Source organism: Trichosurus vulpecula, chromosome 5, assembly GCF_011100635.1.
Source record: "Trichosurus vulpecula isolate mTriVul1 chromosome 5, mTriVul1.pri, whole genome shotgun sequence".
Classification (NCBI taxonomy): domain Eukaryota; kingdom Metazoa; phylum Chordata; class Mammalia; order Diprotodontia; family Phalangeridae; genus Trichosurus; species Trichosurus vulpecula.
Genome location: NC_050577.1, coordinates 260262257 through 260334345, shown reverse-complemented (window position 1 = coordinate 260334345; position 72089 = coordinate 260262257). Strand labels below are relative to the sequence as shown.

Below are 72089 nucleotides of genomic sequence, written 5' to 3'. Positions count from 1 at the left end.
TCTGAGCACAATGTGAATGCTTGCCCTGTGTGAGTTCTCCATAAAATAGTCTTTTTGGCAAGCAAACATGTTGCATTTGAACAATGTGGCTACCCCATTAGAGTTGCAGTCTCTTAAGCAGAGTTTGAATGCTTGGCAGTTTAGTTCTAGTAAGGATCTCAATGTCTGGTACCTTATCCTGCCAGATGATGTTCAGAATCTTCCTAAGACAATTCAAAAGGAAGCAATTCAATTTCCTGGCATGGCACTGGTACACTGTCCAGGTTTCACAGGCATACACCAATGATGTCTGTAGTTTGGTAGTCAGTCTAATACTCTTCTCTCACACACTTTCCTCCAGAGCCTCCCAAACACTGATCTAGCTCTGACAATGTGTGCATCAACGTAATTATCAATGTGTACGTCCCTGGAAAGTACACTACCAAGATAAGTGAACTTATCCACAGCATTCAAAACTTCTCCATTTGCTGTAACTGATGGTTCCATATATGGGTGGTGTGGTGGTGGTTAATGTAGCACCTGTCTTTCCTTGGTGTTAATTGTCAGGCCAAAATTAACACAAGCAGCAGAGAACTGACCCATACTTTGTTGCATCTCAGCTTGAGAGGCTGCATTGAGTACATAATCATCTAAAAACAGAAAATCATGCACCAACACTCCCTCCACTTTGGTCTTGCATTGTAAACTTTTCAAGTTGAATAATTTACCATCAGTGCAGTAGCTGACCTTGATGCTGTGTTTATCCTCATTGAAAGCATTTGACAACATGGCTGAAAACATCATGCTATAAAACATGGGAGCAAGCACACAGTCTTGTTTCACTCTATTGTGACTGTGAAAGTATGAGAGTATTGTGCACTCTCTAGAACCTGGGCAAGCCTGCCGTCATGAGATTGACGTACAATGCTGATGAACTTCTCAGGGTAACCAAATGTTGGCATAATTTTCCTTGAACCTTCATGACCAGCAGTATCAAAGGCTTTGGTCAGATCTACAAACATATACACATTGCTTATATGTATGTATGTGTGTATGTATATATGTGTGTATGTATATATGTATGTCAGTCATATCCAGACCTTCCATAAATATATACATTAATACATGCACATACATGCATATAAACTCACACATTTCAAGGAGAATACTTTTATAGATATCCATTTGTTTAATCAATGTATATATACATATAATATATAAATGCACATTTATGTAAATATATGGAGAAGTAAACTTAAAAGGAATGATATGCTCTAAAATTCAGAATTCTAATGATATGAACAATGACAAAAACTCATAATCAATTCATTGATTCTTGAATAAGCTACCCTAACAAATGTAAATACTATATTGATAAGTATTGTAAATCCTTTTACTTAGTTTTTCTTTCAACACTTCAGTACCAAAAAAAGTATAAAACATATCCAAACTTCATGTTTCTTTGATGAGCACGTTGAAAACTGTTGTCTACTTAAAATATTCTATCAACACAATGATGTCTAGAGTAATTTATATTAAACAAGCAATTTTGCAAGGGTACCAATTTCTTTTATGGGAAGAAAATTTAAGCCTCAAATTGTTTTGTCTACTATTAAGTGCATTATCATAACTCTTGAATAGAATTGAGTAAGGCTTTCAAATCAAAGAGGGAGTCTTACCAACATGTCATATTAATCAATTGACATACGTTCATGGAACCAAGTTATATGGCTCCAGTGAAAACAAATTAAACAGTAATTTCATCTTGTGGAAACTTTCTCTAATGTTCTCAAAATGTTATTTAGTCTCAATAACTGTAAAATTCTTAATTTATGCTAAGGAAGGATAGAGATTGAAAGCACTGAGCTTCATCTAGAGGTCACATTGAAATAATAGATGAATGTATTCGTCATTAGAAAAATCCACAGTAAGCTTAAGACTATACGTATCAAGAGAATGACTAGGACCCCAAGGGCCAAAGTTTAATAGAGAGACCATTCATAGCAAGAGAAAATGAGGGAAAGAAATGAGAGCAAGTAACTTTAAAGAAGAGAATAGATGGGAGAATATATGTACTATGCAGCAGAAATAATCAGTAATTTAAAAACAAAGTTAAATCCATGGGGAGGGGGAGCCTCGCCAAAGAAATGAAAAGAAAAATAGGAGGATTCAATACTAGTAAAAGATAATTTAGAAGTAACAAAATGCAACATTAAAGGGAAAAATGATTTTTTTTAAATATAAGAATCATTGATCTTAAAGATAATATGAATAGAAAAATAAGGATCATAGGTCTCTCAAGCACATGGCAAATTAAAAAAAACTGAACCCCATAATGCAAAATAAAATACCTAAACAGAAAATAAAGTGCTAATTGAAATAGTTCACAAATCACATACATGAAGGTTGGAAAACTAATGCTTCAACCTTAAAAAATGTAGTTATTAGATTTAATTATTTTAGTGACAAATATCTAATTTTTCCCATCCCTAGGAGAAAAAGCCTTCAAATATAAAGGGAAATAAATTTGAATAACACAAGACTATTCTGAACTCAAGTGAATCTATAGAAAGGGATATAACACGTTCCAAAATGAAAAGATTTTGAGTACAATCCGAAAGTAAATACCTTGAAAACCTAAGCCTAATCATCAATGAAAAAAAAAAAATTAAAGGTGGATTTTCAGTTGGAGACAGTCAAAATATTGCTACCAAAAAATACTCACATCAATAGATTATTTGATTTACAAACACACCCAACAGAAACATGAGGCATTTAAATAAATGAAACTATCAAGTCAAGCATAAATAATAAAATAAGTCACTTCATCTCTAGAGACTATTAAAAAAGAAGAAAAATTCTAGAAAGGGAAAAACAAACTTTCTATGGCTTAAAACAACAAAACAGGGACTATTAGAAGGTTTCTTTTTAAAGTAGATAAAAGGATAAAAATGAAAATAGAACTTAAATAGGAGAAGTGGTAAAGGAATAAGCCTGAAAAGCCATGGGCTACACTTCACAAGATCTCACGTGCAAGTAAATCTGTGCTTTTTTTTTTCTTTGTTTTTTTAAGATTAAACTGCAGAATGAGAGGATGAATAAAATGGGAGGATATGAAGAGTGGAATACATCAGGGAATGCCTGATGTACCCTATTTAAGCCACTGGTAAACAAGGGAAAATAAATCCTGTAGTCTTCAAGGAAGAAGAGGGACTAATGAGTGATCTGGAAAGAGGAGAGCCGAAACAGGGCAAAAGAAAGAAAGAAATCCAGATTCAATGGTGGGAGGACATCTTACTGAAGAATACTCCCATAGTGGGAGTGGGATGGGGGGGGGGCGGGATGGAGTTACATTCTGTAAAGAGAAACAAAGACCTTACATGTATATAATTTTCAGGGATCTGATGCTCAGAGACTCTGACAGAGTGAACCTTTCCCATGAACCATATTCTGCTTCAGGTTAAAGGTAAACAGAGACTCTTGTGGCAGGCAGAAGAAAGGCATGGATCCAGAGTAGAGATTTTATGACAAACGGAAAAAGAAATGATTAGGGGTGGGGAGGGAAAGGTTGGTGAAATGTATCTCATGATCAGAGACATAGGGAAATTTCTAACCCTAGGTATTAATTCTACCATTTCTATCTTCTGCAGCAATTCATACTTCCAAGAATGAAGACATTAGTAAAAACAAGGAAAGGACAAGTTTTACAAGGGAACAGCATAGAAATTGTTTCAAAAACAAATCTCAAAATAGGTACTTTAAGAAGATTTGATTCTATAAGGAACATAGAAACTAAAAAAAGAACAAATAAAGATGAAAATCATGAGTGAAAGAATAAAAGTTCAGAAAAGACTTTTTTTTCCTTTTTGGAAAGATAATTAATAAGGAGAATAAACTAAAGAAACTTTTTATTTTATTTTATATTTTAGTAAAAGGTATAGGTAATTAAAAAAAATCTAATAAAAGAAGTTGAAGTGGAGGAAAGTAAGGGGATTTAAATTAAATATTTGCCTGACAGGGAGAAAATAAAAGAACAACTAGATAATTTGATAAAAAAAATAAAATGAATTAATAAGTAAAATCCTAAAAGTAGAGAGAGGGGTGATAATGGATAGACTGGGTTTAGAAGGGAAAAAGGGAGATAACCCTGTGATTATAGTGCTACCTTAAAGTAGAAGTTTTGCACCATGGAAAGAAGTAGCAGCCACCAAAGATACAGTCAAAAACCAAGAAAAAATGTACCCCAACAAACAGTATAATCTCATAGATGCCGTTGGGGTAGAAGGGAAGACATGGATCTTATATGCCATAGAGACCTTCCAAGCAATCCTGAAGAAAATATCAGTTCTGAGGAGAATCTTTGAAATATAAACACGGGAGTTAAGAGAATCATTAAAAAGTAAATATGAGAGTAAACAAAACATAAGAGTAAACAGAAAAGTAAATTGTAAGAGACTAAACAGGAATAAATTGTTTATGTCCTCTGTAGGGAGATAATATGTGTCCCCTCAGTACCCTATTGTCACTAGGAATCATAGAGGGAATTTTAAAAGAAAGAGAATTTGGACTGGTTTTGTTATAATTTGATGTTCTTAAAAGAAGAATAGAAAGAGAAGAGAAAGGGAATACAGTAGGTTGGGTGGGAAGAGAAGAAAATTGTCTCATTATCAGGATTTCTTAGTAATTGTAACCCAGACTTGTGGAGTCTTTGAGCGTGCTCATTTTGCCTAACATGAACTCCACAGTATCCCCTTCTCACATGGGTAGGGTTGGGTGCAGGTAACCTCCTTGATTGGCCATCTGCATCTTTTAAAATGATGAGACCTGGTTGTTGTTGTTTCATTGGTTCAGCTGAATCCGACTTTTTGTGACCCCATTTGTTTTTTTGTTTTTTTGTTGTTGTTGTTGCAATGAGACTTGGGTGGTTTGCCGTTTCTTTCTCCAGCTTATTTTCCGGATGAGGAAACCGAGACATAGAGGGTAAGGTGACTTGCCCAGGGCCACACAGCTAGTAAGTGTCTGAGGCCAGATTTGAACTCAGAAGATGAATCTTCCTGACTTCAGGCCCAGCACTCTATGCACTATGGCACCACCTATCTGTCCTGAGAACATTTTTCTTGTTCACTTGTTAGCTGTGTCCAACTCTTTGTGACCCAGAGACCATACTTATCCAGGAAACTTTCTTGGCAAAGATAGTGAAGTGGTTTCCCATTTGCTTCTCCAGTGGATCCAGTGGGTCCTTTTATCAGGTAATCTGAGGTTAAATGACTTGCCCAGCATCACACAGCTAGGAAGTATCTGAGACTGGATTTGAACTCAGACCTTCCTGATTCCAGGTCAAGTGCTCTATCTGGTGAGACGCCAGCTGTCTAACAGTTTCCCCTCTTTCCATCATCTTTTTTGCTGCACTCTTTCTGGGGCCATGAAAGAAGAATGTCTTGCCTTCATTGGCTTATCTCTCTTGAGAAATGGGCCTGAAAGTGTTTCTTTTTTTTCTCCTGTTGCATTGTTTGTCCTCCTTTTCAGGTGCTCTTATGGGACTGGGAATTTCTGAGAAGCCAGGGTGCCTGGGACTCGAACCCAAGAAGGGGTTTTGGACATGGAACTGGAACTATACTGTAGAGTATCCAAGCTAGAGTAGGACCCAAATTCCTTTTTTCTTCCCAGGACCTGGGTATTATAGGGCAGGAAGGTGATTATGCTTCCCACATGTTGGGGGAGAGAGTTTGGATATTTGTGATTATACCTTCTAAACTAAATATGCCTTTGTAAAAGTTTCCATGTTACATATGGTGCCTTGCTGGGATAAAATCAGTCCCTTTGCTTTTGTGGGGACCCCCAGAAAGATTCTTTGCCCAGGACTTCTGACTTTTGAGACAACCTAGACTGCAAGATCCTATAGAAACCCTTCTTTAGGCTCTAAATGAACAGTTATGTATTTACTTATTCATTCATTCATTCATTTGTTTGTTTGTTTTCCAGTGGTTGGTTCTTCACAAGTCAGTTCATTTTGTGTAATTTTGCAAACTTTTGTCCTGTTGACTGCTTGGCTGTTTAAGTACTGATTTTCTTTATATAGTATTATTGAATTCTGTAAAAAGATTGGTATGCTGATATGTTCTATATTATTCAATCCTGTATAAGCACTAGCATTAAGTTTGATGTGAGAAATCTGGAATCATTCAACTGCTACTGTTTAGCTTAGAAATGGTCATATTGTTCTTTTTGAATATAAGCGGACCAAGACTATGTGAAATCAAAATATACTACAGTTTCTTAGGATGAGAAATGTGCTCAAAATCTACAAATAGCTCATATTTTGTGCTTCTTCTCCAACTCAACCTAATTTCTTCTTGTCCTGATGGGTGAGTTTACAATTCCATTTGTTTTATCCTACCAAGCAAAGATCCTTGGGCTAAGTTCAGCTACCCTTTGGGACAAATGACCTGAAGGAAATTGCTTAGACTTCTATTAAAATCCTCTAAGCTATAGGTACATTTTTTGCAGACCCCAATTGGATGGCCTTATTCACTGAGGCAAGCACTGGAATTTTCCATCCAGGACAGTTCTCTCATTTGAAAAAGAGGCAATGCCAAGTTGACCCCAGATCCCAAATCTCTGTGGGGAGAATTCCAGGTAGCTTCAAAAGCTCAGTGTGGACCAGGCATCTGCTTGATGTGGAAGCCAATTTTCTTTGTCTTTGCTATTTCTTTTGCTTGTTGGTTGAGAAAGGCCACTATGAGACTAAGCAATAAGACATATTTGATAAATTCGTATAAAGGTTTCCTATTTTGTTGGCTTATTTGGAGAACTTTTTGAACTGCTCCTTGTTCTGTGAATCTGAAAAAACCTTTATATTTGGAGATAATTGATTTTCATCTGTATGTGTGGAGTTGCATATATTTGAGACTGGATTGCATGGCTCTGGGGAAGGAAGAAAAAAGCAATTGCTTATGCCTCCTCAGAAACCATAGAAAACTGTATTGAATTTGGGAAGAGGACTATGGGAAAAAATGTACCCCTGTCTGTTTACCAGAATGGAAAATTTCAAATGGAGAAATGACTAACCTGACCTTGGGGGACCTTTGAGCATGCATATTTTGCCACATGGTCACTCTCCAGTATCTTTTAGATTTTTCTGCTCTCCCTTCTTTGAATGCCATGAACAAAGCCAGTGAGAGGGGAAAGTCTCACCTCCCCCTGGTCACCTCTCTTACTCTCTACCTATGAGAAATAGGCCTAGACTTACTTGTTTCTGTTCTGTGTTGTTCATCTTCAGTTTCAGGTTCCAGAACTGATCCTCAAGGGACCCAGGAGTTTGAGCCATGGTAATATTAGATTAAAGACAGGGTGGTGCTTCTAGCCCTGCCAGTATGGAAACCCTGAGAAGACAGGGTGCCTGGAACTTGAGCCTGAGAGTGATTTTTAGACTCAAAGCTGGGACTGTGGTCTATGGGAACCAATCTAAACTATGAACCTAATCTTTTTCCCTTCCTCACAGGCTGAGTTGGTACAAAGTTGATAGGGGAGAGGATTATGCCTCCTGTTGAGGGGGTGATATTTTTATGTATTTGTGATTCTACCTTATAGAGTAAATATTTGTAAAAGCTCCACAATGTTACTTAATCAGGGAAGAAAAGATAGGGGAAGAGGGCAATAACTGAACTTTATTCCCATCTGAACTGGTTAAAAGAGAAAAAGAATACACAAACACACACACACATACTCACAATACTACAGAAATTCATATCACTCAGTAGGTAAACAGAAATGAATGGGAGAAGAGTAAGGGTGGAATAAGAGGGAGGATAGATTAGGAGTGGCTTACTCCTGAGAAAAATAAACTCTAACTAATGAGAATGGATCTCAGAAAGGGGATTAAAATAAAACAAAGGATAAGAACTTGCTATTGGCCTCTGGATGAAGGAAAGAAAATTGGGGCAGAACAGCAGAACAGTTTTCAACAAACATAAAGCACTCATGCTGAGCACATTCCTCTCTCTCTTCTAATTCTTTATAAAGAGGATGTGGGAAACAATTAGAATTTAAAGTAGAACAGAAGATGATGGAGGAAAACACAATGCTCAATTAACAATAATTACTGTGAATGTCAGTGGGATTTACTCACCCAAAGAAATGAAAGGGAATTGTAGAATGACTTACAAAGCAGAATTCAATAATATGTTTACTGGAAGCACACTTGAAAAAATTACACAGGGTTAAAATAAGGGAATGGAAAAAATATAATAAGCTTCAACAAAGCAAAGAAAAGGGGGTATGCATCATGGTTTAAGATAAAGCAATAGGAAAAATAGATAATTAAAAGAGATGACATACAGGGAAACATTTTGCTGAAAGCCTTCATAAACAATGAATTTGTATCATTATTAAACATATTGTTGTTGTCACTTCATTTTTGAAGAGGACCAGTGACATCATAGGGTGTTGTCTTGACTTGCCAATGAACCTGATTTAAGTGAGGCAGAGCTGGGTAAAGTCCTCAGCTTCGCTGTCTCTTCCAGAGTCATTGATGTCCAATGGCAAGACAAAAGTCAGGATGACTGATGTTGGCTAGGATGCAGTGGATAACCTTGGTATCTTTGATATCTGACCAAACTCTAAGAGATCCACAATGCCTGCTTCAGCTGTCTTCATGGGCCTTGGCAAAAACTGTTCCACTGGGGGAAGTCTTCACATGCTTGGGGTAGACACCCTCCTAACTTACCGACAGATTTGAGACCTGTCAGTTTCTCTCAACTTGGTTTAGCAAATCTGCAGAGATTGGGTTTCCAGGGTATGGTTGCTAAGCCTACTGCAACTTCTTGGATTGACAGGTAAGAATTGAGTGCCAGATAGACACCAAAAGTGGATGATCTGGGCCGTTCATTAGATATATATGCACCAATGATGCCCACTAAATAATTAAATGAAAAGTTAAATGAATCACATGGAGAAATAGGCAAGAAAACTATAATAATGGGGAATCATCAATTTACTCCTTTCATACATGTGTGTATACCCACACATACACATATATAAATGTGTATATACATACATATATACATAGTATATATATATAATATTTTCTACATTTATTCACTAGGTATGTGTATGACATAAAACATGTTCAGTTTTTGTAAAGGTGCCATATACAGTGGAGAATTATGTACTCTGTTCTGTTTCTATTTGCTAATCTCCAGAGGTCCATCATGTCTAAATTTTCTAAAATTCTATTTGGATCCTTAACTTCTTTCTTGTTCATTCATATTGGAAAAGCCAGAAAGCAATTAGGCAGAAACTAGACATAGACCAAACACTATGTGTCTTACACCAAAATAAGCTTCAAATAAGTACATGACAGACATAAAAAGTCACACTAAAAACAAATTACAGGGGCAAAAAAGAAGTCTATAGATGGGGAGGAATTTATGACTAAACATGAGACAGAGGAACACAGGAAGTAAAATGGCCAATCTACATCACATAAAATTAAAATGGTTTTACACAAATAAAACCAAAGAAAAAAATTTGGAAGAAAAGCAGATAAATGAAGGAGAAAATCCAAATTCTTAACAAGTCTCTCTGTTAAAGGGCTTAGCTTTATGTTATATAGGACATAATGCTAAATTTATAAGAATAATATTTTATAATAATTGATTAAAGTGTTGGTCAAAGTATATGAATAGGCACTGTTCAGAAAAAAAAAAAAAACAACAAGCTATCAATAGCCACCTGGGAAAAATGTTCTGAATCACTAATATTAAGATAAATTAAAAATAAAGCTATTGTGAGGTTTCATCTCTTAATCATCAGAATCAAAGTTTGCAATAAAGGAAAATGACGATTGCTGGATGGGCTCTAGGAAAGGTCACATTTAATGCATTGTTGGTAGAATTGTGAACTGGTCCAACCATTCTTGAAAACAATTTGGAACTCTGCCCTCAAAATATAAACTAGGCATACCTTGCACCTTAGATATTCGTTCTATACCAAAAGAGATAAAAGAAAGTGGAAACCAACCCATATGTTGAGAATTATTTATAGCAGCTGTATTTGTGTTGGCAAAGAATTGGAAATAGAAGGCTTCCTATCAGTTGAAAAGTGCTGAATAAGTTATGTTATGCAAATGTTATAGAATAGTATTGTGCTATAAGACATGATGAAGGGGTTGGTTTCAGAGAAACCTGGAAAAATTTGATTGAACAGATGCTGAATGAAGAGAGAAAAATGATAAGAATAAAGTAAAACAATATTGAAAGATTACACAACTCTGATAAATACAATGACCAATCATAATTCCAGAGGCCTCATGATAAAATATGCTTCCCATATCCTGGATGAGTGGCAGTAGACTCAGAATGAATGTTGAGACGCGTTTTCTCCAGATGTCACAATGAAGGAATTTGTTTTGCTTGACTACATGTTTGATTTTTCTTCTTTCTCAATGCAGGAGGGAAAAGAAGTGAGAGGGAGAAAAGGTAAATTTTTATTGAAAAAAAATGTAAAGTATTTTTTCTTAAAATTATTGTGTTAGAGATGATAATGAATTTAAGGCTCAGCAGAGTCATTATAGGCTTAAACTGCATCCCCGGACAATTCCATATTTCTTGACATTATTGTGTTGTTAGTATGTTTAAAATAGAAACTGTTTTCCATATGGTTTTCAAATATTCTGTCATTCTCATTATGTTCAGATATATTTAATATATTTTCAATAGCTAACAAACAATTGGATGTGGAACTGAATCAAGGGCTTTGCAATGATACAGATGGTAAAAATTTTAAGCATTTTTGCATGGCCTTTTCCATAATCATCAAATCAAAAAAGTTGTTTTCTACTCAGCTAGTACTTTTTTAGACTATCCTTTTTGTTCTTCAGCCAATATATTATTTTGTTGTAACACTTTACAGATTTTTTGAACAGATATGTGCTGTGAATATGTTATATTAAGTATATAAACATGTAATCAATCTATATTGGTGGACTCCTTGGTATTTTTATATTTTTGTGATGCATATACATATATATATATATATATATGGTGCAGGAAGCTATTAAAGTGTTTTAGTAGCAAATCATATGCCACTGTGAAACTTTTAAACATATAATTAGGAACTTATCTCACCTTCATGCTTTTCAGTTTTGAAAAGAAGGGAGTTTAAATCATAGTCCTTAATGTAAGTCCTTCATTATTGGCTATATTATCTGCAAGCATTTCTTCAACTTCTTGAGATGATAAAGATAATCAGAAAGTTTTCATATATTGCTTCTTCAGGGTTTCTATGTTTCTCCTCTCATAGCTTTATTTCTCATGTCCCTAGTAATGTTTTTGACTGATGTCACCAAATGAGAATCCAATATATCAGAGGCCATCTAGTCCAAACACACTGTTTTGCAGTTAAGTAAACTGAAGTCTAGGAAGCTGAAGTTAGTAGCCAAAGTTCACAACGGCAGTAAGCACATTGTTTTTATATTTGTTTGGTTTATACCATTTTGAGTATATCGTCCTCAACTTTTAACTTTTGTTTTCAATAACCAATTAAGAAAATTTAGAATTTCTGGTATACTTTTGCTTTCTTAATTCTATGTCAATGTTTCTTATTTGCACTTTTATTGAGGTTTTAAAAGCCATAGGTATGGAGAGGTGTCCATTGGGAAGGATACACACACACACACACACACACAGAGAGAGAGAGAGAGAGAGAGAGAGAGAGAGAGAGAGAGAGAGAGAGAGTTTGTATTGCTAAGATCCTGCTTTTGTCTAAGTAGAGTAAGTTGCTTAAAGCAAAGGAAACTGTTGTCTATTTTAGTTCTAATGTTGTCCATATGTTCCTGACTCATTTACACTTGTAAATAGCTTGGCAAAAGACTATAATCAGATTAGCAAATTAAGCTTCTAACTTTGTAATTATTTTCCACAAGCACAGATGTTAGTAAAAATCTGTTAACGCAATGCACCTTTTCCTACTTTAATTTTAAGTACTAAATTTTCACATATAGCTACCTCAAGACTCACCTTTTCTAAAATAATTCCCTTGATAAATATCTATGGATCCCTGCAGGTGAAGAGAAGAAGCAAATAAGGGATAGCCTGAAACCCATGGCTGGAAGAAAGAGATGAGTGGAGTCCCTGATGGCATTGGGTACTTTGAGAGCTGGAATTGAAGTAGGGAAGGTTACTGAAAGCCAGGAGCTGGGGGTTACAGCCTCAGAGGAGCGTTGAGCTAGGCCTACTATTGTAGGTGGAGTTGTTAAGGAATATAGGTGAGAAGTAGTGATAAGAGCTGAAACTAAATAGAAGCTTTTTGAGTGGGAAGGTGGGAGACATATGTAAGAATTGCTATGGGATTAGAATTAAGAAGACCTGACAATTTAGGGACAAGAGGGGGAGGAAAGAATTAAGGAATAATAGGCATGAAGACCTAGAATTGAAGGGACACTAACATTTCAGAGGGAATGTTGCTATGAGATCTATCCAAAAGGAATCAGCAAAATATTCAAAACCCTTTCAGGACACAGTTATAACTAGTTGTGCAAGAGTCAGTGTGGGGTAGTGGATAGACAGAGATATCAAACTCATGGGAAGCAGGGAGAAACTCCTATCAAGGAAACAGATCAAAATGTAATAAATAAAAATGTAAAACAACATAGATAATGTTAATTTGTGTTTTTTTAAGTCAATATGTGACCAAGGATGTTTCTGTTTGACACTACTGTAAAATCACGAGTTTTGGCTCAATGGCCTTGGAGGTCCCTTTTATCTCTAAATCTACGGTCCGGTGATTTTGCAGTTTCTCCATGGTTTCCCAGGTTTTTGGTTTCCCAGGTTTTGCTTTAATTTCTCTTTTTGGGTCAGTCTGTTTGTCCTTGTCACATTGACAAGGACAAGAAGAGGAAGTCAAATCACTTCTTTTCTAGCTAAGATCAAATGGCAGATATGAGCCTGACTGCCCATATATGCTCATCAGACACCACTCTTTTAGAGATAAAGTTGCCAGCTTGATTCTACTTAATTACGAGTTAATTATTTTTCCACATGCTTTCCTGTGGCACCTCTTTACCTTAGAGTATCACCAAAACTTGTCCTTTCCAAAGGGAAAGAAAAATACTTAGGAGGCATGATAAGTGTTATATGACACAGAATAATGTGTTGTCAGAAAGATGTAAGTTAAAATCCTGCCTCAGGAAGTTCCATAGGTCTATAACCCGGAGCAATTCATTTAACCTTTCTTCTCTCAGTTTCTTCATCTGTAATGTAAAAGTTTTCTAAATAAATGGAATTGTAAACTTTGAGAAAGCAATAGGATTATATGATAGGCTTCCAAATTTGTTTGTCATAGAAATGCAGGGTTCGAGTATGTTTTAGTGATAGGTTCTCAAAAATTGGATAAAAAATTAATTAATTAATTAATTGGATTTTATACATAATTTATATTGATAATGGTAAAGAAAGTAAAATTATTTTTTTCCATGTTTAAGATATCTGTCTCATAATATTAAAGAGTAGAAGAGTTCATTTTATAGTTGGACCCTTGTGAATTTATAAAAGATTCTGATATTAGGTACAGGATTTTGCTAAGGATAGAAATAGCAAGTGGTATATAAACTGAAATCCTCTGAAGTTTCAAGATTGAAGAACCAAATTTACTAAATCGTATAGTCAGAATTATTTAGGAAAACCTAGATTTGGAACCAGAGAAGCAGAACCTGCTTTAGAGCTGTCCTGCGAATTAAGCCTATTGTCTTAGGAAAGATATCTAGGGACCAGATAACTACATGAGACATTATAACCATTGTATTGCTTTGGTCTTTTGTTTCAAGCTGTTTAAGTTTTCTTGGTTATCTTGGTGACATGTAGATCTCCCTTCTCAAATCAAGTCTATTTTGAGCCCTTTAAGTAGTTCAATCTATAATGTGACCTGATTTGTTATAATTATGATTATAAAAAAAAAAGTGCATTGTTTGAACCTAGCCCTGTGTGGCTGGGAAACTGGACCATTTCTCCAAGGGTCCAAAGATTGATACGAGTAGTTTTCTCACAATCATCAATCCTTCAGGTCATTTTTTCTTTCTTTTTTTTCCTTAGGTTTTAAAATACTTTATCAATTATCCATGGTGTTGAATCATTAAGTGCAATAATAATGTCTCTCTAGGGGAGAATGAGAAAATCCAGCCACCCACGCCAGTCAGTACCACATCCTTCTTATTACTCTCATAGCTGCCAAACTTGTGGGTATGGACTCCTGGGTGCTCTGAAGAAAGTCTCACCCCTTGAGTGGATGCCAGAACCCTCCGAAGACCTCAAGGTTCATCTAGTAGAGACCCAGAAGCAGCCGAGAGCCAGATGAGACAGCTGTCCCAAGATTCAGGATGAGGACTGTGTACACTGTCCTAGGGTTTTCTTCCTCTTCTCTTTTGTTATGTGCCCAATTCCCTGATTCAAACATGTGTTGGCATTTTTTTTCCCTCTACATTCTTGCCACTCCTCGCTTTTCTGCAAATAATGGCTAAACAAGACCTATTACACTATCCCTCCTGGGATAAAAATGCTCATCCTGGCCCAAGTGGCTTCTCATTACCTCTTGTGTTATGCCTGCTAATCCTTTATTGGCCAGAAGGGTAGGGGGTCTTTCAGACCTGTTCCTGTTGGCCAAAAGGAGGAAATGTCAAGATACTGAGAGATACCCTGTTTTCCAGAGCTAAAGCACAGCAAGCAACCTGTGCCCTGATTTTGGAATAGCAGCAATCCTTTGGGCTTACCCTCTCAATGATCTCACCCTCTTCCAAAACCACATAATTATTGTATTGTTTTCACCATTGCCAGGTGTTCTTTGAGCTCAGACAAACACCCAACAAACTCAGACAAGTTCTGGTCATGAAGCCCTACTATGACTCAACCTTGTCCCATTGTGGCTGTTACGCCTAATGATGAGGGCTACAGCTCTCTGTGCAACCGTTGGTATAAGTATTGATATCTCTCCACAATACCTCGGTCCCCTTCTTAGGGGTGGGACCCTGGCACATGTGGACATGCTTGCAAGCCATTTTTCTCACTTTGAAATTAAGCTTCTGCTTGATTCCTGCTTGATTCCTGACTCTCCTGTCTCTAGCCTGTTCTGCTTGGCTCTGGCCCCAAATACTTTAGAGGCCAGTTTGGTCTGGTTGACATCTTAAATCACTTCCTGAATAATAGCTATTATTATTATAGAGACTATATCTAAACTCATTAATCTGACTTCTCTGCATTTTTCTTTTCCCATTTGGTATTGTCCAACACCATTATATTATGTAGGCTATGAAAATTTATGCAGAACCTATGCAGAAATTTTGAGCATATTTTGTAGATCTGATTATGGAGAAAGATAAATATTTCCAAAGCTTGTATTTCTTATGAGAAACTAAATCTTACTATTGTTTTCCTCTTCCTAGGGCCTTTTAGACTAGCAAATTAGAGAAGAAAATTTAAGAGTTTAATTGACAAGACAATGAAAAAAATCATGGCCAATTTTTTGGACCATGTATATTTCATTATAGTTTAGATTCATCTACATAGCAAAATTCACACCGCTTGTCCTCCAGGGCCATATACTTATTCAAAGAAAAAATGACATTAACTTGAAATATTTCTGTTATCTAGGCAAACATAAAAGGGGAACATAATACCATGCATTCACAATGATTAAGTAATACTTCTGTGATATCATTTATTTACATTTCTTTGGGGAGTCCTTAAAGTTGATACTTTATCATAAAACCAAGCAATGTATGCACACAACAAACTTTATGCTGGTGTCCTACCCATACATCCTGACAACAATGCTGCTGTTGTTTATGACACATTACAGTTACCTAACAGCTTTTTAAACTGGAAATGGATTTGAATGACAATGGAATGGGGTGAGAGTCAGAGAACTGCTGCTGAAAAGGGTGTAAAATGGAAGTTAAACTTATAGTATCACAATATCAATAGCTTCCTAATTCCAATTTCTTGCACCGTACCTACAAAATGAAATCTTCGTAACATTGAGCCGGATATACAAAGGCCCCAGGGAGAACTAGAGGTCAGTAAAAGATTGTCAACAGTTCTTTACTCAAGAATAAATTGAAGTTGTAATGATTGAAAAGAAGTTTTTTTATAATTCTCTCTAGATGATTACTTTGTAGCATCTCCAAGGAATGGTACTGCTATAATATGGAGCCATTAGAATTCATTTATTACTCACTTCCAGGCTTTCCTTCTTTTTTTCTAGCAAAAGCACAGTGCTCAGTAATAGCATCAAGGACCAATCCTATATTCAAGGATTCAAATCAATAAGTATTTATTTAGCTACTTTTATGTGCCACGCATTATTCGAAGTACTGGAGAAATAAAGACAGACATTTAAAAAATCTGTGCCTTCAAAGAGTTTGCATTCTATTGGGAGCTAGTGGTGTGGAGAGGACAATAATATATAGTTATAGAGGAAAACACAAAATATACAAAATAATTTTAGTGGAGAGGGCATAGGTCTGATATGAAGAGAATTTTCTTTAGCAATAGGCGTAGGTTTTTCAGAAGGAAAAAGTGGTGAACAGTGAGATAGAGGCACTGAAGGGTTGGGACTAATATAGCTGGGAATGAGGGAATAGAGGGTGGTGGTCAGAGGTGGGAACTTTGATTGAGGTATCCTATAAGTCAGAATCATGGTAAAACTAAGTGGAATCATAGAAGAGGGGAAAGTCATGCCCCTCAACTCCACAAAAGTACTATTTATTTGATTATTCATTTCTACAAAATAAAGAAGTAGAAGGAGAGAAGAGTGTCTCAGCTTATGCTGGGTCAGAGCAGACATCCAGTCCCTAGTCATGGTAGAAGGCCTGTAAGGAGTCCATGGAGTCATGGGGCAAGGCTAGGTATACAGGGCTGAGGCATATTTGAGGTTCTCACCCCCAACCAGACCAGTTCAGTTGTACAGAATGGCTCACTCCAATATTCAGTTGATTATCTACCCAAAGATGAGAGTATGGCTTATTATTGATCTATCTTTGTTATGAGCATGAACCATGGAAATATCATTTCCAGAAATGCTCATGAAACATGTTTTATTTGAGCCTTGAAGTATTTCAATGCAGGCAAGACCATTCCAGATTTCTACACAGCATAATGAAAAGCAAAGTCCAGTAGAAGAGCAGTTCAGTTTGACAGAAGCATCACTGACATGCAAGGGCCAAGAAAGGCAGAACAAATTTATGTTGTGTAAGGGGGACCTTGAAATCAGAGCTAAAATATTTGGTCGGTGGGAAATGGAAAGACCTTAATGAAAAGTTGTTACTTCTGTGTGATGTTAAAAGGCTCAATAGTGGGGCAGCTAGGTGGCATAGTGAGTAGAGTGCTGACCCTGGAGTCAGGGGGACCTGAGTTCAAATCCAGCCTCAGACACATGACGCACTTATTAGCTGTGTGGCCTTGGGCAAGTCACTTAACCCCAATTGCCCTGCCTTCCCCCTTCCAAAAAAAAGGCTCAATAGTGTTACGGATAAAAACGTGGTGATAGTAACTGACTACATGACTTTGGTGCTATTTGCAAATCTTGTCCCTTTGCCTCATAAGTGTGTCATGGCTTTTTTGTCGATGGTTGATTGATTTCAAATGAGCTTTCTTCCTGTGTGAATTGTCATGAAATCACTACAAAGTTGAGATTTGGTGTCTCCAGTTTGCACATAAGTTATGATCACGCTACTGATCCTGAAGTTGCTTAATCATATTTAATCATATTCAAGGCTCGACCATACAAAAGGCAATTAGCTACTTGGTAAACTTTGAACAGCTTGATTTTTTTTATATTTTTTAAGGTTGGAGAAAGATGGGAAAAATAAAGTATTGACAAGGTAGTCAATAATTCTTACTTGCCATCCCAAGAAATTTAGTCCAGTGGTCTGGCATCATTGGAATTTACCTAATAGAACTTTGTTGGATGAAAACCTTCTTAATAATTTCATAAACCTAGATGCAGTGTTCAAGAAAATTCTAATAGAAACCATTGGATCAGAGTCAATACCGCCACTGAAGGAAAAATCAAATATAAGAATATCATATACTGACAGTTATTCAGGGGCTACTTCTTTGAAACATTGATCTTTTTGACTGCTAAAAATCAGGAGAAATATTTGAGGTCTAAATATATCTAAAACACTATTTACTGATTATCAAGAAGGATATAAAAACTCTGGAGAAAGTTCAAAATAAAATGACCAAAATAATAAAGAAATGGTGGGACTTCTCACATAAGAAAATATACCTAAGTTTGAATGTTTGTGTGAGTGGGTAATTACATCTTCATACTTCCTCCCCAGAACTGGTTGACAAATTTTGGTCAAAATACAATTTTTTAAATGACTTTCTACCCTTTCCAAATCTTTTCCATGAATAAAGTTGGAATAAATAAAGTGACTTTATTCCTAAAAAGTATGGTTGGAAAATTGGAATATTAATTAACTGAAGTTCACCTGTTGTGGTTTCATGGTGGGTTGTGGTGGCACTGTTTTAAAGAATTCAGTCAGACCAGCTTTAATCCAAATACAGATATTTATTGAGGATTGATGCCACTCAGAAGTGGGCTAGGTTCCAAGAGGAACCAGAAACTTAGTAAGATGATACAGATAAATTTATAGTTTAATGATGCTGATTACACAACAGAAATTATGAATATTAAAAAGGCAGGAGGAATTTGTTAGGAGATTAGGTAATGAAGAGGGGTCCCTTCTGTGGTTCAGTGGTCAAACATCCTGGTTGTGCTGCCCTCTGATTGGCTAGCTATTGCTATCCTGTCTGGTAAAGATGGATAGTTAGGTATTGTGGTCCTGTCTTGGGCTAAATAGATGATGTGGTTGTGGTTGAGTACAAGAACACACCTGTTCAAATATGTGAATTAGATCTGGAGGCTAGCTAGGGACAGTGCTTGTATTGAGTCTGGGAACCTGTGTTGTGGTTAAAGACAGATCATGTGGTTAAATAAAGACATGCCTGCTGTTCACTGGAGCCCATAAGGAAGCTAGAATATTGTGGCTGGGGGCAGCTTTATTAGGATTCTATCATACCCTGCATTTCTTTCTCCTTTTCCCTTTTCTCTCTCTCTTGAGGGAATATTTGAGACACAAAAAATGTATATATGTATGTATGTATATACATATATGCATACATGTGTGTGTGTATATTGTGTGTGTGATATATGTGTGTATGTATGATACTCTCAAGGAAAGTTATCTTACCAAAAAGGATCAAAGAATCAATAATTGTTTAATTCAAATTCTTAAAGTTGCCTCAGGCCTTTAGAGGTTAAATGCCTTGTCTAAAATCATATATTTACCATGCAGCAGAGATAGAATTTGGACACATGTCTTCCTCACTACAAAGCTGCCTCTGTCATATCATTCCCCTATTCAATAAACTCCAATCAAATATCCTCTGTTTAGCTTTTAAAGCCCTTTAAAATGTCATTCCCTTCCTACAATTCCAGTCTTCTTATAGCTTACCCCTCTCCACATATTCTATGAGCCAGTGACACTGGCCTCATTGTTTCTCACACACTCCAACTCCACCTTGAGTATCCTACATGCACGGAATTCTCTTTCTGCTCATCTTTGACTCCTGGACTTACTTCAAGACTCAGCTAAAATCCTTGTTTCTCTGCTCACTTCAGCAGCACATATACTAAAAAATTGGAACAATACAGAGAAGATTAGCATGACTCCTGTGCAAAGATGACCTGCAAATTCGTGAAGTGTTCCATATTTTTTGTGAAACTTGTTTACACTTCAATTTTATATAGTATTTAAAAAAACAAACTTGAATTCCAGTCTGTGTCATATATTATAAAACAATACATTTCTCTTTTGAGTACCATTACAGTTGTACAAAGGTTTTCACTGGTTCTATTTTTCTACTGTTACTGAAAAGCATGTAACATCGACTTTATCCTACATATAGTTGGCATTTCAAATAAATGGATTGTATAGAAAAAAAATCCCTCTTTCTGCAAGAAGTCTTTCTTTATACCCCATAATACACTTTTCTGAGTTTCTTAAGTGTGTCCTCTATCTCCACCATTAGATTGTGTGCTGTTATAAGTTAGGGATTATTTCTACCTTTCTTTTGGTCACCAGTGCTTAGCACAATGCCTGGCACATAGTAAGCATTTAATAACTAATTCTTGGCATGACTCTTTATTGCGCTTTGTTGCCTTCCTATTAAAACATATAATTAAATTTCCTCTGTTCAATATAATTTGAAATAAAGTAGTTCTACTTTGGAGTCTAAGTTTTCTTTAGGTAAAGAAATTTTTTGAAATCTGTCTAATCTTGCTCTTTATTTAAACCCTGGCTATAAAATTCAATAGGCGTGGAGAATTCAGGTGTATGTAGGAGATTATGAAACAGTAACTAAAATCCTAAGATCTATTCTGCTGATTAGCAAGGATGGAATTGGGTAAGATACTCCAACATAAGTGCCTCTATGGACAGTTTTCTGTATAGATACTGAGAACGCTGGATTCTATTGTATAATTGTAGCTGTCAGTCTTATCTTATTCCAACTAGCTGCCAGTTGAAGGAGTATGACAGAATCAAAGAGCTATTAGGAATCTTCACAGGCTGTCAGGTTCTAAATACTGTTGACAAGACCACTTTTAAACTATCCCAGTCAATTGAGACCCTTTCCTGATTATGAATCTACTGAAGAAGCAATTTCTAGAACTTCATTCTGTTATTTTAAAATCCCCACTCCTCCAGAATAAGAATTTTACATAAGACATAAAGCTGTATCCACAAGCTTATACACCAGGAGCCCTAATCTGATGAATCAATAACAGAGAAGGATAATCTCTAATCCTTCAAAGTGCTCACTCAGCACACCCTCCTCCAACAAACACAATGCTCTATCATGGCTGTACAATGAAACCCAAAGGCTTGTGGCTTGGGATCCACTCAACTGTTTCCCGGCCACTGCTGCTTGTGGTTCACTCTCTGCCAGCAAATTCTTCCTGTCTTTCCACTCCCTTGATCCACTATTACATGGCAATAAACAAAGGAGCTCACTACTGCTAGCCCTTTCCTGCTGCTACCTTTGACATATAGGAAAGGTAGAGAAACCCAAGCTTGCTTTACCAGGGATCAGAACTCACTATAGAGTAGTGGCACTGAGCCAGAGGACTAAGGAATGAAGGAGACTTGGGCAGTGTACAGCGTTTCATCAATCCAAAAGGAAAATGGAAGAATATCCAGTGAGGCCAGGTTCAGGGTCCCGTTCTTCTGCAGACAGGACCATAGAAGTTACTTAGGGCATGTAGTGAGGCAAGCAAAAAGTGAATTACTTAGCAAAGGAGGAGGCTGAGATAGCTTCAAGGTCCAGTATTCAGGGAATCCAACATCACAGGGGAAGGAGTCAAAGAGTGAGTAATAGGGGAATATGAGCAGAAAAAAAAAATATTTAAATTACACAAGATCTCAGGAAGAAGAAAATTTAGTTTAAAATCTTGAGCAAAGTTAAAAAAATCAAGATGGAAGATATTAATAACAAGGAAAGTTGGCCTTCAATAAATTCAAATTATTGTAAATCTTTATGAATAAATATTGAAAGATAAAGGAAAATAAATCTGTATCTGATGAGGCAGAAGACACTGTGATTTTGCAGCAAAGCATAAAACCACATAAGAATGTTTCCAGGTGGTTCAGAAGAGAAAAAAGCATCATAATAATAAAATTTATGATCTGTACAGCAGAAATAATTTGGAGATAGAAAAAATGAATCCATAGTGATAAGTCTCTATAAAGATACAAAAGAGAGAAAAAACTAATTGAAAATATAGGTATATAAAAGAAAAAGAAATCTGAAAGAAGAACATTAAAAGAAAGCATGAGCTGTATACAAGAAAATACATTGATCTTAAAAATAGGAAACACAAGACAAATTAAAACAAATAAAACAACAACAACAAACAACAATAACCACAATATTAGTTTACCAAAAGAACATGACAGGTGAAAAAAAACCTAAAGTCTGTAATTAAGGAATAACACAAGAAAATTTTCCAGTAATTCCTAGCACAAAAAACAAAGTAATAATTGAAAGAATCCACAGATTATTGCTGGGGGCAAGGGGGGAAATGATAATAGTAGCAAAAGCAGCAAGAAAAACCCAAAATTCTACTCTGCAAACTCTAAGACACACAGTCTTCAAATTCAAATACGAATGACAAACAGCAAATCCTACAAGATAAAAGTGGAAAGACATTCAGAGATAAAGGAAAGAAAATTCTAGTAACAGAAGATTATTCTTCACCCACTAAAAACCACAGAGAGGAATAGAATAGTGCATTCTAGAGCAAAGAGCCCAGGGTGAAACCCAAAATAACCCTACTTGAAAACATGAGCCTAATCGTTAATGAGAAGGATGGACATTCAATAAAAGAGGAATATTTTAAGCATCAAGAAAAAAGTTACACGCAAGCAAATTTTGAAACTCACATACACACACATGCAATCTAACTTTTAATAAATTTAATTCTTAATAAACAATATAAGCAAAGGGACAGACTGAATAAGAAAATAGAGCCCCACAAAGGGACAAGAAATATAGGCTTATAATTACTGGGAATAATGAGTTTTGTGTTTTGTTTTTTGTTTTGCTTTGTTTTGATTTCACAAAGTGGAAGACTTGATCATGTTTGCAGGGAGCGGAGAAGCAGCCTGTAGACAAGAAGAGATCGAAGATTACTAAAAGAGTGGGGATGAGCAATTTTCTTATAGGATAATAGGCTTCTTTATATTATTAAAATATATTTCATATCTATTATTTCAGTTTTATTGTATTATTAATTACAAGAAATGTTTTACATTTACTAAATTGATATTTAATAAACTGTGGTTGGAGCTAATTCAGTAATTAAAATAATGTAATTTTAGTAAATAAACAATGAAATGTTACAATAAACCATAGAACTTAGAATGATTAGGAAAAAAAAAATGGTAAAAAGAGTTAAGTAGCAACCTGAGTGGTAAGTGTCCCCGAAAGGTGACACATGAGGTTAGTCAATTCTTAAAAGTCTACTAGAGGTAGGATCTTAAATATGAGCCTTTGGACTTTCTTTCTCACTTTGCCATAGATATTTTAAAATAGAATTACAAACATAAGAAATGCCATAATACTTCCGATGATTAAACAGATTATATTCCTACTTCACTGTTTTATTTGATAGACTTAATTTTACCTAATATAAATGCTATTTCATTGTGTATTATAATTTTAATTAGAGGAGGCAGAGCGAAGATGGCAGCTGGAAAGCAGGAACTAGCATGAGCTCCCCGTCAAGTTCCTCCAAAAACCTATAAAAAATGGCTCTGAACCAATTCTAGAATGGCAGAACCCACAAAATAGCAGAGGGAAGCAGGGTTCCAGCCCAGGACAGCCTGGATGGTTGTTGGGTGAGGTCTTTTGCACACACAGCTGGGAGTGGAGGGGAGCGGAGCAGAGCCCAGCATAGGCCGCGCGGACCAACCAGACCTGGAGCCAGGCGGAGCAGGCCCTAGCGCCCTGAATCAGTGAGCTGAAGCAGTTACCAGACTTCTCAACCCACAAACACCAAAGACAACAGAAAAGAACTGCAGAACCCACAAAATAGCGGAGGGAAGCAGGGCTCTAGCCCAGGACAGCCTGGATGGTCTCTGGGTAAGGTCTATCCCACACGGAGCTGGGAGCGGAGAAGAACCCAGTGTGGGCGTCGCGGACCAACCACACCAGGAGCTGGGCAGAGCGTGCCCTAGTGCCCTGAATCAGTGAGCTGCAGCAGTTACCAGACTTCTCAACCCACAAAAACCGAAGACAACAGAGAAGGTTAGTGGGGAAAGCTGCTGGGGACAGAGTGAAAGAAGGAGTTTGCAGTTTGGCCACTGCCCCAGAGGCAGCGGAGGTGGGGCAGCTACAGAACTGCAGCTGCAGTTGCTTCTGGCCCCAAGCCCACCTGGTGGGAGGAATTAAGTGACAGATCAGAGCAGGAGTGCAGAGCCTGCTGAAGATCTGAGTCCAGTCCGGGTTGAGGGTTCTTGGGGAAGGAGGAGTGCTGGTGTTGCAGCACATCCCCTCAAGATTGGAACATAGTACTCTTTACTCTACAGGCAGTCATACCCCACTGAAAATCCCAAAGGTCAAGTAAGTTGGCTGGGAACATGGCCAGGCAGTGAAAATGCACCCAGATTCAGTCTCTGACTTTGGAATCTTTCTTTGATGACAAAGAAGACCAAAACATACAGCCAGAAGAAGTCAACAAAGTCAAAGAGCCTACAACAAAAGCCTCCAAGAAAAACATGAACTTGTCTCAGGCCGTGGAAGAGCTCAAAAAGGATTTGGAAAAGCAAGTTAGAGAAGTAGAGGAAAAATTGAGAAGAGAAATGAGAAGGATGCGAGAAAACCATGAAAAACAATGGAAAAACCACTGACCTGGAAAATAGAACCAGGAGAGATAATTTAACAATTATTGGACTACCTGAAAGCCATGATCAAAAAAAGAGTCTAGATATCATCTTTAAAGAAATTATCAAGGAGAACTGCCCTAATATTCTAGAGCCACAGGGCAAAATAGAAATTGAAAGAATCCACCAATCGCCTCCTCCAATAGATCCCCAAAGGAAATCTCCTAGGAATATTGTCGCCAAATTCCAGAGCTCCCAGATCAAGGAGAAAATACTACAAGCAGCCAGGAAGAAACAATTTGAATATTGTGGAAACCCAATCAGAATAATCCAAGATCTGGCAGCTTCTATATTAAGAGATCGAAGGGCTTGGAATATGATATTCTGGAGGTCAATGGAGCTAGGATTAAAACCTAGAATCACCTACCCAGCAAAACTGAGTATCATGCTCCAAGGCAAAATATGGATTTTCAATAAAATAGAGGACTTTCAAGCTTTCTCAGTGAAAAGACCAGAGCTGAATAGAAAATTTGACTTTCAAACACAAGAATCAAGAGAAGCATGAAAACGTAATCAAGAAAAAGAAATCGCAAGGGACTTACTAAAGTTGAACTGTTTTGTTTACATTCCTACCTGGAAAGATGATGTGTATTATGATTCATGAGACCTCAGTATTAGGGTAGCTGAAAGGAATATGCACATATGTACACATATGTGTCTGTGTGTGTGTGTGTATATATATATATATATGTGTGTGTGTGTGTGTGTGTGTATACACACATATATATATATATATATATATATATATATATATATATATATATATATATATACACATAGAGAGAGAGACAGAGAGAGAGAGTGGGCACAGGGTGAGTTGAAGATGAAGGAATGATATCTAAAAGAAACAAAATCAAATTAAGGGATGAGTGAAGAATATATTGAGAGAGGGAGAAAGGGAGAGATAGAATGGGGTAAATTATCTTGCATAAAAGTGCCAAGGAAAAGCAGTTCTGTAGGAAGAGAAGAGAAGGCAGGTGAGAAGAATGAGTGAATCTTGCTCTCATCAGATTGGACCTGAGGAGGGAATACCATACACACTCAATTGGGTATCTTACCCTACAGGAAAGAAGGAGGAAGAAGATAAAAAGGGGGATGATAGAAGGGAGGGCAGATGGGGGAGGAGGTAATCAAAAACAAACACTTTCGAACAGGGACAGGTTCAAGGGAGAAAATTCAATAAAGGGTGATAGGTTAGGAAGGAGCAAAATATAGTTAGTCTTTCACAACATGAGTATTGTGGAAAGGTTATACCTAATGATATGCATGTGGCCTATGTTGAATTGCTTGACTTCTTAGGGAGGGTGGGTGGGAAGGGAAGAGGGGAAAGAATTTGGAACTCAAAGTTTTAAAAACATGCTCAAAAACAACAACAACAAAAAAGTTATTGCATGCAACTAGAAAATAAGATACACAGGCAATGGGGCATAGAAATTTATCTTGCCCTACAAGAAAGGAAGGGAAAACGGGATGGGAGGGGAGTGAGGTGACAGAAGGGAGGGCTGACTGGGGAACAGGGCAACCAGAATATATGCCATCTTGGAGTGGGGGTGAGGGTAGAAATGGGGAGAAAATTTGTAATTCAAACTCTTGTGAAAATCAATGCTGAAAACTAAATATATTAAATAAATTAAATAAAAAAATAATTTTAATTACATCTTTAATCACTAGCATATTTATTTGCTACAGACAAAATTTTATACTCTTTTCTTAAGTGAGCACATGTTTAATACGTATTGTGATATTTTTGAACTGGATGCTCACACAGGGGTCTCCTGACTTTAGGAGTCATCCCAGAGAATTAACTTAAAATAAGAATATTATGAGAATACCGAAAAGGATTGGGAAGTTTCAAAGTTAATTCACATTAAGATCAGGGCCAGGCAAAGAGTTCATTGGGGGGGGTTATTTTTTTCTTTATTGCTCTGGTGGTGGCATTTTTAATATTATTGTTGGCATTGTTATTATCATTATTGTTATTTTGCTTGGTTTTGCTTACTTTGTTTTGCGAATTATTTATTTTAGTGTTGTGTTGTTCAGTTTTGTCTGAATTTGTGACCCCTTTTGGCTTTTTTCTTCACAAAGATACTAGAGAGGTTTGACATTTTCCTTTGCCAGTTCATTTTACAGATGCAGAAAGCAGGGTAAACAGTGTTAAGTGACTTTCCCAGGGTCACACAGCTAGTATCTGAGGCCAGATTTGAAATAGGGAATAGGAGTCTTACAGACTCCAGGCCCAGTGCTCTATCCACTATACCATCTGGCTATGCTCTTGGTCAGTTTGTTCTTGCAAAAATATAGGGACACTGAGATTAGGATATAGGACATGAAATGCCCTCTCTTTCTAAGTAGCAGTAGTTGGTGAAGATCTGAAATTGAATGAAAAATAAGGAAGTTTGATATCAAGGAGATTGAATGTGGATTTTAGGGCAGAAAAAAAAAAAAAAACCTTGCCTGTTAGAAAAGTCATAGATAGGTCCCTTCCAGCAAAAAGAAATATTATATGTGAGTAAAGGAAGTGCTCTTTTTTGTTTGTTTCCTTAGAATTGTACAGAAAAATAATACCAAAGAGACTAAGTATATTCTTATGCAAGAATATCGTAAGACCAATCTGGCAACCCTCAAAGGACCAAAAAGACATATTCCTCTGGGGAATTACCATCGGAAGCATGGATCACACTTCTGACTGACTTACTAAAGACTTGTCAGGTTTCTGACTTTTACAGAAAAAATATGTTGATGTAAAGTCCCTTGATATTCTGCTCTTCTGGATGAATTTTGTTATGATTTTTCTAACCATTTAATGTAATTTTTGCTATGGCATTAATATGTAAATTAATTTAGGTGAAATTGTCATCTTCTTTATATTGGCTTGGCCTACCCATGAACAATTTATATTTTTCTAATTGTCTAGATCTGACCTTATTTGTGAGAAAAGTGTCTTGCAATTGTATTCATACAGTTCCTAGGTTTGCCTTGGCAGGTAGACTCCCAAATATTTTGTACTGTTTAAAATTATTTTAAAAGAAATTTGTCTTTCTGTCTCTTATGGCCAGACTTTGTTGGTAATTTATAGAAATGTTAATGATTTATATGGGTTTATTTTCTATCCCGCAATTATGCTGAAGTTGTTAATTATTTCAAATAGTTTTTTTTTTCAGTTAATTCTCTAGGATTCTTTAAGTATACCATCATATCTTCTGAAAAGAGTAAAAGTTTCATTTCCTCATTGCCCATTCTATTTTTTTCAATTTTCTTCTCTTAGTGCTATAGCTAACATTTCAAGGAAAATATTGAATAATATTGGTGATAGTGGGCATCATGGCTTCACCCTTGTTCTTATTCAGAAGGTTTTAGTTTATCTCCATTACAGAAAATGCTTGCTGATGGTTTTAGATACCACTTATCATTTGAAGGAAAATTCCATTTATTCCTAGGCTCTCTATGTTTTCTATGTTGTATTTTGTCAAGGGCTTTTACTATCAATTGAGATAATCTTATGATCTCTATTGGTTTTGTTATTGATATGGTCAGTTATGCTGATAGTTTTCCTAATATTAAATGAACTCTGCATAACTCCTATAAATTTTACCTGGTAATGGTATATGATAATACTGATATATTGCTGTAATCTCCTTGTTAGTATTTTATTTATGTATGTTTTGCATCAATATTCATTATGGAAACTGGTCTATAATTTTCTTTTCCATGTTTTGGCTTTTCCTAGTTTAGGCATCAAGAAATTTAGTATTAGTCCTTCACATCTTTTTTTCCAAATAGTTTATATAATATTTGGAATTAATTATTCTTTATATGTTGGATAAAATTTTCTTGTAAATCTGTCAGACTCTGTCGATTCTTTTCTTAAGGAGTACTATGATGGCTTGTTCAATTTCTTTTTCTAGGATATGGTTATATAAGCACACTATTTCTTCTTCACTTATTGTGGGCAATTTATTTTTTTTTTTTGTAGAAATGCTTCCATTTTACTTAGACTGTCAGATTTATTGGCATACAATTAGACAAAATAGCTTGTAATTATTGTTTTAATTTGCTCTTTTTTGGTGGTGAACTTATCCTTTCATTTTTGATACTGGTAATTTGATTTATGTCTTTCTTTTTTAAAAAATCAGAGTACCAATGATTTTTTTATTATATTTTTTCATAAAACCAACTCCTAGATATTTTTTTTATTTTTTTTAATTTTTAATTTTTGTTGTTGTTGTTGTTTTTAATGGCATCGCCAATGGCTACAATCACAGAGCTCTTCTGCTCACTTGATCTTCGGGGTTAGGTTTGCCCCAAGAATAAATGATTTGATATGATCTATCCTTTACAATACTCACACAGAAGCAAATGAACTATGAACACACTGATTTCGGGAGGGTGGGTCAACATTCTCAACTCACATAATGATCAAAATAATATGGGAGTTTTTTCTTCTTTTCTTTTTTTGCCTTTAAATCAAAAATATTCATTTTGCAGGGGTCTCTAGAAGGGCCCTAATCCTGGGCAATCTCAAATCATGTCAACACCAAACACTGGTATCCCACCACTGTAGTCATTTCAGTCCTTTGATTGTCACTATTACGCTATATAGATAATGAGTTCGTGCAAGCAGGGGATACACACACATGATAGACAGCAGCTTTGGTGGTACTGGTTGGGTTGGTGCTTCTTCACTGGACTTAGTGATGGCTTCATGGATGGAGGTAGCCACATAATCCAGATTCTTTGTGGTCAGGCCACACATGTTGATTCGGCCACTTGGCAGTAGGTAGATGCGCCTTTCATTGATCAGATATTCCACTTGCTTAGTAGTTAACCCTGTAAAACTGAACATTCCAATCTGGTCAGTGATGTGATTCCAGGTTCCTGGGGTGCCAAGGGCTTCAAGGCGTGAGCTGAGTTCGGCTCTCATTAACAGAATCCGGTCAGCCATTGTTTTAACATTTTCTTTCCACATAGTAAAGAGCTCAGGGCTGGAAAGGGTAGTGGCCACTATCCGAGCTCCCTGAGCAGGAGGGTTGGACCACAAGACAAGTACAATCTTCTCCATCTGGGAAAGGACACGCAGGACATTATCACTATCTTTCCCAACCATGGTCAGGTTCCCCACCTACTCATTGTAGAGCCCGAAGTTCTTGGAGAAGGATTGAGCACAGAAAAGCTCAAAGCCCTCATTCACAAAATAGCGGACAGCCCAGGCATCCTTGTCTAAGTCTCCAGATGCAAAACCTTGATAGGCTGAGTCGAAGGAAGGGAACAGAAGTCAGCGCTTCATGATAGCAGCAATCTTCTCCCATTGCTCTGGAGTTGGATCAGTGCCAGTGGGGTTATATGCACAGGCATGAAGGACAATGATAGAGAACTCTGGAGCATTCTCCATATCTTGCAGCAGGCCCTGAAGGTCAAGCCCTCTCTTAGCTACATCCCAATAATGATATATTCGGATGTCCATAAAGCCAGCAACAGTAAACACACCATTATGATTTTCCCAGGTTGGAGAAGACACATAGACAGGAGTGGCTGCATTGTTTCTTCCATTGTACCCCTTGAGTAAGAACTCAGCCCCAACTTGAAGGGCGCCTGTTACCCCCAAAGCCTGCACACTTCTTATCCGCTTCTCCTTGATGGCTAGGCTGTCATCCCCAAGAGCAATTCGAGAAGCATTGCTTCAGAATTCTGGCAATCCCAAGATAGGCAAGTACTCATGTTTTAGAGCATCATCTCTAGCGATCTGATGTTCCACCTTTCTCACTACTGGCAAAACCCAGGGCTGGGAATCATCTGTGCGATATGCGCCCACTCCTAGGTTGACCTTGCGGGGGTCTGCGTCATCCCGGAAGTCTGCAGTGAGCTTGAAGACTAAGACCGGCTGTGCCTGGATCACATCTGCGAAGATGGACGAAGGCATGGCGAGGCCAAGGGTGGCAGCAAGGGCGTGGACTCCTCCAGGTCCAGCTCCTGCTCTGAAGGTATCGATCCTGAAGTCCTTGACCTAGATTTTTTTTAATTCAATGGTTTTCTTAACTTTCAATTTTATTAATTTCTCCTTTGATTTTCAGGATTTTTAAGTTGATGTCTAATTTGTTCTTTTTCTAGGTTGTTGTTGTTGTTTTTATTTGCATGCCCAATTTATTGATCTGTTCTTTCTCTAGTTTGTTGATGTAAGCATTTAGAGATATAAATTCCATCCTCCCCCTGCCACCCCCCGCAGTACTGCTTTGGCCCTATCCCATAAATTTTGGAATGTCGTATCATTGTTGTCATCCTCTTTAATGAAATTATTGATTATTTTTATGATTTATTCTTTGATATATTCACTTTTTAGGAATATTTGTTTACCAATCAATTTTTAATCTATCTTTACGTGTGCCCTTATTAAATATAATTTTATGGTATTATTATATAAAATAATGCATTTACTGTTTCTGCCCTTCTGCATTTGAGACTTTTTCCCCCAATACATGGACAGTTTCTGTATAGTTGCCATGTACCACTAAACTATGTATATTTCTTTTTATCCTCATTCAGTTTTCTCCTATCTAATGATTTACCATGTCTAACAGGTCTATCATATGTATCTTTCCTAAAATTTTATTCATTTCCATGATTTCTTTCTTGGTTATTTTGTGGTTAGATTTATCTGGCTCTAGCAGGGGAAAGTTGAGGTCCACCAATAGAATAGTTTTACTGCCTATTTCCTTCTGTACCTCATTTAACTTCTTTAAAAATGCAGATTCTATATCATTTAGTGCATATAAATTTAGTATTGATATTACTTCATCTTTTACAGTACCTTTTAGCAAGATATAGTTTCCTACCAAATCTTCTTTTAATTAGAGCTATTTTTGCTTTTGCTTTGTCTGAGATCATGACTGTTCCCCCTGGTTTTCTTTTAATTTTTATTCATTTATTATTTTTTTTAGTTTCAGCTGATACATAATATATCCTGCTCTAGACTTTTATCTTCACTCTTTGTGTGACTCTTTGCTTCAAATGTATTTCTTTTAAACAAAGTATTGTAGGATTATGATTTTTTTTAAGAGTTAAGAATATTTATATTTTCTAATTTTTACACTTTTTATTAACACACTTACAAAAAATAACATCCAAACACTGGAAAAATTAAATAACTTTGGAAGCAGAGCTCAAAGCTTTCTGCTTACATTTAAGTGACAGTTCAGAGCTGTTGGCACAAAAAAAAATCCACATTCGTAAAACCCTACTATATATCAAACATAAGTTAAGTAAATCATAGGCACTAGTTTATCAAATCCACATTTCTTCCATAAATCTAACCACAGAGAGTCCTTAGATTTCCCCAAACAGAAAAATTGGCAGTGCACAAAGGCTTCCTATTTTAAAAAAAAATCAATTTTTCTTTTCAGGAAACCAGAAGCCAAATGTCTGTGGTAGTAGAACAGCAGGTTAAAAAGGTTGCTTTACCAAACCCAAGTTCAGAATACCTATTTAGTAAGTGATGAAGTAGTTGAATTTTAAATATATATATATATATATATATATATATATATATATATATATATATATATATATATATATTTCAGATGCAGCCATTTAAAAACAAAGTTAAATAACCTGAATATTCCTTTTGAAACTCATTTTCAAACTGAAAGATTTTTTTTTCACAATAGATCAATTAAAATTCCTATTAGACTGCAGCATATTTTTTGCAATGTTGCGTTGCACTGAAAACAGGCCTGTTTTTATGGCAATAGCTAGTTCTTTCACTTATATGCTTTATTTAAGTGACATCACCCATGTAGATGTTATGCTACAGCTGGCCTATGTTAACAAGATGCTCAGAGGGAAAGTCATTTGGTAGTAGTACAAGGTTGTTGAGCTACAGAAAAAGTCTTGCTGCCATTTGTCCTTGAGTATTCAATACTGAAATATATCTTGTGGCTATGTTGTAGGAAAAGGTAGTCACAAGCCACCTCACTATTAGAAGCAATTAGTGGGTTTCACGGCAGGACAAACCGCATGAAACCAGTCTGCAAGGGTATAAGTAGGATTCTGATTTTTAACTCATCTTGCCATCCATTTCCATTTTATGGGTTAGTTTATATCTTTCACATTCACCATAATGATTACTAACTTTGTATTTTCCTCTATCCTAGTTTCTCCTGGTTTATACTTTTCTTTCTCTCCCCTTTCACCCTGTTCCTCCTCACTAGTGTTCACTGCCTCCTTCAATTTGTCTTTGCTTCTCTCAGCAACCCCCTTTTCTTGTCACCCTCCCCATCTGTTACTCTATATGGTAATACAGATTTCTATACCCAATTAAGTATGTATGTCATTCCATCTTTGAGTCAAAGAGAGTTAGGTTCTAGCAATACTCATCCCTCCATTGTAATAAGTGTTTTGCACCTCTTCATGTGAGATAATCTACCCCATTATACCTCTCTCCTTCCTCTTCTCTCAGTGCCACTCTCTTTCTCACCTCTTATTTGTTTAAAAACCTATTATCCCACCAAAGTTAATTTATACCTACACCCATTGTCTATGTATGCAACTTCTAACTGTCCTAATAGTGATACAGTTCTTCAGAGTTACAAATGTCATCTTCCTGTGTAGGGATATAAACAGTTTAACCTTATTTAATAACTTATGTTTTGTTTTTCCTGTTTACCTTTTTATGCTTCTCTTGTAACTGAAAGTTGAATTTTCTGTTTAGCTCTGGTCTTTTTGCCAGGAATGTTTGAAGTCCCCCATTTCATTGAATGTCCATTTACCCCCCAAAGGATTATGTTTACTTTTGCTGTGTATGTGATTCTTGGTTGTAATCCAAGGTCTTTTGTCTTTGATATTCTGGAAGACTATCATGTTCCAAGCCCTTTGACCCTTTAATGGAGAGGCTGCCAGATCCTGTGTAATCCTGACTGTGGCTCCGTGATATTTCAATTATTTCTTTCAGGCTGCTTACAGTATTTTCTCCTTGACCTGAGATTTCTGGAGTTTGACTGTAATGTTCCTGGTAGTTTTCATTTTGGGATCTCTTTCAGGAGGTGATTGGTGCATTCTTTTAATTTCTGGGACCTCCATGCCCTGTATGGAAACTGCTACCCTGAATCACCAGACCTGCATGGCCTGACCACTCACCTGTTGCCGCAGGGGCTGGAGTATTCACAGCTGACCCACTTTGCCTGCTGCTCTAGGTTGGACTTTGGTTGCTCACTTATGCTGGAGCTAGAAGCCACCCACTGGCTTTGCTGGACACCACCTGCACTGTGTTTTTGTGTGAGTGAGACTGACTTTTCTGCGTTCCTTCTAAGTTGTCTAGGTAGGTATGGAAAATTCTTTAACCATGTCCTTTTTTGGAATCTGCCACTCTAGAAGTTGTTTTGAGAGAATATTTAAAGTTTTTTGGAGGGGAATTTGGAGAGCTCATGCAAGTTACTACCTTTTCTTTGCTATTTTGGCTCTGCCTCCTCTCTTTTTCAATTTTTCAATTTTTTTAAATTTATTTTTAGTTTTGAACATTCCACAAGATTTTGAGTTACAAATTTTCTCCCCATCTCTGCCCTCCCACCCACCCCAAGATGCCATGTATTCTGATTGCCCCTTTCCCCAGCCTGCCCTCCCTTCTATCACGCCAATCCCCTTTCCCCTTACTTTCTTGTAGGGCAAGGTAGATTTCTATACCCCATTGCCTGTATATCTTATTTCCCAGTTGCATGTAAATTTTTTTAATATTTGGTTTTAGAAGTTTGAGTTCCAAATTCTCTCTCTTCTTCCCTCCCCACCTTCCCTCCTCCCCCATCTGCCCTCCCTTCTATTATCCCCTTCCTTTCTTATCCCCTTTCCCTCTACTTTTCTGTAGGGTAAGATATCCAATTGAGTGATTATATTATTCCCTCCTTAAGTCAAATCCGATGAGAGCAAGATTCACTCATTCTCTTTCACCTATCCCCTCTTCCCTTCCATTACAGCAGCTTTTCTTGCCACTTTTACATGAGATAATTTAGACCCTTCAATCTCTCCCTTTATGCTTCTCCCAATATATTCCTCTCTCACCCTTTAACTTTATTTTATTTTTTTTAGTTATCATCCCTTCATATTCAACTCACCCTGTCTATCTATGTGTGTATATATTCCCTTCAACTATGGTAATACTGAGAAAGATCTCATGATTTACAAAGATCATCTTTCCATGTAGGAGTGTGCGATTTGTGGGTGGGTTTTGCTGTAAACTGGTGCTAGGTCCTTGGATCTTCTTGTGCAGCTCACTGTCAGTAGCATGGAAGGTGGGGGAGAAACACCTAGTGAATTTGGGGTTGGTGAGGTTCAGTTCATAATTCTTGTTTTGTTTTTATTTTGACCTTTTGTGGATTCTGGGTGTCAGCTAAAGTTGCTTTATCTTTGGCATATGCATTCAGTTTTGAAGGGGTTTGAGATGTCATGGGGTTAAGAGAAAATATCTATTATCTGTTTTGTTCATGTCATCCAAATACAAACATGCACTTTTGATACATGATGAATGACAGCGCATTTTCATCTGTTAATGAAACTATTATGTGAGACATAGGATGGGTGCACATTTAGGAAGAAGGATTGTAGCAGGGAAGCCCCATAGCAGCGTAGACAAAAGCATCTTCTCATATATGGGCCACAGAAATAAGTCAAAACGTTAATATTGCATTCATTCATGCATACACCTAATAAAATCTATTGCAAATAGACACCATGGACAAAAGAGTTCCTCCTTTTTCTTTGTTATTTCTTTTGATATTCCAGATCTTATTTTCCTCTAACATAATTTTGTTATTATTTTATCGAGTTCTGTATAGTATTCATTAGATAGTTTGATTACCATCAAAATTAGAACTTTGTTTTCATTATATAAACATTTCCTAATCTTGAGCACTGAGTATCTCTTGTTTCTTATTTTATTTTATTTCATTTTTTATTTTTAAAAGCATGATTTATAATTGTATCTGTAAAGGTATTGAATGTGATTTTTTTCATGTAAATCCCTGAGAAAATAATGATAGTATTTCTATAGCCAGGCACTATGCTAAGCACTTTACACTTATCTCAATTTAATCCTCACAACAACCCTGGGAGTTAGGCATTATTATTATCCCCATTTTACAGCTGATAAAACTGAGGCAAACAGGGGTTAACTAACTTGGCCAGGTGTGGGCAGATTTGAACTCAAGTTCTACTTGACTCTAAGCCTTGTGATCAATAAAATGCTAAGTATCCTCTGTAGTCCATTAAAATGTAATAGAAAGTTCTTTTAATTTCACCATCATTTTGCCCCAGTTTTCCTGGACAAAGTCTTTTGACTTCAATACCCTTAGGAGGTATGACACTAAGCCATTATCAGTTATCAGTACCTCATTTAGAGATTTGATTATCAGATTGATTTCTATTCTAATAGCTGGCTGAACAACAATGGAAAAGAACCTAGGTATATTTTGATAATTGGGATAGAACAAAGGCAAATAAAAGAATGAGAGGTCGAGCAGAATCAGCTCCAAAAAAATTGTGATAGATGTTTATCTTGAGCTCCCTCAAACCTTAGAAGGCCCTAGCCTGCCCTACTTTTTGGGGGGCAGGGAGTGATCCCCTTCACACATTCTATAAATACTCTATGCATGTACATTCATGATCTTCACCACTTACTTGAATTTTCAAATTCTTATCAAAGTCCTTTTATATTTCATTCACAGTAAGTTTTACATAGGTGATAACTTTTACTATGAACACACGTAAAGGCTAACTGCATTTTAGCAGAAATCAGAATCTTTAATTAAAAAATGTTTGGTTCCCAATGCATTAAATATTGAGTTGGGAAAGAGCATAGGTTATCACTATCTTCCCAGTAATTCCACATTCAGAACATATAGTCGTTTGCGTATTCTTCCTAGGAATAGACCTGTTCCTCAAATATCTGTTTCCTGAGATGTCAGTGTGTAAGATTCTGGGAAAAGAGGGAAGCATATGAACCTTGGTTGCTAAAAGAAGGGATATCATGGAAAGTCGATTAAAAACTGAATGGAGGGGAGAAAGGGACAGTAACAAAGACAAGCTTCACTGACCATACAATCTCACCCAGAGCTAACCATGGAGCAATGAAAACAATGAGCAGTGATCTAATATGTAGGGAAATGTTTTATATTACCTCCACAAAATACTTATTTGGGAGTTTTAATTAAAAAAGGAACATTTAGGGGACATAAATTCCAATTGTTGCAGAATTCACTTTTCTTACTGTTAATTCAGTTTCCTCTGCAAAGTCCTAGTCTCCATTTTAGTGTGTTTGCTAAAGATTTTTATTCCCCCAGAGATGGCCAGTACTTTAAAAACTCAACAAATCAACAGTACAGTCAGCTTATACATTTGACTTTAATTGAAATCTAATTACAACTTTAGTGCAACATAAAAATATTTTTTAAAGTTGCAGTATATTCTAATTTAAAAAAAAAAAGGTAGAGTGCTTTGAAATGTTTATTTTTTCCCGTCTTATCTCAACCTAAGGGGAACAGTCATTGGGTAAGCAGCAGTTGTTTTTTGGTTTTTGTTTGTTTTTCTTAATCATAAAAATGAACCAGTCTTTCTAAATAGAAATCATCAAGTAATCAGAAGTCTTTAACAGATCAAGCTAGATATGCATAGATAAACAATTATTTATGATTTATTTTTAAATACATTTTAGGTACTTCAACAATTTTTTTGAAGGTGGGGCTCGGCTGAGTGAATAATACAATTTAATTTCAACAAAATATATTTACTATGGAGATAATAAGGTCCATTTGTCAGAAAAGGAAAATTAGAAATTAATGGATATTGTCTTGTTCTAACATTGAAGTTATATTTGATTCTCCTTGTATCCAACTATCAGAAACATACACAAATTATGTAAGCATAGTTCTCTCTCAATTGTATCCTACTGAATATCTCATTTTGTGAGGATTAGATATCTATTTTAGGGAGTATACCTCCCTTTAGGGAGTATCACCTGCATGAATACTTATTTGGGAGTTTTAATTAAAAGAGGATCATTTAGAGGACATCAATTTCAAGTCTTGAGGAGGTAACAGAGAAATCAAGTAAATAATTTAAGTGAAGAAATGAAAGACAAAGAATTTTAAGTGGTTACTATGTGGCAAGTACCGTGTTAAGTACTAGTGATAGAAATACAAACAAGCAAGATGGTACTTGCCCTCAAGGAATTTACAATTAAATAAGGCAAGACAACAAATAGTGGAGATCGGTGGCCTGGGAGGAATGTTTTAGAAAGATATGTCAGAATGAATGGACATTGGTGTAATAGGAATATTGATTAAATTATCCTTACCAGGAATGGCAGGGTTGTTTGATTACTATTCTCAGAGAGAGAATTAGGAGAAGTGATAGCGGGAAAAGGAAGACAGTATTGCTTGGAGATGGCCTAGAAGTAGTGTAGTAGGCATAAATCCAAATAATATGACATGAAATACTCATGAATTGGAACCCATATCTGCAGACGGGGAACTTCATTTCCTGATGGAGGCATATGCTAGAGAGTATATAAAATAGCATGGAGAATTTTGAGGATTAAGAGTCTTCTTTCCATCCTAGTTTTCTGGGATGGTTGGATGTGGTTATGAGTTATTTCCATTCAGAACCTCTCTAAGAGACACCAATGGTTTCAGACATTCACCTTATGTTTTGGTTTTCTCCAGAACACTTCCATTATGATTCTGTCTCAGTTCATGCATTGGGGTTTAAACCAGAACCAGACTGGCCTAGAAATACGCGGATATGGTCTTGCCTCTTACAATATGTTGTTATTGTTGTTGAGTCGTTTCAGTCATGTCCAACTCTTGGTGACCTCATTTCGGGTCTTCTTGGCAGACCTAATGGAGTGGTTCGCCGGTTCCTTTTCCAGTTCATTTTTACAGATGAGAAGTTGAGGCAAACAGTGCTAAGTGATTTGGCCAGAGTCACACAGCTAGGAAGTATCTGAGACCTGATTTGAACTTATGAAGAGGAATCTTCCTGATACCAGGCTTGGCATCTACCCACTATGCCACTTAGAGGCCCCACTTCTTTTTTTTTCTTTGAATTAAATTTTTAATTTAAATTTAAATTTATTTATTTAACATATTTAGTTTTCAGCATTGATTTTCACAATAGTTTGAATTACAAATTTTCTCCCCATTTCTACCCGACCCCCCACTCCAAGATGGCATATATTCTGGTTGCCCTGTTCCCCAGTCAGTCCTCCCCTCTATCACCCCCCTCCCCTCTCATCCCCTTTTCCCTTCATTTCTTGTAGGGCAAGATAAATTTCTACGCCCCAATGCCTGTATATCTTATTTTCTAGTTGCGTGCAAAAACTTTTTTTTTTTCCCCCCACTCCAAGATGGCATATATTCTGGTTGCCCTGTTCCCAGTCAGCCCTCCCCTCTATCACCCCCCTCCCCTCTCATCCCCTTTTCCCTTCCTTTCTTGTAGGGCAAGATAAATTTCTACGCCCCATTGCCTGTGTATCTTATTTTTTAGTTGCATACAAAAACTTTTTTTGTTTTTGAACATCTGATTTTAAAACTTTGAGTTTCAAATTCTCTTCCCTCTTCCCTTCCCACCCACCCTCCCTAAGAAGCGGAGCAATTCAATCTAGGCCACACATGTATTATTAGGTATAACCCTTCTACAATACTCATGGTGTGAAAGGTTAACTACATTTTGCTCCTTCCCAACCCATCCTGCTTTATTGAATTTTCTCCCTTGACCCTGTCCCCTTTCCATAGTGTTTGTTTTGATTACCTCCACCCCCATCTGCCCTCCCCTCCAACATCCCCCCGCCTTTTATTTTTTTTTTATCTTCCTCCCTCTTCTTTCCTGTGGGGTAAGATACCCAACTGAGTACATATGGTATTCCCCCTCAGGCCAAATCTGAGGAGAGCAAGGTTCACTCATTCCCCCCTCACCTGCCCTCTCCCCTCCTCCCACAGAACTGCTTCCTCTTGCCACCTTTATGCGAGATAATCCGCCCCATTCTATCTCTCCCTATCTCCCTCTCTTAGTATGTTGCTCTCTCATCCCTTAGTTTGATTTTATTTCTTTTAGATATCTTCCCTTCATCTTCAACTCACCCTGTGTCTGCTCTCTTTCTTATATATATATATATATATATATATATATATATATATATATATATATATATATATATATATATATATATATATGTATATATATACACATATATACACATATACACATATATACATAATACACATTCACTTATATTTATATACATAAACATATATATATGCATATTCCCTTCAGCTACACTAATACTGAGGTCTCATGAATCATACATGTCATCTTTCCATGTAGGAATGTAAACAAAACAGTTCACCTTTAGTAAGTCCCTTGCAATTTCTGTTTCTTGATTACCTTTTCAGCTTCTTTTGATTCTTGTGTTTGAAAGTCAAATTTTCTATTCAGTTCTGGTCTTTTCACTGAGACAGCTTGACAGTCCTCTATTTTATTGAAAATCCATATTTTGCCTTGGAGCATGATACTCAGTTTTGCTGGGTAGGTGACTCTAGGTTTTAATCCTAGCTCCATTGACCTCCGGAATATCATATTCCAAGCCCTTCGATCTCTTAATATAGAAGCTGCCAGATCTTGGGTTATTCTGATTGGGTTTCCACAATACTCAAATTGTTTCTTTCTGGCTGCTTGCAGTATTTTCTCCTTGATCTGGGAGCTCTGGAATTTGGCAACAATATTCCTAGGAGATTTCTTGTTGGGATCTATTTGAGGAGGTGATCGATGGATTCTTTCAATTTCTATTTTGCCCTGTTGCTCTAGAATGTCAGGGCAGTTCTCCTTGATAATTTCTTGAAAGATGATATCTAGGCTCTTTTTTTGATCATGGCTTTCAGGTAGTCCAATAATTTTTAAATTATCTCTCCTGGATCTATTTTCCAGGTCAGTGGTTTTTCCAATGAGATATTTCACATTGTCTTCCATTTTTTAATTCCTTTGGTTCTGTTTTATAGTATCCTGATTTCTCATGAAGTCACTAGCTTCCACTTGCTCCAATCTAATTTTTAAAGTAGTATTTTCTTCAGTGGTCTTTTGGACCTCCTTTTTCATTTGGCTAATTCTGCCTTTCAGGGCATTCTTCTCCTCATTGGCTTTTTGGAGCTCTTTTGCCATTTGAGTTAGTCTGTTTTTTGAGGTGTGGTTTTCTTCAGTGTACTTTTCAGTATTTTTTTGGGTCTCCTTTAGCAAGTCTTTGACTTGTTTTTCATCGTTTTCTCGCATCCTTCTCATTTTTCTTCACAATTTTTCCTCTACTTCTCTAACTTGCTTTTCCAAATCCTTTTTGAGCTCTTCCATGGCCTGGGACCAGTTCCTGTTTTTCTTGGAGGCTTTTGTTGTAGGCTCTATGACTTTGTTGTCTTCTTTAGGCTGTATGTTTTGGTCTTCTTTGTCGCCAAAGAAAGAATCCAAAGTCTGAGATTGAATCTGGGTGTGCTTTTGCTGCCTGGCCATATTCCCAGCCAACTAACTTGACCCTTGAGTTTTTCAGTGGGGTATGACTGCTTGTAGACTAACGAGTTCTATGTTCCACGTTTGGGGGGGAGGTGCCAGCTCTGTTACACCAGCACTACTCCTTCCCCAAGAACCCCCAGCCCAGACTGGGCTTAGATCTTCAGCAGGCTGTGCACTCCTGCTCTGATCCGCCACTTAATTCCTCCCACCAGGTGGGCCTGGGGCCAGAAGCAGCAGCAACTGTAGCTGCCCCACCTCCGCTGCCCCCAGGGCTGGAAGCTGAACCGCGAACTCCTTCCACTCCCATAGCTTTTCCCACTAACCTTCTCTGCAGTCTTTGGTGTTTGTGGGTTGAGGAGTCTGGTAACTGCCGCAGATCACTGATTCAGGGCGCTAGGGCCCCCTCCGCCCTGCTCCTGTTCTCTTTGGTCTACGCCGCTCAGGCTGGGCTCTGCTCCACTCCGTTCCCAGCTCCCAGCTCCCAGCACCGTGTGGGATAGACCTCACCCAGAGACCATCCAGGCTGTCCTGGGCTGGAGCCCTGCTTCCCTCTGCTGTTTTGTGGGTTCTGCCATTCTAAAATTGGTTCAGAGATATTTTGATAGGTTTTTGGAGGGACTCTGCAGGGAGCTCAATCTGGTCCCTGCTTTCCAGCTGCCTTCTTGGCTCCGCCCCCAAATCCCAACCAGAGGCCCTACTTCTTACTCTTTAGATTACTGTCTGTCTGTCTGTCTGTCTGTTGATCTATTACTGTTTGGAACTTTATTGCACTTCAGCTAGTTTCTCTAGAATGGGGCCAGAAAACTATGGCCCCCAATGAAGCAAACCAACTAGCCATCTGTTTTTGTTTTGTTTTGTTTTGCAAGTGAGCTAATAGTTTTCACATTTCTTAAAAAAAATGTTATTGTATGTTTTAAAAATAGGGAAATCATTCAGAGCTTATAGCTGGTACAAAAGCAGTCAGCTGGATTTGACATGTGTGTCATAGTTTGCCAACCCCTACTTTAGGCTCCCAGAAGGAAATATAGAAATTAATTTTGGACGTGGGCAATGGTGATCATCAGTTGAATCTGGTTGATCAGACTACAGTCTTCTCAAGATACAAGGGGCATGGGCAGCTAGGTGGCACTGTTAATAGGGCACTAAGCCAGAAGTCAGGATGACCTGAGTTCAAATATGACCTCCGACACTTGCTAGCTGTAAGACCCTGTCAAGTCACTAAACATAATTGACTAAAACAAACAAACAGGAGACATTACAGCCACTTGCCAGTTTTCCTGGACACCTTTGTGTCAGCTAAAATCAAAAGTTCTGACCAGTTTTCTATAGCTTGTTAAGGGATTAAGTACTACACTCATCCCAAAGGAGCAGAAAAAGTTTTTTATTTGGTTTCAGAGGACTTCTGTTCAAATCCTACCTTTGTATTTACAATTCTGTGGGACTTCAAGAAAGTTGCTCTGATACTTTAGGCCTTAGATTTTTAAGATAAAAAATGAGGATGATTGAATTAAATTATTCATAAGTCATTAGGAAAGCAATGTCATATAGCTAAAAGTTGCCTGCCTTTGGAGTTAGGAATTGACTTCAAATCCCAGTTTGGTTACTATTTTGTGCCAGCTTAAGAAATTCATTTCACCTGTCATAGCTTCAGTTCTCAAATAGAATAAGAAAGTTTGACTTTTAAGTTGGGGTGTGATGGTAAATTTCTGACGACTAGCTCTTATATTTGGAAAAATATGTACTTAGGACACCCATTTAAGTTTAATCTACATTATTATCATTTCCAACATCGCTTAATCAAATATAGACAATGAAGAAAATAATAAATCAAGCTCTGATTTTAGCATTTGCCAGTTTCCAAGGTGCAAAGGCTCACACTGAAAATTTAACAGTTGATTCTTATAAGCTGATTGGAACTGGCTCAACACACCCTTGCTTCTAAAGTTTCTTCTAACAATAAATCTTTGATCTCATGAATGATGTGATTTATCCAAAGAAGTAAATGCAGTATTACATTTCATCAAGAAAGACATAACATCCAGGAATAGATAGGTGATTGCTTCATTGAACTCTGCCCTATGGACACACTGGAGAGCTCCCAAAGGAAAGCAATTTGGAGGGTCTTTAGCTCATGGCATATGAAGGAACTAGTGATATTGAAGTCTTGCTGGAGGGATGGGCATGATAGCTGTCATCAAGTATTTGAAGAGATATCATGTGAAGGAGAAATTAGGTCTGACATGATTGGTAATAGAAAGCAGAAGTAACAGCAATAGGAGGAAGTGGAAAAAAGGCAAATTTAGGTGTTATCTAAGGAAGGAGGCAGAGGAAATAAGTATTTATCAAATGATTGCTTTGTGGAAGATGCTGTGTTAATCACTTTACAACTATCTTATTATCTCAAATTATTTTACTTGATCCTTGCAACAACCCTGGGAAGTAAACAATATTATTATTCTCTTCTTATAGTCAAAGAAACTTTGGGAGGAAAAAGTTAAGTGGCTTGCCCAGGATTACACACCTAGTAAGTGTATGAGGTTGGTTTTAAACTGAGATCTTCCTGATTCCAGGCTTAGTGCTCTATGCTCTGTGCTGTTTGGCTGCCAAGCTGTAAGAAACAATTCCCTAAGAATCGTTAGAACCTCAAAGTGGGAAAGATGGCCTCAAGGAGGGGGGGTCTTCCTCATTTAATGTATTTTAGCAAAAGTTGTATGATTATGGTATTTATTCTGGAGGAGAGTCTGTACAGATAATGGGTTAGACTAGAGGGCTATTGACATCCAGCCAATTTCTGAAACTCTGTGTTTCTTAGTCTCTAAAAATACTCACAAGTGGAGTTACTCTTGCAGATGTGATACCGAGCCTTGGGGTATCTTGCCCCCAGCAGAAAAACCTTAGATTGATGCCTTGTTAGTTTATTATAAGAATCAGTGGGAATGCAGTTGAGCTTCTAGATTTTGTTTGTTTGCATGATACATAAGGGGGTCACTGTCTGGTCTGAGGAGAGTCATGATGTCTGAGATGATATCTGTCCTGCATATATTAGTTTTTGTTTGTATTTTACTTCATCAATTCTTACCATGTTGATTAACATTTTATGTGATGCATTTTATAAATCGTCAAATGCACAGTCAGGCAGTAATATAAAGAAGGAAAGGTGTTTTGCAAGTTTGTGAGAATTGTAGTCGAGTTAATTGAACAAATGAACCAACTGAAAAATCCTAGGCTATGGAGGTAAATGATATATCCTATAAATGGTAGAGCTAAAGGGAAAGAGGCAAGCAGCTCTCTGAGAGTCAGAGGGAGCCTCAGACTACCCTAGATGCTTTCTAGGGACAAACTGATGCACATAGCAGATTGGATGAAGGTTTAACTGGCAACACTTCATCCATCCTACTACTGAACTGGGTCAGACACCTCACACTGTATTCCCTGAGTGCTACAGAGATAAGAAAATACAAGATAATTAAGAACGAATCATTAGGATATCGGGGAAAGCTTCCCATAGGAAGTGACTTATAAAATAAGTCTTAAAGCAAGTTAATTAATATAAAAAAGCAAAGGTGAGGAGAAAGGACAATCCAGGAATAGGGAATAGACTATGCAAAGCACATGTTTGGGGAACAGCACATGGTTAATTTGGCTGGAATGTAAGGCACATGAAAAGAAATAATTTATATAAGCCTAAAAGATAGTTTAGATACATATTGTACATGATTTTAAATACCAAATAGAGGCATTTACATTTTGTTCAAGGGGCAAGATTGAGACACTGAAGATTCTTGAGCAGGGGAGTGATATGGTCAAACCTGTGCTTTAGGAATATTATTTTGGCACTTGTGTTGATGACAGATTACAAATGGATGAGTGTAGAAGAAAGAAGCTATTGCAACATTAAAACCAGAGGAAATGAGGTTCTGAACTAAAACAATGAATTGTAGTAGAAGAGGTGAGTGGAGAAGAGGATGTGTGAGATTTTTGGATGACCAACATCCCATATAGTTAAGCACTTATTATTGTTGTTTATTTATTTATTTATCTGTCTATCTATTTATTTATTTGTTGTAGCCTATACTTTTATTTACCTCTCAGGGAGAATATGTGAGATATCCTTCATAGAGTGAGTTGGAGTCAGATCAAAATAGCTCATAAGAACCTATTGTTAAATTTTTTTAAAACAGTTCTTTTTTATTTTACCAGAACACAATACAAAATAGAGAAAAGAAATAAAAACATATCATAAACTTAAATATTGAAACTTAAATATAAGGTAAGAAAGAAAAAAAAAGTATGCCATGGGCATAGGAGAACATAGGAGAGGATTCAAAATATGTAACAATAAATTTTCATTTCAACAAAGTCTGTGGGGTAAATAATACACCTTGTGTTGAGAATCGACCATCTTTTCTTTGCTTTCTTGTGTTTTCTTTTGGTCTCTGCTGTGCACTTTTTAACTTCGTTCTTTTTTTTTCCTCCCCCTCCCCCCAGAAGACTACAATATAATTTAGATATTTCTTGATACATATATATATATATATACATATACAGATATATATATATAGATATGCTTATACATATATGCATGTGTATATAAACATATACTTTCCCAAACATAATCTACTCCTGATCTTTGTTTTTTATGTTTGTACATATCTTTTGTTTCCTATCCTTCCTGCCTCCTCTACTTTACTTCTACCTGCTACATCACCTCCCTATTACTTGCCTAACCCCATCCTCTACCAACCACCCTGCCCTCCTATTACTTGCCTTCCCCCCCTAAGCATTCCACCCCTATCCCCCCATTCCCATTAATCTAAACTCCCTTTACCTATTCCCTCATTCTCTCCTCTAAAAATCCCTCCCTTGTCCTCTTCCCCCTCACTATACCCCTACCATTTTATTTCTTCTAAATTTAGAAGACTTTTATACTCATGTATATATATATATATATATATATATATATATATATATATATATATATATTCTACTCTTCCCTCTTAAACCCATTCCTGATGAAAGCAGGTTACCAGAACTACCAACTCTCATGCCCATATAACTCCTCTGTATCCTTTCTTCTTCTTGCCCCTCTTTTGTACAGCATAGTTACTGTTTTAGTTGTTTCTAAATACTTTTCAAACTCACATAAGAGTCAGGTTTATACCCCTCTTTCTTATGAGCTCAACAATTATTAATAAGAATGTTAGACATACATTTTACATTTTATGTTATATAAAAGGTAAGCAATTTGTTCTTATGAATCCCTTATAGTCAGTCTTTGTACCTTATATTTCTCTTGGTTCTTGTATGTCGAATCTTCTATTAAGTTGAGGACTTTTTTTTAACAAAGTCTTGAAAGTCTGAGGGTTTGGCAAATGTCCATTTTTTCTACATTCAAGATAATACTGAAATTTGAAAGGTATATCTTTGGCCAGAGCCCCAGGTCTTTTGCTCTTCAATATATTGTGTTCCAAGACTTGCAGTCCTTTCATGTCTCTGCTGCTAGGTCTTGTGTAATTCTAATTGTGGCACCATCATATTTAAATTGTTTTAATCTTGATGGTTTTAATATTTTATCCTTGAGCTGTGGGTTCTGGAATTTGACTATAATATTCCTATGAGTTTTTCTCATAGGATCTCTTTTAGGTGTTGTGTGATGATTTTTTCTATTTCTACTTCCCTGCCTTGTTCTAATGCTTCAGGGCAATTTTCTTTAATTATTTCTTGTATTATTGTATCAAGATTCTTTTTTTGATCATGACTTTCAGTTACTCCAATTATTTTTATATTTTCTCTTCTTGACCTATTCTCCAAATCTGTTGTTTTTCTCATAAGATGTTTCACTTTGTCTTCTATTTTTTTCATTATTCATATTTTGTTTAACTATTTCTTGATCTCTTATAATTTCACTGGCTTCACTTTGCCCAATTCTAATTTTCAATGTGTCATTTTCCTCCTTGACATTCTGCATCTCCTTTTCTAATTGGTTGATTTTTCTTTCATAACCTTCTTGTTTTTCTGCGATTATTTTTTATTAATTTATTTAGTTTTTTAGTTTTTCCTCCATCTCTCATTTGATTTTTAAAGTCTTTTTAAAGATGTTCTATAAATTATTTTGGGGCAAGTGACCCTTTAAAATTACTCTTTGCGGATTTCTTTACTTCGGTATCCTACTCTGAAGAAGAACCCCGATCATCTCTATTCCCCTAACAGGTTTCTATGGTTGAATTCTTTCTCCTTTGCCTGTGTGTTTTTTTTTTTTTGTAGTAATAACTTGATTTTTGTGTTCACCTCTAGCCCTGGAACATGGGAAGTAGTGCCTCTTGCCCCAGATCTTTAGTTCCCTCCTCTAGCTTGGAATCAAAGCCAAAACTCCAACGTTCTGTAAGTGCCCACAGCCAGAGGTATTCTACCCCACTGCTTCTGCACTCCCCGGGCATGTCCTGATTCCTTCACGCCCCCACCACTCCTCCCAACACAGCTGAGTCTGGCGTTCCTCTTCGGCAGAGGTTCCCGCAGTCTTCCTGGGCTCAAACGCACAACTTCTCTCACTATCCTGTGGTAAAAATTCCAGTGACTGGGGCCAAGGCAGCCTCTCTGACCAACTAACCCCAGGGCTTGCTGCTACTTGTTTAAATGACTTCCCAGCTTGTTGTTAAAAGGGAACCTAGCCTGGAGGTGTTTACTCGTCGTGAGGACCAAACCTAGTCCTGGGGTTTTTCTACAGATCTTCTCAAACTCTCTAAGGAAAACCTGGGTTGTGCCCCTATTTTTCTTTGTCTCCACCCACACTTTGTTTGCCCTAAGGTGCTATTTTAACTCTTTTGTGGAAAAAAATCTTGAGAGCTTGGAATTTTCTGATCTACTCTGCCATCTCCCCAGAATCCTCTCCTATTGTTAAATTTTTTAATGTGAATGTTTACTCCCAGGAAAGTGGAAAACTCTACAAATCAAGATGACTTTTATGAATTGTCTAGATACAAAGAAATGATTAAGAAAAATAGTAATAATGCATTTTACACTTAAAGACATCATGTTTGCACTTTTTTTCTCCCTGCAAAGCTGATTGTTAAATATTTACCAATATACTCATGCTTATTCTTCTAATTTAACATAAATTGAAAATGTACATATGGATATGTTTCAGTTCTACAATTCATTGGTCATTGAAGCAATAACTTTGATTTGGAATATGAAGAGTTAAATTATTTTCCCGGAGAAGAAAAACTCTTTGATTCTCAATATCAATCTCCTTTTCTTTAACTGTTGCAGACAGTGACAAGTGAAAAGGGATTTCATGGCCATAGCAATCATTTTGCATTTTTGGATGTTTCATGGATTTCTATGGCCAATTTGTCACTGACATGTTGGTGATGAGCCTCAAACCCATCCTTGCTACTGAACTGTGTGACTTTGGTGAAGCCACTTAACCTTCAGGGCCTCAGTTTCCTTATCTTAAAAAAACAGGTTGGACAAGGTATATTTCCAAATATTATGATCCAGTGATACTTTTCAGAATGATATAATGCTGTCAAAGTTTGTGTTTCAAAAATGTAGGATCACCTCGAAGTCTGATGAAATATACAAATAATATTTTATAAAGAATTATGATCAACAGTGATTTATGGACATCTACTGTGTACTGGAAATATTCTATGCAGTGGTGATACAAAAGGATAGACTCTGTAGCTGAGGGTTTTACAATATTGGGTTGAGAGACAGGCATATAAATAAAAATGCAAGATAGTGAATACATTCTTAAGGTAAAATGAGCACTATAATGTTATGGGAACTCAGGTGAGATTTCTGAATTTTTCTTGGGAGATATAGAATTGGAATAGATTGGCAAGGGTAGAGCTTAAAGGAAGGATAGGATTAAAAAAAAATAGAAAGGAGGGAAGGGGCATCAAGTATATTAATTAACTACCTTTCTGACCTTGGCAAAGTACTTGACATCCCTGGGTCTCCAGGCCTTCTACCCTCCCTCCCTCTCTCCCTTTAAGCCTTTCTTCCTTCCTTCCTTCCTCCCTCTCTCCCTCCCTCCCTTCCTTCCTTCTTTCCTTCTTTCCTTCCTTCCTTCCTTCCTTCCTTCCTTCCTTCCTTCCTTCCTTCCTTCCTTCCTTCCTTCTTTCTCTCCTTCCTTCTCTCCTTCCTTCCTATTCCTCTGGTTACAGAAGGAATTCTAACCATTAGAAAAGACCAGGTAGCTGATAAGGGATAGATGGGCAAAGAATTTTATTGATTTATCTAGAAAGTTTGTTTATGCACATTATTTATGTGATTATCTATCTAAAAATGTAGGTAGACAACCATACAATCCATAATGCCTGGCTATTCAGTGCTGAATATGTGTTCTTTATAATCACTGTCCAGAGACTGAAAGTATCTTTCACATTCCAGATTTCACTAAATGAAATTGTGTGTTTGCATATGTTTGCTTATTTAACATTTGTCCTTTATTTTAGGCTTAGTTCAAATTAGAATAAATGATGACATGTAAATCTAATGGAATAGTAAAGGGACATTAACATGAACAAGGTGTTATTTTTTTTTTAAGTTTGGATCAAAGCCAGGCTCAGATTTTTTTTTAATGCAGTTTGCTTGACCTTGGCTTTTTTTTTTTTCTTCCTCAAGCATGAGAGAGCCTATTCTTTGCATGGCATTCTAATGCCAGCTCACAGAGCAAATAGGGCATTGTAAAACTTTAACAAACCATTAGGAAGATAATTAGCAGCTTGTTAAAACACAGTGCAATAAAGATCCAATTTGGTATACAGTTTTTGCTCTATAAAATGGTACTTAAACCACCTTAAATGCCCTTATTCATATGCTAAGATATTTAGTACTATGCTAATAAATTCAGCAACTGGAATTAATAGATATTCCTAGGTTTACAAAGAAATTATCAACTCAGAGAAATGTTTCACAGACATTTCTTGGAATATAAAAGGGCTATAAAATCATCAATAAAATTCTATTTTTTTCCTGGTTTAGTTTGGTTCTTTTTATTAGAAACCCTGAGAAATAAACTATTTTCATTTCTTCAAAAATGATTCATTGATTTTCATAACTCTAAATTATACTATATGTATATATAATACACATAATTTTAGAGCTATGAAACATATACATGAATTGATGTGCACATACATTATTTTTTTGCTTGTTTGTTCAGATTTATGATTTAATCCTTAGTATAAGAAGCCACTTAAGAGGAAACACTCTCCCAATTCTGATTTATAACTGTTTTGCAATTTAGAAAGTTACCTGAAGCATTAAGAGGTTAAATAACATGTGCAGGGTAATATAACCAATAAGTCACTGTGGTAAGACATGAAATGAGGTCTTCTCTGAGACCTACCCTCTATGTAAGACACAACATTGTCACTTGTCTAAGTTATTGAACCAAGAAGTATTCAGTGTAAATTTTGCTTAAGTCAGTTGAAGATCTGACAATCAGTTCAGTGACCTTAAATTGAAAACGGCTAAAAAAATGTAGTATAGGACTTTAGGTTATTAGCAATTTGACAAATCTAATGTTGATGAGATCATAGATTAAGAGTTGGGATGAAATTAGAATTCATTGTGTCTAATTTCTTTTGTAATCGATGAGGAAACTGAGACCTGAAGGGATTAGGTGTCTTGACCAAAATTGAACAGATAATTAAGTCTCACAGACAGGATTTAAATCTTCTAAAACAGCATTCTTTCCAATAACAACTGGTATTTAAGTTTTGTTTTTTTTGTTTTACCACACAGTATGAAATAACATCCTTTGTCACACATATACTTCACACTCATTATACTCCGGTGGAATGGCTCCCTATTTCCTCCGGGATAAATATAACATGCCTTGTTTGCCATTAAAAGTCCTTCACAAACTGGACTCTTCTTTATCCCTCTTTTCTTATGAGGTGATCTTATTAGCTGACATTGGAGTAGGTGCGTAGTAGTGGACTCCCTGAGTCAAAGGGTGTGACTGACTGACATCTATATACAATAGTATATACTGTTGTCATAGCTATGTTAAAGATAATAGAAGGGAAAATAATGGAATTATCTAGAAATATTTCCAATGACAGAAATCAAATATTACTATGGCAGAAATATTTTGAGAAGATTATTGAATCCACATGAAAAGGCAATGGAAAATGGAATTACTATATCATCGGTATGTCCAGTAGAATATTTGAGTAATTCATTACCTAATTAAAGTCACTGAAAAAGAAATGTATGGAATATAATCTAGAAAACAAAGATATAAATATTATTGGCACCATTAATCAAAAATTGAAAGAGATACCCAAAAGGTCAAACTGAAATAAAGACAATATACAGCAAACCTCTCCCCCACCCTCCCAAAGCAAAACAAAACAAAAACCCTCAACATTAACCAAAAATTATACCATAGAAGTATGAAAAACAAAGACATGGGAGTAGAAAACACTCAAAGAAATCATACGAAGAAAAACCAACTTGTATCAGATATAAAACCTCTTACTTGAATGTGGTCAGAATAAAGATCAGCTATATCAAAGAAGATGGATGAAATTCTAGCTCTTTTGTAAAACTAGGAAACTGTGTGTCCATAGGTGATCCGTAATTGGCTATTACAATTCACATCATATGTGAGTTAGTAGTGTAGCAAGAAGTAATTTTAAACATCATTATTTATGTCCTAGGTAGAGTGATTTTCCCTTTTCCTATGTGTTACTGGATCATTTCCTTATTCATTCTAATACAATATATGTATAGATATTTATACATTGGTTAAAATTATGACATTTCCCATTATGAATCAGTTAGATCTGAGCTCCCATTTAAGTTTAATAAATATAAAATATTTAATAAGCTATAGAAACATCTTCCCATAATCATTTGTTCATCAAAATGTCCATATATATTTATTAATACCCTTTGCTGAAAGTCATCAAGATTACTTGGCATACTGATAATTTACATTATGAAAAATAATAATACAAAGACAATATTATTCATAATGTATCAGATATGAGACTGTCTACAGGAAAACTCATCTTTAACCATCACAAAACTGCTGAATTCTAGAACCAGTCTTACTATTCATAAGGATACCAATTAAATTCTCTTCTCAAGAATTCTGTTCATGTTTCTTTGCAAGATATGGATTAAACTCAGTTGTCTCATGAAATGATTTCTCCTAGTTCTTTTTTTTCCTCTAGCCTACCTTGAACTATCACAGTTAAGAGTCTCCCTAGAATTATAGTTATACTGTTAGTCCCATCAGAAACTCTTCAAGGAAGATAGTAAAAATACCATTTCAGGATTTCATTTTTTTTTAGAAAAGGATACATTAACTTCATCTAGTTTCTATAGAAGAGTTTATTGAAAATGACATTTTAGTAGCAAAAAACTTTACTAACCCCTATCTAAGATGTAGTCCTGATCCCATCTTTCTTTTAAGTACTTTTTATTTATCTCTTTTACTTATATTTCCCAAAGTAACATTTCCCAACTCCCTCTCTGTCATCCTTTACAACAAAATTAAAGGGAAGGGAGGATTCATCAAATTAACAATTCATCAGGCCAAAAACAAAACCATCACCTTAAATTATCTGTTGTGCTCCATACCCATAATTTGTAAGACTATATAAAAGAAGACACCTTCCAACAAGTGAGGGAAGCTTCCTTCTCATATTTTTTCTTTGGGCACAAGCTTAAACTTTGTAATTTTACAACATTCAGTTTTAGTCATTTTGGTTTTGCTGTGCATTCTATTTGTGTTACTAATTCTATTGAGTATACTGCTTTCCTAGTTCTGGTTACTTTCTTTAAATCAGGTCAGACAAGTCTTTCCAAACTGCTCTCTATGTGACAACAACATCTAGCATGTGTAGAATTTCTAGAATCTACAAATTTAAAGGTTTAGAAAGCCCTTTAAATATTTTATCCCATTTTATGCTCACAACCTTGTAGGGTGGATTGAATTATTATCATCACCATTTTACAGATGAGGAAAATAATGCACTAAGAAGTTGTGACTTCTCCAGAATCACACAGCTAGTAATTAATCATTAATTATGCATATTAATATAATGCATTAAATATGCATATTAATATATATTAATCAAACAATTAGATCTGAGCTTCCATTTCAGTTTAATAAACATAAAATATTTAATAAACTATAGAAACATCTTCCCATGATCATTTGTTCATGAAAATGTCCATATATACTTACTAATACCCTTTGCTTAAAGTCATCAAGCAGGATTTGAACACAAATCTCAATTCCAAATTAGGCCCTCCATCACTTAGCCACCTAATTACTTTCACCATTTCTTATAGCAGTCATATTTTATTATTCTTTAGTACAACTTGTTTAGTCATTCCCAAGTAAATGGACATCTATCTTGTTTTAATTTATTTGCTTCTACACATAGAACTACTACGAATTTTTCTGCCAAATGGGACTTTTCTTTTTATCATTGACCTCCTTTGGGTACCTGGTATCTAGTAATACCTAGGTACCTATGTACCTAATAAAACATGTCTGTCCCAAAGGGTATGGGCATTTTAGCCACTTCACATAATCCCATTTTTTATTTCCAAGAATGAATGGAACAATTCGCAAATTATTCACTGGTAAAGCATGACCCCCATCTTTTCATATATACGCCATCATTTATTATCCACATTTTTGTCATATTTTTCCAATTTGCTGGATGTCAAGTGGAATCAATTATTTATTTTCATTTTTCCTATTGGCAATTCATAGAATCTTTTTATATGTATATAAGTTGCAATTCTTCTTTTGCAAACAATTTGCTCACATTACTGGGGAGTGGAATTGGTCTCTAGTGTTTCTGTTAGTTATTTATATAACTCAAATAGCAAACCCTTATCAGAAATATTTGATGCAAAGCTTATTTTTTTCCAGTTGAAGACATTCCTTCTTATATTATTTGCATTACTTTTTTCTACAAAAGCTATTTAATTACATGTATCACGTACTGTCCCCTTAAAATCTGTTGTTGGTTTAAGTCTGCTTTGCTCGAAGTTTTTAAGAGAAAGTTTTGTTTTGTTTTGTTTTGTTTTGTTTCCCTAAGAAACATTGGCTAAAGGTTGAGTCTGGCTTAGAATTCTGAGGCAATTGTCACTGTTGATTGTTTTTGAAAATTGTTCTTGTTTGTCCTTTCTTTCAAAGAGGACCAATGACTTCAAGGAGAAGTCTAGTAGTAAGATAAAAGTCAGGACAACTGGCAATGACCCAGGGATCCAGTGGATGATCATGGTATCTTTCATGTCTGACCAAGTTCTAAACACTGTGATGTGCCTGCTTCGGCCTCCTTCATGACTGTTAGAACAAGTTGTTCTCATCTACCCATTCTGCCAGGGGAAGTGTTCACATGGCTGGCATAGATATCTTCCTCAGTCATTGACCTGTTTGAGGCTTGTTGGTTACCCTCAGCTTGGTTTAACCTACTTGCCAAGAAGGTTTTGTAGGGTGTAGCCACTGTGCATGCTAGAGCTTCTTAGAGCCATAGGTGAGAGTTGGATAAAAGGTAGACACCAAAGGTAGATGAGCAGCCCTGAAAAAGGTTCAGCAAGCCCTCTATCCAGAGGTGCTAGTCCTTCCTAAACACCCCATATAACAAGCTGTTGTATACTAAAGAGATATGTGCACCAGAAATTTTGTATGGCTATGAGATAATTATAATTGATTTGATTATAGATATGAACCCAATAAGATGGGGAGGAGAGAGAGACAGAGAGAGAGAGAGAGAGAGAGAGAGAGAGAGAGAGAGAAGTGAAAGTACAGATTTCAGCGGCATATCATCTAAGTTTGAAGATGGAAATGATAAAGATTTCAGTTGATTTTGTTGAGTACTTCCAATTAAACAGATGGATTGGGAGCAGAGAAACAAATTACTCAGGAGATCAACACCTTTGGCTGAGACATCCTGCCCAGTTTGTATTAGGCAAGCAGACAACGGATCAACTCAACTTACCAATGGAAACAGATATTAAACACAGAAGATACATTCATCAAGGAATACACTTATAGACAGTTCCTGAGATAGAAAAAGAACACCAAAGTTACAGTTCCAAAGTTATGAGTTAACCCAAGCACACAGGCTTTCCCCACTCATGTGACTCCTTTGCAGGTTTTTATAATTAACTGTATACTTGCTCTTCCTCACAGATACTGAGTGGGTTAAAACAAAAATGTCACTTGGATCATGTGTCAGTTGTGATTTTGTATAATGAGTTTACATTAATATATGGGTACTCATGATATTATTATATTATTTTTACTTGTTGCTAAGAAAATGCTAAAATCTAAAGTGTCATAATCGTGTGTGTTGAGTTTGTGTAAATAGTAACACAGAGGTGGAGATTTAGAGCCAGGTTAATGAGTAAGGGGAGTGTACTTCCTTTCAACAAGGTTACCCCTAGGATTCTGAAACAATTTGAGTGTAACCAAATGAATTTGGAGAAGAAAATTTCTCCCTTTGCTCTTCTTCCAATCAGCAATGTCACTCAAACTGCTGAAACAATGGAGTATAAGAGATCCATCTAGGAGCAGAGACACGCATTAAGGACAGAAACAGAGCTGAAAAAAATAATCACCAAGAGAGGAGTCACCTGTACTGAGTGTGACTCTTCATGGTGGTACAGAGCATCAAACATGGATTCATGAAAAGGAGTTTGTTATCTCAGCTGAGAAGGAAAAAAGAATATGTGGGATTAGGATAAGGTACATATCATCACTGTTGTTCTATCCCCTACTGGAATTATACCAAGGAAGATTTAATGAGCTTAAAGAAAAATATTTATATACTAATACTTTTATTCAATTATATAAAGTAGCTATTCTATCTGTTGCTCCAATTGTTCTGAGGTCCTTAAATGTAAAAGAATAAGAGCAGGATCCTGACTTACTTCAAGACCATTTCTATCTGTAAGCCATTGGAAAAGATGTGTTAATGAATGAACAACAAGAACAACAACAGACATTTATGATATAACTTCAAGTTTGCCAATATACTTTATATCTTATTTCATTGAGCTTCTCACCAACACTAAGAGGTATATGAATATTATTAAGGCCCATTTCAAAGACTGTAAAATTGAAACCTTGGTACATTAAGCATGAGATTTGAGTCATATTGACTGCAATCATACTTCAGACATTAAACAGCTTGAAGTAAGCTATCGATTTAGTCCCAGTACCTCAGTTTGTCATTCTTTACATGAGTTTGATAACACCTTCTTAATACAGTTTTTCTACCTTTGCTGAAAAGTTCAGCTAACTATGACTCAAAATCAGAACAGTGGCACAAAGAAAACATGCATATTTATAATATTGTTTCCAATGGGGGCTGTTTTTAAGGGAATGGCGGTTAAATGAATTTTAATAGTTATAGGAGCACTCATTTGTGGAATAGATAAAGAACTAGAAAAGCTGACTTTAAGATTGATTGTTAAGATAGTCATTTCATACCCTGAACTAATCTATATAATATATAAATTATGGAAATATATAATATAATTAATATGATGTGATATGTGATGTGATGTGATGTGATGTGATGTGATGTGATGTGATGGGACTGACATGACATGATATAACATACCATAACATAATGTAACGTAACAACATAACATAACATAACATAACATAGCATAATGACATTAATATAATATGATATATGATGTGATGTGATATGATATGATATGATGTGATATGATATAATATAATATATATAAATATCTATGTAATTATTCTAACTTTGGGCATATTAAAAATGAAAGGGATAGAAAACTTCTTGTTAAGATCTGGTCATAATTTGAGATTAGAACAAAGAAAGTTTTTCCATTCGTCTTATGTATCCCATCACTCAAAAACTGGAGACAATATACATTTAGGACAAGTAATGCGACGGGATAATATCATATCTGCACAAAGGGACATTCAGTAATTTAGGAAGGTATCATCTTCTAATATCCATAGCACACAGGCTTTGAAAACAAAGCTGCATGATATGACAGTGAATTCGTGTGAGTTTGAGATCGATGTTAAAATGATAAAAGAGTTGAATATACTGCTGGTGCAAGTGACTGAGAAATGAATTTAACATCATGCTGTGCAGTTCCCAAAGCAGTTAGTGCCTGAAAGTGAATCATCAATGAACTCATTGTTGGATTTCCTTAATAATAATAATAGGATCGCCCATAATCAATGTTTCTTTCTTACAAAGCACAGGGGAAATGAAGAATCCATTAGAAGCTTCTGGGATTTGTGATGCTACATGTTGGCCAAATTCAACAAGCTACTTTTATCATTCTCTCTCTCTCTCTCTCTCTCTCTCTCTCTCTCTCTCACACACACACACACACACACACACACACACACACACACACACACTGCTTACAATGGAAAACACATTCTTTTGGTTGGCAACAATAATGAACCTACCGTTACTAGAGTTACCATAGGATGATAATTAACAACCAGTTAGACAAAGATAAAGCACAAATATCCAGGATAGGCCAGGAGTCAGCAAGAGAGTAATAAAAACAAACCAAGACTAGCCTTTTCCCAAGAATCATTATGATATTGAACTACTTATGAATACGTGTCATATGTGAGTGTCTGAGAAGTCTTTGCTGTCTCATCTCCTTGAATTTAGGTTGAATAGTTCATTGCCCTATCCTCTAAAGGGAAGGGCAGAGTGCGTGGATAAACAGTGAGTACCAAGGCTCATTGGATCTCCCAAGATGATGAGATTTCATAATGATGAGGTTCTAGTAGGTTAAGTACTTTAGGACCTTTGTGAATAATGGGAACCACCGGAGGGAGATTAATATTTTAGTTAATTATGAGAGATTATAATCCTTTATGCATTTTCTTCATTGTTTGTGGGATCCTATGAGAGTGCTTTGGATTTTCTGCATTTTATATGTGCTGGAATAAAGGTTGTCCTCCAAGTAATGAATGAATAGGTTTCTTCTTAAGTTATGGGAATATTCAAGGAGGGTTAGCACCTCTGGTGAGAGGGCTTGTCCAGCCCTTTTCTGGGCTGCTCCTCCACCTTTGGTGTTAACCTTTCACACAACTTGGCTCCAAGAGATTGTAAAATGTGCAGTGGACACATTTAGGTAAAACCATTGAGGGAAACCAACGAGCCTTAAACCTGTCAGGGGAGGATGTCTACTCCAAGCATGTGAAGACTTCCAGTGGTAGAATGGGTAGATGATAACAATTTGTTCCAATGGCCACAAAGGCAGCTGAAGCAGGCACTGTAGAGTATTTACAGTTTTGTCAGACATCAAAGCTGCCATGGTTATCCACTGCATCCTGAGCCATGGTCAGTTGTCCTGACTTTTCTCTTGCCATTGGACTACAATGAATCTGGAAGAGAGAATGAGGCTTGTGCAACTTTGCATCACTTAAATCCAATTTGTGGCAAGTCAAGACATCACCCTATAATGTCATCAGTTCTCTTTGAAATCAAAGGATGAACAATAGCATTTGTTACTTGTACATAATATGTGTGAGCTCTTTTATCCCTATCCATGTGTTCCAATATAGAAGATAAAACTCTGAAATTTTACAGAGTAAACTCTAGGTGGGGAAATTGAGCCAAAGAAATAATGATATTTGGGGGACTTGATGTGGTATGTATAAGTCCAGAGCTCAGGGCTCTGAGCTATACAATTGTGAAAAATTTTTAAGTTTTTATTTTTTTCTTTGAATTAAAAATGTGAGAGACCCTGAGAAATCTTTAGAATTTTAGCATTTCAGAGAAATAACAATTTATGTTATAGCATCTGCTACATTTTTTCAATGTCTCAAGGAACTGTCAGTTCTACTCAATATTCAGATGAAAGTAAGTTCCAACTATATGAGAGAAAATGAAATCTGATATCTGGTGCTCTCTTCCCTTCATCCCCCTGTTGAAATAAAATTGCATTTACATATCTGTGTAGATGTACATTGCCACTATACATGAATAAACAAATAAAATGTGTTCTTATACATATGTGTCCATGCACGCATGTATGTATGTACATATGTATATGTGTATTAAAATAAGTGCTTACTATGTACCAGGCATTGTGTCAAATTCTGGAGATACTAATTAAAGTAAAACAAGACAGTTCCTTCCTCCAAGTAACTTGCATTTGGTTAGACAAAGACAGGCATATAAAGGAATGGCATCCAAGAATAAGTGTTTTACATAGGAAAATGAGAATGGATGATGATTGGAGCCATAAGGTCATTGATTGACATGTCCTTCTCAGGAACCATGGTGTTGGCACCAGAGTAGAAAAGCAAAGAGTGGTGGAGGATGGAATGTGTGTGGGTAGGAATGTGGGGGAAGAGTGTTAGAGAAATAGCTGCTAAGTGGTGAGGTGACCCAAAAACTAGGGAAAATAATGTTAAAGCTGTCCTATCAGAACACAGGTAGGATCTTTAGTTCTGATGGATATGAAAGCTACAGATCAGGTAGCTTGGCATAGAGACGGCAAGGAGGTAGTTCCTTCTGGACACTGGTTTTTTGTTTCATTTTTGTTTTTGCACCACCAGAGCTTATCAATGTCTTGTACTTAATAGGCAATTAATAAATATTTTTTTGAATTGAATTGAATTTTGCATCTATTCATTTTTTTTTCTTTTTTTCTCCCAAAAAGATTGATGTTGGTGTTCCAGCACGACCCAACCAGGGAACACAGGCTACCGCTCTAGTTAGCTTATCCTCACCTTTCCTAACAGCCATGGGCAACAGGATCACCCTGGGAAACTTCGAGTGGGTTTACACCGATCAGCCCCACACCCAGCGACGCAAGGAGATCTTGGCCAAGTATCCAGCCATCAAATCTCTAATGGGCCCAGATCCACACTTGAAATGGATTGTGTCCTGCATGGTGTTGACCCAGTTCTGCGCTTGTTACCTGGTCAAAGACTTGTCTTGGCGATGGGTCTTCTTCTGGGCCTATGCCTTTGGGGGCTGTGTGAACCACTCCTTGGCCCTGGCCATCCATGACATCTCTCATAACGTGGCCTTTGGCAACAAATGTATTCAGTGGAACCGCTGGTTTGCAGTCTTTGCTAACCTCCCCATTGGTTTGCCATACTCGGCTTCCTTCAAGAAGTATCACATTGATCACCATCGCTACCTGGGGGGTGACAAGCTAGATGTGGACATCCCCACAGACTTTGAGTGCTGGTTCTTCTGCACCCCAATGAGGAAGCTCCTCTGGCTCTTCTTGCAACCACTGTTTTTCGCCCTGCGTCCACTCTTTGTAAACCCCTTGCCTATCATGCAGATGGAGATCTACAATGCACTGACCCAGCTTGCTGTCAACCTTGTGATCTATACGCTTTGGGGGCTGAAGCCAATTGTGTACTTTATCGCAGGCACCCTCCTCTGTGCAGGAATACACCCCTTCACCGGTCACTTCATTGCAGAACACTATATGTACTTGAAGGGCTATGAGACATATTCCTACTATGGGCCCCTCAACTGGTTTACCTTTAATGCGGGCTACCACATGGAACACCATGACTTTCCCAGCATCTCAGGTTTCAATCTGCCCATGGTGCGGAAAATTGCCCCTGAATATTATAACAACTTGCCCCAGCATCATTCCTGGGTACAAGTTCTCTGGGACTTTGTCTTCAAAGACACAATGGGGCCTGCCTCAAGGACAAAGAGGATCTACACGAAGGCATCGAAAGATATCTAACCTACCTTCCATTCGATTGATAGGGCCAAGTTGGGCCTGGGACCTAACTAGCCTGGAAAAAAAGGTTGGCCCAGAAGTGCTCAATGTGAATGGTAGAACCTGAGCTGGTTATCTGAAATGGCCAAAATACTGGAATTTGTCCTTGTTTAAATAGAGCAGAAACAACAAACCCCACCCACTCTGTCTTGCCTCCAGGAAGCTCCAGGAGGCCCATAGAGCTGTAAACCTGAGCCTATGATCCAACTTCCCTTTTGTTCCCCAAAGGATGCTGCTATAACAACTGGGCACTGAAGAGGAGGGACCTAAGCTGTTCCTTTTCTTAGCACCTGAAGAAATAGCCTTTGAGATGGAATTTGTATTCTTATGAATATGTTCCAGTCTTCCTGGTGAAATGTCCCCAGTCATAAAAAGTCTTTGTACTCAGGGGCAAGGGACCTTGGTTTGATTCTTGGATCTGCCATTAATATGCGGGGTGACTGAATGAATCAATTCCAACCTCTGAATCTCATTAATAAACTCGTAGCTCCAACATTCTACATTCCATGAGTCTAAGCTCCCTTCCAGTTTTGATGTTTTATGAACCTAACATTCTCTTTTATGTTTATATATCACTTAATGCTTTTCAGAGCAGCTTCCAAAAATTCTTTGGAGCTCATTCTCAGGGTCACCAGCCATGAAAGGGTAGGAAAAATGTCAACAAATTGGCCTATGGGCCTTTCCACTGGATATTCCGTCTGGCTTGTGAGGCCTTTGACCAGAGCTATCCTGCAAAAATCAAATGCAAGGAATGTTTGAAACTTGTGTGTTTCTGAAAGTTTTCTGGACTTAAAATGAAATAAAACAATTAAATCCCAAAAAAAAGAATGATCTTCATATCAAGGTATAGAAGAAAATTGATTAACTGAGAATTAAACCAAATGAGAAGGGAAACTAGTAACTAGCTTCCACAAACACACATATATACATATATGTGTATATATACACATATGCACATACATACATACACATACATTTATAAATTCTGTGTTAGGTACTGAAATAATTTAGACTTGTCATTGCTAAGCCATGCCCAGAGATATTTTTTGGGGGGAAGGATTGAAGAACTAGGAAGACATCATGGTACTTAAAATAGACAAATGCCATACTCAGTACAGATTTATTTGTGAGTTTCACTTAAAAAAAGTCTCAAAATATGAGTCTACAAAATGGGGATAATATTCTTTAGAACCTACTGGACAGAATTTTTGTGAGTGTCATATGAGATGACCTAATAATATACTTTGACAACAGACTAATGGTGAGAAATGTTACTTATCGCCTGACAGAGAAGTGATGGACTAAAAATACAGAATAAAACACACATTTTTTTGTTACTATGACCAATTGGAATTCATTGCACTTGACTACACATGCATCACAATGATTTTTTCCCCTTTATTTTTTTTCCAAGTTGGGAGGGGAAATGGGAAAGAAATAAAAGAAATGCTCAATAATCTAAAAATTATTAAAAGAGAAAATAATAAAAATAATGCATAATAAAGTAAAATTTTGAAAATAAAAAGTACAATTTAGAAAACACTAATAAAGGTATAGTTTGCGAGTCCCTAGAAAAGAAAAGTATGAGCACTATTGCTTTTGTAAAAGGATGGAATGGGGGTGGTTTAATAAGAGTTCATGCATAAAAGCCCTAAAGCCCTGAGCATTTTCATGGACTGAAATCTCATTATTAATCACTGGTAAGACCAGGGAGCTAAAAACAAAATTTAAAAAAAGGCAATGCATGGAGACAGATTGATATAATGGAAAGTGAATTGGATTTTGAGTAGAAAGATGTTAGATTCATATCGAAACTCTGCAACTTGCTACCAGTAAAGGGCCTGGGAAAATCACTTTATTTTGCTAAGCTTCATTTCCCTCATTTGTTAAATTAGGAGATTAGACTTTACAAACTCTAAGATCCTGACCAGAACTTAACATTTTATGAATTCTGAATTATTTAAGTGCTTTTCATTTATACACAGTGTCTAGAATAAGAGTTGTGAACACTCTGTGGTACTCCACATTGTCATATTAAATTTAAAGTATTATTTTAATTCTTATCAATGCATTTTAGGATGCAAACAAACATCTTTGAACATACACAGATTTGGGTAAGCAAGAGGGTGGGAGAATTCAAAAGTATTCTGTGCAAGGGTCCTTTGAAGGAACTGGGGGTGATTAGCCTGGAGAAGAGAAGCCTTGGGGAGGGGTATAATTGTTGTTTTAAAATATTTAAAGGATTATCATGTGGAAGATGGATTAACATTGTAATTATATATTAAAATTTTACTAAAATGTACTTATAAAGACAAAACTGAGAGAAGTGGCTAAAGGAACACAAGATTTTAGCTAAATATAAAGGCAAGAAACCATTCTTAATATAAAGAATTGTTTAAAAGTGGAATAGATTGCATGGTTAATGGGACCCTCATCACTAAAAGACAGTTATGTGGCACAAAGGCAGCTAGGCGGCACAGTGGATAAAGTGCCAGACCTAAAGTCAGGAAGGCATCTTCCTGAGCTCAAATTTGGCCTCAGAGACTCAGTAGTTTTATGTGACCCTGGGCAACTCACTTCACCCCATTTGCCTCCATTTCCTCATCTCTAAAAAAAGCTCGGGAGGGTAATGGCAAACCAGTACAGTATCTTTGCCAAGAAAACTCAAAATGCTGTCATGAAGAGGCAATCACAATTGAAATAACTGAACAAAAACAAATAGAACACGGGAACTTCTGTTTTTGGATCATTTCCTTTGGTGGAACTTTAGTGTTTTTCTAAATTTCTTTATGGTAGCACCAGATTTCCTTATTAAGACTAGGTATCAAAGTCTAGAACGGTTATTCAGTGATAGGAATGGATTTTAGCAATATTAAAAAGAGAAAAAAAAACCTGAGAATTAGGGGTAAGTAGTTAGATTCTAGGGCAGAAGGGAAACTAAAATGCAAAAGATGGCCTCAAAAACAAGTAACCATAAACATTAAAATGGGGAGAAAGCCTTGTTTAGTTTGTAAAGAGATTAGTTATGTTTAAGATATGTTGAGTTTCAAGTGACAGCAAGCTATAAAAGTAAAAATGGCTAATGAGCAACTAAGAATGAGGATTTAGGATATTCCTTAATCTGCTTTTTTTCTTTATGTCCTCTGCACTCAACACACTATCTAGCACATAGTGGATTTTTGATAAATTTCTTTAATTGATTATTGGTTGAAGACACATATCAAAACTTCCTGAGACCAAGAATGCTATCTCATTTAAACTGTGTATAATATATTACAACATATAACCTGGTGTTCTCCATGTGCAAAGTGCTTAATAAGTGTTAAAAGAATTTTTAAAGTGTGTTGAACAAAGCTAAAGAGGTAGAGCTGTGAATGATCCCTACAGATCTATACTGTCTTTCAATGAGGGCAGTGATACTGAGAAATGTTTTAAATTACATTTGCCTCCTTTATTTTTTAAATAAATAGAATTGTCCAAATGTACCAATTGTATCTGTTTTTTCTTCCTGATGTATTGTAAGTAGAGCCTTTCTATAACATTTGATATGCCAGCCATAAGTGAAACTTAAAATGTGTAACTTATGTCGATTGAGGTCTATTTAAACGTGGATCCATTTAAAGTAAGAATTCTTCTAGGGGGAAAAATAATTTTGCAATAAGTATTCAGGAAAATGTGTAAGATTGCCAGGAGGACTATTTCATGAATTATTAATCAGATTTAGTATTAAAACAGGGTATGGGATATTTAGGAATAAAACATTGGAAGTATAAGACACTGGGATGTGGCTGGAACGACACATTTGTATCCAAATGCAATTTAGGACAAAGGGGAGAGAGGGGAGTGTTTTGTCAAAGGAAAAAACTTCACTAGAACTAAAGAAAAAGAAAAAGCAGCCAGGATTTGGTCCTACGATGCTGAGATTTAGAGGGTACTCCTAGCACTTGTAAAACTTTGGCAGATAGAGACTATTAATAACACACCTATGTGAAGTTACCAAATGAAATGTTGAATTTAGAGTCAGATGACTTAGATTTGAATCCCTGCTGTGACCTTGAGTGAATCATTTAAACTCTCTTAGACATAATTTCCTCCATCTCAGAAATATTAGGATTGTACTAGATATATTTTAAAAGTCCTTACTAGCTCAAAATCTTTGATCCTATGATCCCCAACCAATCCCTACCCTTCCCAAGGCAAAATCCCAATTGGGTTCCTTCTGAGACTAGCTGTGGTCTGCATCTGGCCCTTGGTGGCAGAATCCCTAGTAACAGTCTCAAGGAATCTCAGAATCATCTTCCAGTGGTCCTTGCATCCCAAGTGCAAGATTCACCTAGAGCTATTCTAAATTCCATAATTGAATTTGTCTTTAAATTTTTGCTTGACTATCTCTTTTGCACAGTTTCCCCTAAGTTTATGCTATAGTATTTGTGCCAGGCACCAGAATTGTTAGTTACGGTTCTGATTTTGTATCATCAAAGGAAGTATTTAAGTATTGAAAGTCATGGGGACAGCTCTAGATATGGCATCCTAAACCCTGTGTTCAAATCCTGTCTCTCTCATGTATTTCCTTTGTGACATTTTCCTTTAACATCTCTGGGCATCAGTATCCTCATTTACAAAGTTGCATCCCTTTGAAGAAGTAAAATCACTATAATTCTAAATAGAATTTACAATTTATTAAATTCTTCAAAGGATCACAGTCATAAAGTTGGAAATGGTTGTGGAAGTCATCTGATCCAATCCTTTTTTTTCAATATGAGGAAACAACAGCTTAGAGAGTCTAAGTAACTTGTCCATAAGGTCACATAGGTAGCAAGTGAGAGCCCAAATTCAAACCCAGGCCTTCTAACTCTAATTCTTACATCTTTTGTATGGTTTTATGCTGTTTCCTCATGTTGTAGAGAGGATTTCTGCTCAAGCATAGCTCACTTCAGCAGAATGCTTTGTTTACTTCTAATTGTAAAAGTTTAACATCATATTAAAAGGTTATATAAATAAATGTAAAATATTATTATTATTTAGACTTTTGAGGAGGAAAATCACAGTGAATTAATGATGGGGATACATTTATTTGCCACTGGAAAAGAGAATTGGAAAAATATATAATGACAATATTTGAGGAAGAATAGTGAAAGTAATCTAGAATGAGTAGCATAATTATTATGAACTTGGTCCTCTAACACAAGGCTCAAAGTACCAGTATCATGGTAAAAAACAAACAAACAAAAACAAAACAAAACAAAAAAACCCCAAACAAACAATAAACAAAACCAGAACAGTACACTCACACCCACATCCACACTCACACCCACTTCTTTACTTGTTTCCTCTCTGACTTGGATTCAAGACCTACCAGAGTTTGTTATAAGTTAACATAGCCCTGTATATCTCTATGTCACAGTGAAGTTTTAGTGTAGGATGTTAGCAGAGGGTGAATATTGCTAAGGTCAAGGAATGCTTACATTTTATGAAAGTGCTAAAAAGAAAACAATTCTGAAAAATCATAATTGTTTTCTCAAACTATATTTGAGATATTTATTTAAGATGTTTGAAAATGAATTGTGAAGGGAAGTCCAACATTCACTGGTCCACTGTACTCACAAGTACATCAGAAGAGGCAGGGGTAGGGCTGGGGAAAGGGAACATTATTGCAATGTAACTGTGATCTCCTTAATGTGAATATTCTCTCCAATGATTAAGCTCATAATCCATTCACTACAACCTGCCCATTCTACACAACCCTTTTCCATATTCTCATGAATCTCCTACAAGGGGTACAGCCAACATTCTATTAATCCCTTGACATGATACCTTCTGAGCATTTAATCTGTCCCTCAAGTTATTAATCACATTCATTATGTGAATAGCCATTTTTAGATTATACATTAATTGTTTTACTTATTCTTAGTTTAAGTTTATTTTGGTTTTGTTGACAAAAAATATTATTCTATGTTTATTTTTATACTATACTCATTTCTTCAAAAATGATATAAATTTTGCTTTGAATTCTTTTTTTAACCAATAAAAAGTTAATGAAAACCAATCAATGGAGTAAAATCATGTAGCAATGTACATAATATTTCATGCCGATCATTTCCCACCTCTCTGCCAAGAGGAAAGAAAAATTTTTCACCATCTATTATTATGAACCAATATTAATCATTATTGTTAATTATTGTAAAATGTTAAAGTTCTGTTATTATTTATGCCATTGTATTTATTTATTACATTTTTGTTTTACTAGTGTTGCTTACTTCACTTTAAATCAGTTAGATTATATAATCTTCCTATACTTCTGTGATATTATATGTATATGTGTATATATATATATATGTATATGTACATTTACATATACATATATATATATATAATTTTTATGGGACAATAATATTGAATTGTGTTCACACAGAAATTTTATTCCCCCAGGCATTCTCCAAATTTGGGGAATTATTTTTGTTTCTAATATTTTTGCTATGACACAAGTGCTCTTATGAATATTTTGACATATATTGGAGACTTCAATCTTTGATCTCCTTTGGATACATGCCCAATAAGTGGTAATAACATTAGGTCAAAGGGTTTGAACAGCTTAGTGCCTTTTCTTCTAAGATACTTAATCGTTTTCTAGGTTATTTAGGCCAACTCCCAGCTCTATCAACTGTCTATGAGTGTGCTGTCTTCCTTTTAGACCCTCATACATCACCTATATCTATATTTTATTAACCTTATCAAATCATTGAGAGCAAAGAATCATGGAGTTGTTTCATACTTCTCTCTAATGATTCTTTGCTTATTTTTCCAATACGACTATTAATAGTTTGTATTTCTTATTTTTTTAAATTGTTCATGCATTTTTCCAGTCAAGTATTTCTCAAATGACCACTCACATGCACTCTTTGTAACAGTTTCTTGTCTCTACTGTGTTGTGGCATAGTCAAATCAACATCATGCTCTATTATACCCAATTTCAATTCTTTGGAAACTGTATTATTCCATGACTAGAAGTCACAGATTATCACCAGAAGAATATTGTTAAAAAAAAGAGAGAATTTGCTTCAGGAAATCGAGTTATAGCAATAAGTAACAGTTAAGCATTTACCTTGTGCCAGATACTTTGATAAGCCCTGGAGATACAAAGAAAGGCAAAAATGGCCATAGATTTCAAAGAGATCGTAGCCTAATAGGAAAGAATGAATACAGCAACCATGTACATTTAAGATAAATCCAGGGAAAAGTGGAGGTAATCTCAGAGGAAAGGCATAATCATTTTTGGAAGTGAGATGAGGATAGGCTTCTTGTTCCTCAGTCATTTTTCAGTCATGTCTGACTCTTTGTGGCCCCAACTGGTATTTTCTTGGCAAAGATGCTGATGTGGTTTGCCATTTCTTTCTGCACCTCATTTTACAGATGAGGAAATTGAGGCAAACAGAGTTAAGTGACTTTCCCAGGGTCATGGGTCACACAGCTAGTAAGTGTCTAAGGTTGCATTTGAATTCGACTTTTCTTGACTCCAGGCCTGGCACTCTATCCACTGTACGACTTAGCTGCCCTTTGTAGAAAATATAATGGGAGGGAAACCAGTAGTCTAAGATGAGGGTAGAGAGAGGAGACATTTCAGTAATGGGGGACAGTCAAGGAAAAGAGACAGATTTGAAAGATAGAGTGTCAAGTGTATGGAAAGAGGCCAGTATAGCTATTCCCCTCATAGAGCATATGGAGGGGAATAAAATTTAACAAAGCTGGAAAGGTAAAAAGGTAAAAAGCAGGGAGCCATTGCAATTTGATAAAGATAGGAGTGACATGATCAGATCTGCACTTTAGGAAAAACATTTTCAAAGCTCATTGGAGGATGGATTGAAATGAGACAAGAAGAACAATCAGAAAACTCTTTCAAGAGTCCAAGCACAGTTAGATAAGGACCTGCATCAAGGTCGTGGCTCTATCAGAGGAAGGGATAGGATGTATATGAAAGGTGTTGTAGAATAGAAATGAATGAGCAAGAATGAAGAGTTGAGGATACTGCTCCTGATTTCAATATTGGTTTGGAAGAAGTCTGCACCCCTGACAGAAATAGGAAAGGTCTGAAGAGCAGAGAGGTTTCAAAGAAAGATGATTTCAGTTTGGGGCATGCAGAGTTTGATATGGCTATTCAACAAAATAAAAATTTGACACATCTAATAATATAAAATAGCAATTGGTGATACAAGATTGAAGATCAGAAGAAAGCTTATGGGGTAGAGGCAAGATGGTGCAGTAGAAGCTGGGACTCCCCCAAACCCCTCCAAATACTTGTAAAAAATTACTTTAAATAAATTCTAGTGCTACAGAACCCACAAAAAGACAGAGTGAATCAAATCTCCAGCCCAAGACAACCTGGAAAGACTACAGGAAGGGTCTATCACACTGGACTAGAAGCATAATGCAGTCCAGCTTGGGCCATGCCACTGGAGCAGGCCTCACACGTTTGAATCACTGGCAGCTGTGATGGTTTCCAAACTTCTCAACCTACAAACACCAAATACAAATTCGGAGGTCAGAGGGGAACCTTTCAGATCTGGGTGAGAGAAGAGTCCAGTTGGCCACAGGCACTGGGGTGGCAGAGGTGGTGGCAGCAGAAGTGCTGTTTCCAGTGCTTCAGGCTCACAGATGGTGGGGGGATCAAGTGTCTGATTGGAGGGGGTTGCAGGGATCTCTTTGCTGGCACTAAGGAAAGATCCTCTTGCTTTGCCCTGCTTGAATCTCTGGGTCACATTCCTGGGTGGCAGTGTTGGGGGTGGGGAGGAGCACTGGCACGGCATAGCTTCTGGTGGCTATGGAGAGGGAATCCTCACATTGTCAAGGCAGAAAAGAGGGCTTGGTCACTTTCAGACTAGAGCACAGGCCAGGAGAGGGGTAAACACGTCTCCTTTCATCATACCACCTTAGAAGAACAGAAAATTTCCAGGTGCCTAGAAGTATCTCTGACAATAGCTGCACAAATCTCCTGAAACTTGGGACGGAGCACTGTACACTCTGGAAGTAGAGCCCTACCTTGGCGAAGAGCTCAAAAGTCAAGTAATTGGCTGGGAAAACGAGCAAATAGTGTAAAAATGATCACACTGTAGAATCTAACTTTTGTGACAAAGATCAAAACATATAACCAGAAGATGAAAAATCAAAGCTCCAACATCCAAAGCCTCCAAGAAAAATATGAATTGGTCTCAGGCCATGGAAGAACTCAAAAAGAGGGTTTGAAAATCAAGTAAGATAAGTGGAGGAAAAATTGGGAAGAGAAATGAGAGTGATACAAGAACATAATGAAAAATGATCAACAGATTGCTAAGGAGACCCAAAAAAGTACTGAAGAAAATAACACCTTCAAAATAGACTAATTCAAATGACCAAAAAGCCCCAAAAAGACAATGAGAAGAAGAATGCCTTAAAAAGCATAATTATTCAAATGGAAAAGGAGGTCCAAAAGCTCACTGAAGAAAATAACTCCTTAAGAATTTGAATGGACCAAATGAAAGCTAACAACTTTATGAGAAATCAATAAATTGTAAAACAGAACCCAAAGAATGAAAAAAAAGTGAAGACAATATGAAATATCTCATTGGAAAAACTGCTGACCTGGAATATAGATCTGGGAGAAATAACTTAAAGATTATTGGACTACCTGAAAGCCATGATCAAAAAAAAAGGGCCTAGACATCATCTTTCAAGAAATCATCAAAGAAAACTGCTCTGATATACTAGAACTAGAGAGTAAAATAGAAATGGAAAGAATCCACTGATCACCTCTTTAGAAAGATCCCAAAAGGAAAACTCCTAGGAATATTGTAGCCAAATTCCAGAGCTCACAGATCAAGGAGAAAATGTTGCAAGCAACCAGAAAGAAACAATTTGAGTATTATGGAAACATAATCAGGATAACACAAGATCTAGCAGCTTCTACATTGAGTGATTGACAGGTTTGGTATATGATATTCTGAGGTCAAAGGAGCTAGGATTAAAACCAAGAATCATCTACCCAGCAAAATTGAGTATAATACTTCAGGTCAAAATATGGATATTCAACGAAATAGAATACTTTCAAACATTCTTGATGAAAAGACCAGAGCTGAATATAAAATGACACTTTCAAATACAAGAATCAAGAGAGGCATCAAAGGGTGAACAGGAAAGAGAAATGATAAGGGACTTATTAAAGTTGAACAGTTTACATTCCTACATGGAAAGATAATATTTGTAACTCATGAGGCCTCTCTCGGGTAGTTGACGGGAATGGCATAAATTATGTCACCTAAAAGAAGAAAGAAAAAGAGGTTACAATGGAGGGGAAGAGCGGGAAGGTGAAAAGGAATGAGTCAACCTTACTCTCATTGTATTTGGCTTAAGGTGGGAATAAAATGGAGGGAAAGGGATAATGGGGGATGATAGAAGGGAAGGCAGATTAGGGGAGGGGATAGTCAGAAGCAAACACTTTTGAAAAGAGGCATGGTCAAAGGAGAAAATTGAATGGGAGTGGGACAGGATGGAGGGAAATATAGCTAGTCTTTCACAATATGACTATTATGGAAATGTTTTGCATAACTACACATATATAAGCTATATTGAATTGCTTGCCTTCTCAATGAAGGTGGGTAGAGAGGGAAGAAGGGAGAGAATCTGGAACTCAAAGTTTTAAAAACAAATATTAAACATTGTTTTTACATGCAACTTGGAAATAAGATATACAGGCAATGGGGTATAGAAATCTATCTTGCCCTACAAGAAAGTAAGGGGGAAGGTGATGGGGAGGTGATAGAGTGGAGAGCAGACTGGGGGAAAGGGTAATCAGAATGCATGCCATCTTGTGGTGGGGGGTAGGGGAGAGATGGCAAGAAAAATTGGAATTCAAAATTTTGTGGAAATGAATGTTGAAAACAAAAAATAAATAAATTAAAAAAGAGAGAGGCTATAGCTGGATATACCAGAGAATCACCTTCATAGAAATGATAAATGAATCAACGGGAGCTAAAGAGATGAAGAAATGAGTTAGCATAGAAGTAGAAAAGAAGAGGGCCTAGGACAAATCTGTTGGCATACCATAGGAGTGTATCAGGAGTGCCGAGTTTATAATCTCAAAGAGGATCATAAACATGTCTGAAAGGTTCGGAACCGCCGGATATAAGAAACTCTCAAAGTAGAAGGCAGAAGAATCAAAACATTTATTTAGGCTCCACAGTAACCAACCCATGAACCAGAAGCCCCATTTTGATATGTTGATCAAAATCTTCCAGGCCCAATAAGTACGCCTTGCAAGAGTAACCAGGAGGCTACAGAGAAG

The 72089-nt window shown here is 36.5% G+C and overlaps 1 protein-coding gene, 1 non-coding gene and 1 pseudogene across 4 annotated transcripts; 2 read left to right on the top strand and 1 right to left on the bottom strand.

Moving 5' to 3' along the window:
• The first annotated feature begins 19646 nt into the window (after window positions 1-19646).
• On the top strand, window positions 19647-19755 carry LOC118852530. Its single transcript, XR_005010602.1, has one exon. It is a non-coding gene; the product is annotated as a U6 spliceosomal RNA (small nuclear RNA).
• A 9287-nt stretch (window positions 19756-29042) lies between these two features.
• LOC118851268 lies at window positions 29043-30413 on the bottom strand (annotated as a pseudogene).
• A 3014-nt stretch (window positions 30414-33427) lies between these two features.
• LOC118850605 (sphingolipid delta(4)-desaturase/C4-monooxygenase DES2-like) lies at window positions 33428-62121 on the top strand. Of its 3 annotated transcripts, none has more exons than XM_036760143.1 (2): window positions 33428-33788; window positions 59687-62121. In XM_036760143.1, exon 2 carries the CDS (start codon window positions 59771-59773, stop codon window positions 60740-60742), a length of 972 nt encoding a protein of 323 aa, XP_036616038.1. In that variant the 5' UTR covers window positions 33428-33788; window positions 59687-59770; the 3' UTR covers window positions 60743-62121. The 3 variants fall into 3 exon arrangements, with proteins under 3 accessions (XP_036616038.1, XP_036616040.1, XP_036616039.1); XM_036760145.1 differs by lacking the exon at window positions 33428-33788 and adding an exon at window positions 38418-38450; XM_036760144.1 differs by lacking the exon at window positions 33428-33788 and adding an exon at window positions 53027-53047.
• Window positions 62122-72089: the final 9968 nt, after the last annotated feature.

Excerpts from the sequence above, each read along its gene's own strand:
- LOC118850605 (XM_036760143.1), top strand. The coding sequence starts at position 59,771 with ATGGGCAACAGGATCACCCTGGGAAACTTCGAGTGGGTTTACACCGAT.